Here is a 70108-nt window from a genome sequence, read left to right as displayed (position 1 = left end):
CTTCCTTCCTTCCTTCCTTCCTTCCTTCCTTCCTTCCTTCCTTCCTTCCTTCCTTCCTTCCTTCCTTCTCCCCTCCCTCCCATCCTTCCTACTTCCTTTTTTCCCCTTTTTTTCTTCCTTTCCAAATTCTTTCCTTCCCTCCTTTTTCCCCTTTTTTCTTCCCTTTCTCCCTTCCTCCCTCTCTTCCTTCTTTCCTTTTTCCCTTTTTTCCACCTGGCAGTGATATGGATGAGTATCCCTCCCCAAAGTCCATATTATCTGGAATGAGGTAGATTTTTAAAGATTGTTGGAATCTTAAAATTCTCTAGGATGCCAACCTCTGTGCTATGAGTTCTGGGAGGTTACCAAGATGCACCTGAAACTGCTGTTGTGTCACTCATCCATCCCCTACACCAGGGGTCGGCAAGGTATGGCTCTTTCTGCAGGAGCCATAAAATCAAGTTCTTTTCAGGCGCTGTTACAGGAGCGCGCACTGTGAGCTCTGTACGGCTCTCACGAAATTACATTTTAAAAAATGTAGCATTTATGGCTCTCACAGCCAAAAAGGTTTCCAACCCCTGGCCTACATTCATCCTTTTTTTCCCCAACTTTTCTCACTCTCCTGCCTCTCTCAGACCTTCCAGGGAAAAGCATAGGGCTTTGCCTAAGCAAAAGCAACAGCATGCCTCACGTATTAAAGAAGTGACTGACCCCTGTGGAGTCACTCCCCTGTGGTTTTCTCAGCTAGCTTTGATGTATTTGGCAGTTTTGAGGTTTGGGAAGCAGTCCACCTTATGAGTGTGAATCACAGAGTGGTAGAGCTAGATGGAAACTTACAGAGCTTCTAGTCAAAACCTTTATCTTACAGATTTAAAAAATATTAATAATAAGGAAAGCCTCAGAGATCAGATAACTTGGCCAAACTTGCCCTTAAAGCTCCTTGGTGGCAGAGCTTGGACCAAAACTCAGGGCTCTGGATGTTAGTTCATTAACTGCTAGATGCAAGATAGTCTGTGAGTTCTGGAAGCATCTGCTGAGAGCTCTGCACTATATCACATCATCTCATAGGCTTCCACCTATTTCATTCACCATTCCTAGAATTCTTGCTATTATCTGGAACTTCTTTATATAGATAATTTTTTTAAACTCTTATCTTCTGTCTTAGAATCAATACTGTGTATTGGTTCCAAGGTAGAAGAGGGTTAAGGGCTGGGCAATGGGGGCTAAGTGACTTGCCCAGGGTCACACAGGTAGGAAATATCTGGATCCAGATTTGAATCCAGAACCACCTGTCTGTAGCCCTGGCTCTCAATCTACCAAGCCACCCCACTGCCCCTAAAACACCTTTTCTAGAGTTTGTAGTAGTTTTATCTTCCATTCTCATGAGAGCAAAGTAGTCCTAACATACTAGTTCCCATTTCTTTCTAGCCATATGAAGCTTCCCTACTCTGTTTAAATTTGATTTAATACCTTTCAGATTGTGACAGACTTTTAATTTTACAGTTTCTCAAAAATTACTTTTTTTTGAGGAGGCAAATAAGAAGTCATAGAGGAAAATGATGTTTTAAAACTTCGTTTACACTGATTTGGGCTTTTTTCCTCCTTAAGGCCTCTGTTTCCCTCACGCTAGTTATAGAGTGTGTCCCAAAAGTCTTAGTGGAGTTTTAAGCTATTTAAGTTTTAATATCTTAAAACTGGAGTAGGAGTTTGGGTTACCTTTTATTACACTAAAGCTAAAGAGGCTGAATGTCCCTGTGGATTCTTCCATTCAAGACTTTTTTGGGAAGAACCAATCTGATCTTCTCTACCCTAAAAATCAAGTTCGTGCAGGAAATACTGCCCTATGCATTGAGCCTAATATATAAAACTCAGCTATTTGGGGGAGCAAGCTAGGTGGCACAGTGGCCTGGGGTCAGGAAGTGTCATCTTCCTGAGTTTAAATCTGTCCTCAGACACTTACTGGATGTATGACCCTGGGCAAGTCACTTAACCTTGTTTGCCTCAATTTCCTCATCTGTAAAATGAACTAGAGAAGGAAATAGCAAAACAGCTTTAGCATCTTTGCCAAGAAAACTCTAAATGGGGTCACAAAGAGTCAGATCGACTGAAAAATAATAATTTTCTGACGATAAAACAGTCCTGTTTCTCCCTGATGTTTCAGGTGGCCATCTGCTATGTGAGCTCCAGACCACACTCCATCAACGTCAACTGTGAAGGGGTATTTTTCAGCGGACTCCTTTTGTACCTCTGTGACTCTTTCGTAGGTGCTGACCTTCTTAAGAAATTTAAGTTCCTCAAAGGTAGGTCTCTGTGTGGACTTTGTGGTGGTGTCCTCCCCTCCCCTCGTCCCCGGCTTGCCCATCCCCTAACCAAGACCAGGGCTGTCCCGGGGATTCTCCCAAGTGTCCAAGGCCACTCCGACTCAGCCTGGGAAGATGCTGGCCCACGTACTAAGGACGTAGACGAGAGCCCCAGAGCCCTTCCAGGGTTCAAGCCGTGGGGCCAGATGGAGGCACAGGGAACGACAGACAGGCCCGATCAGCATAGGGTGACCCACTAGCCCTGCCCCCATGGACCCTTGAAAGATCACAAACCATCAGAGAGGTGCTACAAGTCTGGACCAGGGGGAATGTCCCCATTTTCAAAAAAGGGGAAGGGAATGGAATCTGCAAACAGTAGGCCAGTGAGCTTGACTTGAATAAATTCTAGTTATTCGTAGAGGGATGGTTGGTGAATAGGGAGACATGGAAAGCTAAGGGGACTTAGTGGATTGAAAGCCAGGCCCGGAGTTGGGAATGCCTGGGTTCAAATTTGGCCCAAGACCCTTCCTAGCTGTGTGCCTGGGCAAGTCACTTAACCCCAGCTGCCCAGTCCTGACCATTCTTCTAGCTTAGAACAGACACACCGGTATCAGTTCTAAGACAGGAGGTAAGGTTTGTCGGTTTTGTTTTTTAAAAGAAAAAGAAATTACCTCCAAAAAAAAAGAAAAAAGAAAAAAGAAAAAGCCCTATTGACAGCCCCAAATTCTCCTATCTGCTAAGTTAAACTAAAAGAATTGAGACTACTTCAGGGTCAGGCAGAACACTCATAAGTCTCTATCCTGTTATTGTAATACAGTGATACATCTCAGTGCCAGGCACTCATTCAATAAATATTTGTTCACTGCTCATAGAGAGCTGGGTCCTGAGTCAGGAAGACCCGAGATCAAATCTGGCCTCAGACGCTTAGTAGCTGTGCGACTCTGGGCGATTTAATTTAATACCGTTTGCCTCAGTTTCCTCATCTGTCAAATGAACTGGAGAAGGAAATGGCAAACCCTAGAGCTCTGCCCCTCTCCCACCACATGCTCAGTATATCCCACCCCCGCCCCTTACCCCACCCAGGGGAGGAAGGGCACCCCCTGGGCTGCTGGGCGGGGTTGGGGGTGGGAGGTGGAGTGAGGAATGTCCTCAGTAGAGTGTAGAGAGGGGGAAGGAAGTAGCCTGAGTGCTCCTCCCCGTACTGCTCTGAACCACCCATCTTCCCCCCCCCATGCGCTCCCATTGGCTGCTGGGCAGAGGGGCGGGGCATATGAAAGAGTCATCAGGTGGGGTAGAGAGGGGGAAGTAGCCTGAGTGCTTCTCCCCCTACTGCTCTGAACCACCCATCTTCCCCCTCCCCCCGTGCGCTCCCATTGGCTGCTGGACAGAGGGGCGGGGCATATGAGTCATCAGGTGGGGTAGAGAGGGGGAAGGAAGTAGCCTGAGTGCTTCTCCCCCTACTGCTCTGAACCACCCATCTTCCCCCCTCCCCCCCCGCCCCCCGTGCACTCCCATTGGCTGCTCGGCAGAGGGGCAGGGCATATGAAAAAAGTCTTCAGGTGAAGTAGAGATGGGGATGGGGGCCGCTGTGTGCCCAGAAAGAGCGCTCTGTGGGCCCTCTTTGGCACCTGCGCCATAGGCTCATCATCACTGCTCTAGATTATCTTTGCCAAGAAAATCCCAAATGGAGTCACCAGTCAGACACAAGGGAAACAGCTCAACATCAGCCCATTAGCTGTTGTATGCTGCCCCGAGATACTTTTTGGTCCTGCCCTGGCTTCATTATCCTGTAGGATAGGATCCCAAAATAGCTTCAAGGGAGCAGGAAACAAAAATGTAAATGTGCACTGTAGGATCGCATCAAATGTTAATAATTTCCATCAGGGCACACATGTTGGCTAAGCAGCCTAAATAATTTTGTCAGTGCAGAAGAATATAGATAGCCTAGAGCATGTGGAGACCATTCCCTTCCTTCTTAGAATCAGTGCTGTGTATTGGTTCATGGCAGAAGAGCAGTGAGGGCTAGGCCATGGGGGTTAAGTGACTTGCCCAGGGTCACACAGCTAGGCAGTGTCTGAGGCCACATTTGAACCTAAGACCTCAGTCTCCCTCTCCAGAGCCACCTAGCTCCCCCCACCCAAAGGCATTGTAAAAAGGGGAAAAGGGGTTTGGGTTGGACTGGATATTAATATTTAAAGGTGTGGTCACCAAGGAATTGGATTACCCAGTTCCAAAATAAAAGACCCAAGTCAGGAAGACTTTTTATGGTGGTTTATTTACAAATAGGAATAGGGAAGGTAGGGAAAGAGAGAGAGAGACAGAGACAGAGACAGAGACAGAGAGAATAAGTAACTCTGGCCTGGTTCGAAGGCCCAAACGAGGAAAGGCTTCAGAGGCCCCAGCATAGGGGGCACAGAGGTTAATTAAACAAGGCTTCTAGCCACAAGGCCTCCTCTAAGATGAGAGGCTTCTTTTGAGGCTGGGGCCTCCAGAAACACCAAGGAAAAGGAAAGGGAGTCAGCCTAACTTACCCACGTGACAATTCAAAAGGAAGCCGACTGAGGTCTCACCGGAGCGGAGCTCCTTCAGGGCCAGGTTCAAAAAGCAAAATCCCCCTCACAGGAAGTTACCATTTAAAAGATAGTTCATTTCGTCACTTCCTGCATCCACTCCAGTTCTATGTGGACAAATGACAGTCTCAACCTGACTGCCCAGGGGGAAGTCACTTGTTTTTGATTTGTCCCTTACTAGCACATGTGGGTCATAGACCTCCCCCTTCCCCACTTAATTCTAAGTTGGGTGGGTGACATATTCCTGGTAGCTAAAGTCTAAAGAATGAATGAGGGTGAGCTAATTCCGTTTACACAGCACGTAATTTTATTGAGGGTAGGAAGCGTGCTGGTTTACGTATCTCAGATCTAACGAGAAGTTTTTGCCTCTCCTCGAAGGTGCTACTCTATGTGTCATCTGCCAAGACCGAAGTTCCTTAAGGCAAACGATTGTCCGCCTAGAACTAGAAGACGAATGGCAGTTCCGCCTTAGGGACGAGTTCCAAACAGCCAACAGCAGTGAAGACAAACCTCTCTACTTTCTCACTGGCCGCCATGTCTGAGCAGAAGAGACCAAATTAAGGTGGTGGAGGAGGGAGAGGGAATGAGATGATCGAGTGGGATTTTTTTTCTTCTTCTTTTAAGTACAATCATTCTGGAGCAAAGTGCAACTGTTGTGACACTAAGGATGCCCTCCAAAGGCCCCCAGACAGACCCAAATCCCCCGAGGGCACTGATGCCACTTCAGCTCTACTATGAGGACCTGGGATTTTAGGGTGACACCACCCTAGATGGTTATGCAAACTTCTTAGAAAATGGCCTGCCAGCTGTGACTGAAGAGAGGACACACTCTGGAGAATGACGAGCTTGTAGCTCTCAACGTCTTATTTTGTTTTGTTTTCGTTTGATTTGGGGGCAGGGGTGTTGTGGGGTTTTTTGTCTGTTTTGTTTTGGGGTGTTTTTTTTTTAATTATCTGTGTTAGGAGAAAAAAAAAACTGATTTTCGGCATCAGCTAGCCTGAATGTGTTACATGAGACTCACACCAGGGGTGTGCCACAGTGAAGATTAACGTCCGAGGCCCAAATCCTCCAGTTTTTCTTCAAAACTGTACTTTGGTACAGTATTACTCAGGGGTTTGAAATGACAGAATGTAGAAGATACTTGTATTTAAAAAAAAAAAAAGTAGCATTTGTTCTTTCTCTGTGCAGTGTTAGTAAGATTTGTAATTTTATATGTATTGAAACTTTTGGCAAAATTTCCACAGGAGTTAAAAGTTTACTACTTAAACCTGAACAAACAAGGCAGTAAATGCAGAGCAGGCACGTGTGTGCAGCATCTCCGAGTCTTGTTCCTTTGCTTGCCCCGTTAGCGTTAAACTTTCAGAATCCTTTGCACGTTGCGTTAACATGAGTCTCTACTAAGCTGTTTGGCTTCTTGCCAGCGATACTACTTCCTGTGCAAAGAGGAACCTGATAATCACTCGGGTCATTTAAAGATTTCTGCTTCCCTGTCTGTCCTCTTCCTCCTCCTCCCCCCTTGTCCTGTATGGTTTGAGTTTCTGTATAGTTGGGCACCAGCGAAACCCGTTTTACTTGACTTTGATTTCTTATGAAATGTCATGTTTTAGTTTTGTACATAGCGGAGCCAGTGCAATTTTTTCTTGTCATATTCTCATACAGAGCAAGACTTCTTTCAAGACAGGTTTGATTGAATGTAAAAATCCGCTTTACGCTAAGTGGTCACTACTCCTCCACCGCACCCCCAACTACCAATACCGAGGCATAACTGCTTCAGAGGGAGGGTGGTTTCAGACAGGACAGAGGGCAGCAGAATTGGCCAGGTGTGCTGCTGCTCCTTTTCTTTAGCCTGTAGAAAGCCCCACTCCCAATAGGTCTCTTCTTGAGGTGGGAAAGATCCATTTTGTTCAGTTAGTAGTGGGATATGTTTGTGTCTACGTAAAGATTTCTACAAGTCTCTCCTCATTCCTGAGAGTCATCCGGTTATCCGTTCCTGAGTTCTAGAATGAACAAAGGCTCGGGAGTCAGTTGGTGACTAGATCGTTAACCCAAGGTGCTGTGGAAAATAATTCTCATTTTACAGAATCCCTTTGGATCGAATCTCTCTGAAAAAGCAGTTGCTCCTCTCTCTGCCCCACACCTGTTTCCATGCAGTTTTGCAAAATGGTAAAAGCGAAAGTGGCGCTCCCTTCCCTTGAAGGCATCCCAGTTTATTATCCCGTGATAAGTGGAAAATGGCTATCTATCACCCCTTAAGCAAACCCTGATCCCTGACCTGAAACTACCCAGAAGGGCCTGCTACAACTGCATTTACGTAGAACAAATAGTGTTAATCAAGCAGCTTTATTATTATCTTGGTGAGAAAGAGATGTTTACAGCTAGTCACAAAACAAAATGTATTCGGCAGAAGTGGGAGGAAAATGGTTTGCAGATCTTTGGTTTTAATAGAGCTAACTTCAAGGCTGCAAATGTAGCACATTTCAAATGAACAATTCTTTTTAAACATTTGTTTTGAATTGTCCTTCAAAGAGGACCTGCCTTATATATATGCTTTAAAGATACACCTTAATTTGTGCGTGGTAGAATTTTGGATATAAAGGTACGTTCTGAAGAGTTGAAGTTTAGATATGAATGTATTTCACAAGTTCCAGTTTTGCTGGCAGGGCTTGATGCTGACCAAATCAATTTAAACTGTTTGTTGTGCAATACTGCGTTTCGATTGTTAACCTTATTTTTACTTTAGGGTAAAGTAAGAAACCATGAGAAACAATCTTACCTGGGGAAGGACCTTTTCTAATTTCTTCTGGCTCCACAACCCGAGGACATTTTCCGGAGTTATTACTATACTTGCAGGAGTCCTTCATGTTAGTACTAGGGACGACTGCAATATAATCCTTGGTAGCGGTGCCGGAATAAAACCAAAAATCAAACCACCCCAGTGGAGAATGCCATGAGAAACCCATTTTGGCCTGCCTCCCCTTTCCAAAAACGTTTTTGTGAAGCTTCTGATCTTTTCAGAAAATATTAAATGCCCTATCGTCATTAGAACTGCTTAGAGTGTTAGATCCTAATACATAAGGAGAAAAGTGCACAAACACAGGACACCACGATCTTATTAGCTCTGGTTTGGGTTGTTTGTTGTTTAGCGGTAAGCCTTGCCACCACTGAGAACATTGATGTGGTATGAATGTATTAATAAATAGGCCAGCAAATAATACTTTACCTGTAGACATGTTAAATCTAGGCATGTTTGACAGTTCACAGGTTAATACTGAATGTAAACTAAAAAAAATCAGAATGAGAATCATTGTGTTCAATTTTTTTCTGTAATTTCTGTAATTGCTTTCTGATTTTGTTTTTTTGGAAAGGGGGGCACCTGTGTTACTTTATTACTGTAAAATTTTCTTAACCAAAACTTGGTGAATTTCACTAGTCAGTCTACCTCACATTTTATTGTTTATGATTTTAAATTGTCTTAAGTTGTGTCTACAGTATGTTTATGATGTACTTTCATTTAATTTGGTGAATGTATTAAATTTCCCTTTAATGAGATTTTGCATTTTCTTTAAATTCTAAGGCCACCAGAGTTAGTTAATCCGGAAAAAAATTTTTTTTTTCTTTTTTTATTTCTACCCCTCCCCCCCAACCAAATACACTAAGGGGAAGTCAGGGAATTCAGTTCTTATGCTCAATTTGTAGAACAAAAGGGTTTCTTTAGGGTTGATATTGTAAGGATTAAAATTTAGGTATTTATAGATATATATTAAAAATATGTGGCCGCCAGGAATCAACAATTTAGGTTGATTCCGTAATTAAATCAGACCCAAGTCAGCATTGGGTTGAAGAGTTTATTTACAATCGGTAGGTAAAAGTAGGAATAAAGAGAAAAGTAGAGGCTAGTCCAGGCCAAAGGCCTGGACTCAGAGAGAAGGTTAAGGGGGCTAAATAAATGAAGCTGTAAGCCACAAGACCCAACAGCCAGATAGGCAGAGTTTAGAATTGGCCCAGCAAGGCCAAGGAAGTCAGCCTAACTTACCCACGTGACTCTGGCTCAACGTAATGAAGAACTGAAATCTTGTCCACTCTGAGAAGTGGGGATTCTAGTTGAGTAGCCCACTAGTTCTCTGCAAAGCCTCATCATTTATCCATGTCCATTTGCATGTTTGAGTAACTACATATATGGCATTAGCAAATCCAGAATTTATAGATGATATTGGACAAATTCCAAGTCCACCTTTTGTAATAAGGAAAATGAGCATCTTTCATTCTGCTGGGGAGGCTGAATATGAGGCTAATTCAAACACTGGTTTGACGCAATGGAAATAGATTTCTGTCCCTTTCCAAGGTGAAGGCACACATCTTTCAACTCTGACAAAAAATAAATCTTTCAGGATGTTTCTGCTAAGAAGTAATTTCACCTGGGGTAAGACAATGACTGGTAGCTTATGATTTTGTTTTTTTTTTTTTCTGAGTCTTAGCCATTTGTCATTTCTGGCCATGGCCTTTGTCTGACTGGAATTAGCCACCCCACAGGAGCTATAGATCTGCCCGGATCTTGTCTTTGGTGGACCTTTTGGTCCTTCCTCACCCACATAAAGACAGACAAGAGACTACCCCTTACACTATAAGCATCTGCCCTCTTACTCACCAGAGGTATGGTTTGGAGAAATTTCTGAGACAGGGGGCAGCAGCTAGGTGACTTGGGAGAGAGACAGGCCTAGAGCTCAAAATCTGGCCTCAGCCACCTCTTAGCTGGGTGACTCTGGGCAAGTTACTTAAACCTTTACCACTCTTTTGCCTTGGAACCTATAATTAGTAGCAATTTTAAGACAGAAGGTAGAGTTTTTGGGGTTTTTTTTTAAGGCAATTGAGATACATTTTAGGTGGAGGGACAATTGAGCAAGGGAAAGGCATCAAGAAAAAAAGCTTAGCATGGTGATGGGAGATGGGTGAGTGGATTCCAGGTTGGTCCATGTTTGAAGGGGAGAAAAAGCAAGCTGGCAGGGCCACCAAGTAAGTATAAAGATGTGAGCTATGGGTTACTTCATATTGCAGGCCCTGAACTTTAACAAAATGGTGAAAAAGACTTTTGAGTCCCCAAATGTTCATGGAGCTAAACTCAATCCACTCAATTCAAAACAAGTAAAACATATACACATCATGCTGACACCGGTATCATTTAGAAAAAAAACTATCAAGTTATTTATTCTTTTATTCTACATTATATACAGATCAAGAAAGGCCACAGCAGTTTTTCAACATATAAACCCTTTAAAAGTGGAGGGCATTATACAAGACAAGTATAAAAGTGAAGTCCAGTAATAAAGGCATATATCCAGTGCAGTGTTTCTGAGGGAAAATAAAGCAGATAGCAAGGGCATTCTTATTAAGCTTCGACCTCATTGGTAAGTCATAAAAATCCTTTTTGGGAATTTGGAAAACTCTACATAAATTGGGCTATTGTCTTCTTGAAGGATACATAGTTGGGCATTTCCATGACAACTGGGAGCAAGATGTGCAGTTGTGTGTGCTCCTATAGTTTATTCCCACCATGAAATTCTAAGAAACTTTCCTATGGGAAAGGTCCATCCCTCTTTGGACTACCCTCATACTTCATTCTTGCCTATCAAGAAAACAGTGGTAGTAGAGGGGGGGGGGAAACCCTAGCATCTCACATCATTCCTATTTCCTCAATGCATGTGCAAATGAGGCCAAGTTGTAATTGCATACAAACATCAGGGAGTTTTTCACTTGGCCACCATTTTCTAAAAAACATAGTGTTGTCCCTCCTTTAATAATATCCCCAGAAGCACTAAAGTTCCATTAAAATACAATCTTTAGACTCTTCTGCTTAAAAAGCAAAATTAGTTTCAGCAGTTCAGTATAAAAAAAGATACAGTACCAAGCAGCACTGATATATTACCGTATTAGGAACTTCAACATATACTCATCACTGAGACCATAGTCCTTGCATTAGTTTACAGTCCACTATGAACAATTATCTGCTGCATGTAAACATGACTAAATAACTCTAGATAAAATACAATCATAAACTTCTGTAAAAGATAACAAAATATTTTCTTTTAAAAAAAACAAAAAAATTAAGCTATTACTGCATTGTTTCCAATTTTATTAAAATGGAACAACCTTTTTGGTTGTTGCCAGTCCTGAGTTCACTGTAAGAAAAATGGCCCTAGTTCCTGGTTAAAGTCAGCAACCAATCCATGATATCCAGCAGATGTAGTCAGAACAACATAGGCAAGATTCCATTAAGAATTATTATTTTGTCCATTAATAAAATTATATACCAGAAACTGGCCAGTGCCACAGTACTGGGTTGCAAAGAGTTTCCCATCAGGCGTAGGATCTGAAAAAGCAATTTCTTCTTTGCTCAAATATGAGCCATATATAAAGTTGCTCCTAGTTGAACAAAAGAAAAAGAAAGGTATTAGTAAACACGGGATGGCAGAAAAAGGAAAAGTTCTGTTACAAATCTAAACTCATCATAAAATCGCAGCAACAAATCAAGTGGGAGACTCCCAGGGTAACAGAACACAATTCCAAAGTAACTGCTCTCAATGCTTGTCACACTTACTTTCCAATTAGCAACAATTTCCCATTGTGTGCCCAATCCCATATAATGTTAAATGAGCGTGGGTAAATGGAGCCACTAGCCGATAAACAGAAACGAGAGGAATGAGAAATTGGCTGAGAAAAGTGACCATGAGAAGAGGGAAAAGGGAAAGAAGCTTGTGAGCACAGAATAGTTTTGAGCTCTCCTGGCTACACCTGTGTACTATCCAATTTTAATAATATGCAGCATCTTCATTACTACCAGGCCTGAATTCAGTAGTATGAAGGGCAGGGTTACTTAACTCCCTCAGACCTGACATTGTGCCATGCAAATCCCTAGTTACGGGATAGTAAAGAACTAGAAGGGACCTGGGTCTTGATGAACTAGAACGAATATTAATAGGACAAATGGTACCAGACATCATGAACATCTGGGATGGCATAAATGAAATCCATACTAATTCTTGAGAAAGAGTAATGGAATGAGAGGAACTAGGTTCAAATCTCTTACAAATTCTCTCTCCAGGGTAATTACTTTGGACAAGTCACTTTCCCTCCCTAGGCCTATTGTCTCATCTGTAAAATGAGGTAGTTAGGCCAAGCTTTCAGGTCTCTTCCAACTCTAATTTAAGTCTATGATCATTTTAGTTAACAATTTCATTATGAGTTCTCTCTCCTCTATCACTGCCGCTCTCAGAAAGAGATTTTAATGGATAAAGCTCCAAAGTATGGAGAGGAAAGCGTAGCCAAAATAAATCACAAAAAGAGCTGATCTGTATAACTTAAGAGCAAATCTGCATTCATTGGTTGGATTTAAGTACATGCGAATGGACAGTAAGGCACAGGAAAAAGAATTGGTAACCAAGGGATCAGGCTTCTACTAGATGATATAAACAGTTTCATGTTTCCAATATGAACACTAAAAGGAACATCATTGAGCTTCCCACACACACACACATACTTCAGTAGTACTAGTTTAATGTCTATATAATCTAGATAAGTTTTAAAATGTTACCATATTACAGGTGTTGTAAGAACCCAATTACTAATTTTGGAACATAAATTGCTATATTGTAAATGGCATGTGTCAGAGCAATGATGTACTAGAACTTTCCCACAATAATATCATCTAGCATTTATATCATACTTTAAAGTTTGCAAAGTACTTTACAAACATTACTGATGGTGCTATTATTACTCCCGTGCAAAGTACTATTATTATCCCTGCTTTACATACTCTTTATCCACTACTGCTATTTAGCTACCTGGGATTATAAGTATAACTGATAAAACTAGCTTATACAACTTTTTATTCAAGTCTAGATGTTCCTATTACTTTCTAAGCTGACCAAAGTTTAGATTACATTAGCTTAGCTTGCTTCCCTTGATTCCAAAGACTAACAAATATGACCTCTTGAATAACTTTCAAATGCTGTTTTGTTTTTGTATAATCTGAAGATGAACTACTCTGAAAGGTTTAGTATTTCAAAATATTAAAATTAAGAGGCAAATTTACCAAAACAAGGTAAACAGTTTTTGGAATGAGAGAACTGGGGGTTTATGATTATACCATTTTAAGTTCACAAGATATTTTGTAGAATTTCTGAAAATACTTTTAAAAAATCTTTGTAAACAAGAATAGCTTTTAAATGAGACTACTAGATCATTCAATATTTTGAGGAGAGCCTGGTAGGAATAGTCTAAAGCTGGCCTCATTCTGGACAACCAATATGTTACAATTGTCTCAGTGCTGAAACCTTTTCAAAAAATACTTTTTTTTGGTTTGGGTGGTCGGAGTTGCTTCACTTTGCAAGACAGAACTGTACCCTAACTTTGAAACAAAGCAAAGAAAGTCAGTTATTCTTAGAAGGTAAGTCAGAAATTTCCTGAGAGAAAAGTCTTGAGTTTCTGAACATGTGAATGGGCACTTCCTTTTAGACTCTACTTAAGAGGAATGCTGTTTGGGTTCTTGTACTTTGTGTTTGTGTCCTCAATGCTTTGATTCATAGCAACTACTTTCATGTTATGAAACAGATTTGCATTAAAAAGAAACAATAGATAAAAAGAAATAAACCAGAAAGAATATTCTTCAGATTCATAGTTCAAAATCATTTACCTTAAACATTCAATCATTCGAGAAGCTATTTTTCTTCGTCGCATCATGCTGAATACCCAAATACGACTAATTCCACAGACAGCAGGTTCAGGAGATGTTGAGCAGCACCAGGCTTTTTGCCGTTCAAATATGACTTTATCATTTTCTGAATTAACATCTGGGACTTTATCTTCTATTACTCGATAGCCCTAAAATTAAATGTAAAACATTACAACAAAGTGTTTTAGTTGATCTTGCCAAATTCCACTAAGTAATCTTCAGTTTTCTGGCATACTTGGAGCCAGTGGATACAAGCAGTGCAAATAATTACTATACTATCTTCCCTGTTCCAGAGCTCAACAGAACATTGCCCATCCAATTTTCCAAAACTACAGAATTGATTAATTTAGAATAATGGTAAGTTCCTAAGAATCTAGAAGTTGTTCCTTTAGAAAAAAAATCCTCCTTCACAATCTTGTGAAATCGTGCCAGTCCAGTTCAGGACGTGAAAACTGTAATGATGAAATGAGACAGAGTTCATAAAAAAAGTAATTGAAGTCAAGCATAGAAGAATTTGTTTTTCTCATTAAACTTTTTCAAAGTATTATGTAAACACACACACACACATACCATTTCATATTACTGAAGTGCTGAAAGGAAGAAAAAATAAGGACTGATCAATGAAATTAACAAAATAGCTTTTTTTAATTAACTTTTTTTTAAAAGTTTCCAACATTTTCCAAAAAATATTGAATCTTGAATTCTCTCCTTCCACATTGAGATGGTAATAAATTTCATATAGATTTTACATGTGCAATCATGTAAAACATTTTCCCATATTAATCCTTTTGTGAAAGAAAAACAAAAAAACTTTAAAGAAAGTGAAAAATGTTTGCTTTGACCTGGATTCAGACTCTTATCAGTTCTTTCTCTAGAAGCAAATAGCATTTTTTAAATCATGGGTCCTTACGATTGTTTTGGACCATTGTATTATTAATAACAGCTAAGTTATTCACAGTTGTTCACTGTACAGTATTCCTGTCACTGTGTAGAATGTTCTTCTAGTTATGCTTACTTTACTCTGCTTCAGTGCTTAAGTCTTTTAGGGTTTTTCTGAGCTCCTCCTGCTCATCATTTCTTAAAGCAAAATGGTATTCTATTACAATTATATTTAGAATATTTTTCCACGGTTATGATTCATGATTTTTCCCATCCCTATTCCCTCCCTCCTCCCGGAGCTGACAAACTATTCCACTGGGTTATACGTGTATCATACAATTATATATTAATGACTTAATTCAGCCATTCTTTAATTGCTTGCCAATTCTTTGCCCCCTAAAAAGACCTGCTTTAAATGTTTTTATATATATAGGTCTTTCCTCTTGTTTCTTATCTCTTTGAGATAAAAACCTAGTAATGGTATTGCTGGGTCAAAGGATATATACTGTTTTATAACCCTTTAGGCACAAGTCCAAATTGTTGTCCAGAGTGACAATCAGTTCACAATTCTCCCAACAGTTCATTAGTGTCTCAATTTTCCCAAATCCCCAAGTCATTTTCCTTTTCTCTCATAACTGCCAATTTGATAGGTGTAGAGTGGTACCTCAGAGTTATTTTAATTTATATTTCTCTAATTAACAGTGATTTAGAGCATTTTTGCATGACTATAAAGTTTTAATTACTTTGAGAACTGCCTGTTCATATCCGTTGACCATTTATCAACTGGGAAATTATTTGTATTCTTACAAATATATACACACACATATACTCAACTCATTTCTCTTCGTAGATGAGAAATGAGGCCTTTATAAGAGATTTATAAAAAATTTTCGTGCCATTTTGATTACTGTGTATTACTCTCTATTCCTATTTTCTCCTGTTGGGTTTCTGACCACTGTCTCCCCCAATTTGCCCTCTTTTCTATCACCCCCACCCTCCTATTTTCCTGTAGAGTAATGTAGCTTTCTATACCCAACTGACTGTATATGTTCTGTTTTCATTGAGTGAATTCCAATGAGAGTAAGGTTCACATGCTCTAATCCCCAACTCTTCCATTTCCCCTCTTACTGTAAAAGCTCTATTGTGTAAAATTTACTTTCATTCCATTTTTTCCTTTTCCCTCCTCCCAATTCATCTCTTTCTCATGCCTTAATTTAATTTAATTTTATATCATCCCATCATATTCAACAGCCTATCCCTCTGTCTATAAATACTCTTTCTAACTGATAATAACAACAAAGCTCTTTGGAATTACAAAAATAGTCTCCTTGAATGTCTTAATTTCTCTTTCCTGTTTACCTCTATAATAATGAAAGTAAAATTATTAAATGTAATAGTAATAAAAATATTGTGGTCACCATTATAAAATTAACTCTCAAGCCAAGAGTCTGTTAGTAACTCTTAACAATGTAATTTTAATTAAAATGGAGATATAGGGGAAAATGGAAATGTAGGAAGGGGACAGAAAATAATGCCCATCTAACAAATACCCTTAGCTAAATCAGGAAGTTGAAATCTGAATCCCCCAAACTACCTAAGCCCTCAAAAAATCCTCAAGCGCATAGCAGGCACCAGAACTCCTGCTCAAGACCGTCTTCCCACCCCTCACACACTTTTTACTCCTGTCCCTCTCTGTCACATAAAGTACACCCGTAAAATGGGATGCGGGGTAGGACAAACTTAGGGAGTGGTTTTCTATCTACACACCTCTTCATACTTCTCTTGTAGCTTATATTTGAGTCAGATTTTCTAATCAACTCTGGTCCTTTCATAAGTTAAGTTTAAAATTCTTTTATTTCACTGAATATCAATTCCCCCCCTGCAGGATTATGTTTGGTTTTATCATATTCCAGGCCCACCAACCCATTAAAGAAGGTGCGGCTAAAACTTGTGTTATCCTGACTGTGGCTCCACAATATCTGAATTGTTTCTTTTGGCTGCTTACAGTATTTTCTCTTTGACCTGGGAGTTTTGGAGTTTGGCTATATTATTCCTGGGAGTTATCCTTTGGAGATCTCTTTCAGGAAGTGATTGATGGATTCTTCCAATTTTTATTTTGCTCTCTGGTTCTAATATCAGGGCAGTTTTTCTTGATAATTTCTTGAAAGATGATATATAAAATCTCTATTTTGGATTATGGCTTTCATGTAGTCCAATAATTCTTAAATTATCTCTCCTGGATTTATTTTCTAGGTTAGTTTTTCCCCATGAGGCATTTCACATTTTCTTATATTTTTTCATTCTTTTGATTTTGATTGTTTTCTTGTTCATGGAGTCATTAGCTTCCATTTGTCCAATTCTAATTATTAAAGTATGATTTTCTTGAGTGAATTTTTCTACCTCCTTTTCCATTTGTCCAATTCTACTTTGTAAAGAGTTCTTTTCCTCTGTGAATTTTTATTCTTCCTTTTCCAAAGGGCTGATTTTTCCTTTTAAGAAGTTTTTCTGTTCAGTGCATGTTTGTATGTTTTTTTTTCCAATTGGAATTTTGTCTCTCTTTTATCAATTGACCTATTGTGGTTTTTAAGATACCAATTTCTTCAATATTTCTTTGTGCCTCCTTTACCACGCTGTTGACTTTTTTTTCCTTGTTATCACTCTCATTTCTTTTCTTCTACCTCTCTTATTTGAGTTTTAAAATCTTTTTTTTTTTAACTCCTCTATTAATTCTTTTTGGGCTTGAGAACAATTCATATTTTTCTGTGGAGGCTTTGGATACAGCAGTTTGGGCTTTGTTGTCATCTTCTTCTGAGTTTGTGTTTTGGTCTTCCCTATTACCAAAATAACTTACTATATTGAGTTTCTCTTTCTGGTGTCTGTTCATTCTCCTACCTTTTCCTTTTAATTAAAAAAATTGCTAAGTTGGGCTCTGTAAATGGTGAAGGAAGAACTGTTCAAAGCTTCAGGTACTTTTATGCAGCTGCCGCCAGAGAGCTGGCTCTGGGGAATCTAACTGCTTTTGGTTCTTCCAAGGTGGTATGATATAAGGAGAGGTATGTTTAATAGACTCCCAGTTTGTGCACTTGTCTTTTGAGTAACCCCAAGCACTATTTTCCTCTCTTGGAATAGCCATGTGGCTGCAAGTGCTGATGTCTACTAGCATTCTTCCTCACCCTGAGATCCTGTCCCCAGACTTGTGACTTAGTTGTACATATAGGCAAAAGTCTTGTACCCAGAGCCAGCAAAGAGACCCCTGTAATCTCTTTCACAACAGCTGTCCAACTCCACCACCACCCCAAAATCATCTGTGGCTAAGGGCTCTGGACACCTTTGCTGCTGATTCAGCTGTGTCCGAGGCCTGTTACCATGGTGGGGTCTGCTTTGGTGTGCTGCTTGGCACTCCTCTTCCACCCAGGTGGAATAGATCTTTTCTGCTGACCTTCTAAGTTATTTTGGGCTAAAAAATTATTTCGTCCCTTCTTTTATAGGTTATGTTGCTCCAAAATTTGTTTGGAGGCATTACATCATGGGTTTTTTTTGTTTTTTTGTTTTTTTACTTTTTTTTTTTTTAAACCCTTGTACTTCGGTGTGTTGTCTCATAGGTAGAAGATTGGTAAGGGTGGGCAATGGGGGTCAAGTGACTTGCCCAGGGTCACACAACTGGGAAGTGGCTGAGGCCGGGTTTGAACCTAGGACCTCCTGTCTCTAGGCCTGACTCTCACTCCACTGAGCTATTCAGCTGCCCCCTACATCATGGTTTTTTAAAAGCAAAAGAATAGAGATAAGGTAGGTCTGTGTATTTATCTTCTCATCACCTTGGCTCTACCCCATCACTACTTTTCAAAAAGAAGCAATCCTCAGAATATTTACACAATTCATGATGTTATAACTCTCTGCCCTAAGACTATAGTAGGACCTCATTTTACATGACCAATATATTCCAAGACTCTTTAAAAGTTGAAAATCACACATAATAGTAAACTCACTATTTAATAAGTATTCCTTACATGAACATACTTAATCATTTACAACTTTAATTAGGATTATCACAGGGACAAGTATCATTTCTTTTATACATCATTACTCTTAATATCTAAAGAGCCTTAATGAAACAAAGTGAAACATTGCTCTGACACGGATATGACTTGTTACAAGCAAAAACTCTGGACAAAGACAGATGTGGGAACTAATATTTGGCAAAAAAAAATGTAATGACTCACACTAACACAACTTAGTGTGAGAATAAGAAGCAAAGTGCTGCAAGACTTTACACCACTTAGGGAACTGGTAGAGATTTAGAGCATAATTTCAAATGTTTATTTTGTTCTCTTTACAAAGAATTCTCACGGTGGTGGAGGGGAGGTTTGGGGGGGAAGGGGATTATATGTGAAGTCAAAGCAAGGCTGTAGTCCTGGTTTTGCCATTTGAGAGCTAGATCACTTTGGAAAATCATTTACCTCAAGTCTCACCTATAAAATCTATATAATGTGTATATACCTAGTTATCTTACATATTATCTCTCCCACTGGAATAAAATCCCCTTAAGGACAAGAGCTGTTTTCAACTTTATTTGCATTCACAGTGACTGGAACAGAGTAAGGGATTAATCAATACCTTGTTGACTTGATTATTACTTCAATTACTTATCTCACACTATTGTTATGAGAATAAGATAATTTAACCACAAATTACTATACATTAATGTGAGCTACTTATTTTAGGTCAGCAAATTGATAGCTAGAAAAATGTCTAATTGGTTTGAACACTCAAAATGTATTAAATAATATTTTATATTCAAAGCATAGCAGAGAGAAAACTAGCCTGGAAACCAAGAAGTGAGTTCAAATCTTATGTCACATAACGACTGTGTGACTTTCTGGTGCCTTAGGCAATTCTCTAAGGCTTATAATGCAAGGTAGCTTGCTGCAATACAGGGGGAAGAGTGATGGATAGTACTAGGCCAGCCCAAGGGGTCCTTGGGCAGATGTAGAAGTTGGTATGTGTAACTGGGTCTTGCACCTAAGCTGAATGAGAGGCAAATGAAACTCTCTTTAAGTTCAGGATTCTTTGCCTCTGCCTCTGGGAGTTGGAAACAATTCTATTGGACAGTTGATGTAGTCTCCAGGAAGGAGGGAGGCACTTCCTGAAGCTAACTGTTTTATAAAGTTTACCAACTAGAGCTAATAGTCTGATCTGACTGCTGGTGTTACTTGGCCTTTATAATGTTAAGCTTGAAGTTATATGGGTTTATTGTTAACTAAATTGGATCAGGTAAAAGGGAGTTGTAAGATCTTGAATAAATAATTTCACTAAACTACTTTAGGAAATACAGAAAGGTCTTCTTAGGTGCAGCAGTATAAGAATGCCTTGAGGGCCATCTCAACTCTGATACTCTAGGTTGCAGGCCCAGGGCTGTCAAGCCCTGAGTCAGATGGTGATGTCTTGATTGTAGAATTTGTCTCTTGTTTATAAGAGTTGTTGGGTATGCCAGTGAGCTGTTGAATTTGGCTAGCAATGGTAGTTGCTCCTACCTATCTAAAGAATCTACCCAAAATCACCCTTGACCACCCAGGGGCCCACTTTTCCACCCTTTCCTCTCCAACCCTGGAGTTCAGAGCCAGAAGTGAAGTCAAGGGTCTGGGGACCCCCTTTTATACCCTCACTTCAACTGTCACCCTGGCACCCAGCCTGGGTCCTCTGCTAGGTTCTGTGTTCTATATAGGCAATTGCCAGCTTGCAACCCATGAAAACATGGTTGCAGGATTTTTTCCATAACAGGCTTTAAATTGCAGAGAAGGTATACTCAGAGGCTCCCAATACCAATGGAACCACAAGTCCAGTCCCTGTTCCTACTCCTATCCCTATCTTTAGGTTTAAGACCCTAAGCAAAATCCTACTACATCCTAGGTTTGCAAAGAAAAAAAAATAAAACATTGACTGCCTTCAAGAAGCTTACATACTACTGGGAGCACATCCCTAGATAGTCAAACACAAGGCAATCTGAGGAGTGAGTGTGCCTGGGGAAGATCAGGTAGGGCTTCACAAATGAGGTAGCACCTGAGGTGAGAATAGTGATAAATAGTTGAATGCTTAAAGGATGCTTTTTGACTTAAGATAAACATTCTATTAAAGATTTAATAAAGTTAATAGTTTAAACAAGTTTATTATTTAGTATCTAGAAAATCTTATAACTTTAAACTAAAGTACAAAATATTCTAACATTTTCATAAATCAAAAAAGATAATATTGTTTTCTCATATTGTAGTATCTTACCAAATATTTTCACCATTAAAAAAGCAATGACATATTGTGTAGGATATAACTGTTCTGGGAGTTAGGCAGCACAGTGGATCACACCAGGCCTCGAGTCAGGAGGACTTGGGTTCAAATGTGACCTCAAACACTTTCTAGCTTTGTAACCCTGCGCAAGTTACTTAATTCAGATTGTCTAGCTCTTGCCATAAAATTGATACTAAAAAAGAAGGAAAGGGTTAAAAAAAAAGGCAATAACTATTCAACCAAAATGTCTAAATAAACACTTTCTTGAAATATGGCAGATTAATCTAAACTACACTGTTTAAAACAATCTGTAAATCAGTTCATTACACTCTAAATTATACATGATCAGTTTTTAGCAAATTACTCACCCACTGGATATGTTCTGCAATTAAGCAGCCAACAACTTTTTTGTCATTAGAAATAAAGAGGAGAGTCTTAATTCTAGAAGAGCACATGAGTGGAGCTTGCTGGAACCCCAAGTCATTGTCTACCATCTCTCTAATTTCTTCAACCTGCCAAATAAAGAGAAAGAAATAGTTAAAAATATAAAAATCTCTTTTTTTATTTAAAAAATATATAAAAAGTCAAGTCAGAATGTGAAGAGTACTGGGTTTGGAGTTAAATGATCTGGGTTCAAATCTTGGCTCTACTTCTTGCCACTCTGTGACTTCAGTAAATCTCTTCCTTTTTTCCTAAATCCTTACCTTCTTTCTTAGAATAGATAACAATTATCATTTCCATGGCTGAGCCATCTAGCTGTCCCCATTGGTAAATCTCTTAAAGAAGCAGAATTAACCTTTGCTATATTCCTGCACCCTAAGGACCATGAGATTTTTTCCATCTTCTTAGTCCCATAGGTGTTATCTCTCCCATTAGAATGTGAGTTTCTTGAGAGCAGGGATTATATTTTCTATTTGTTTCCTCAGTATGTAGCATAGTTCATTGCACATATTAAGTGCTTAATAAGTGCTTTAGTCATTCAGCCAGTCAAAACACAACTTCTCTGAGGCTCAGTTTTCTCATTTATAAAATTAGATCAGAGGTATCGAACTCAAGACCTTTCCAGTAGGACCATAACCAGATTTAAAAAGTAACCAGGAAATATTTAACAAAATAAATAAAAACACAGTAGAGCAGAGATAATATTAATTTGTGATTTTCTAAGTCAATATGCACCTGCAGGAATTGGTTCTATTTGAGTCTAATATCAATGAATTAGATGACCTCTAAGATTCCTTCCAACTCTTTATAAACTTAGAAGATATCACATGTGTACAAAGAAATACTATATTGAATTCAGTAAGTTATGTAAAATTGGGATGACTGATTTCATTGGTATTGGGAAGTCCCTCTACCATTGTACCTAAGCAGATAAGTGCCATGGTGCATAAAGAAATGGAGTTACCAAGACCCGAGTTCAAATCCACCCTCAGACAGGTACCAGCTATGTGACCTTGAGCAAGTCACTTAATCTTTGTAACGGTACCAACAGGGTTGCTTTGAAGATCAAATGAGATATCTGTAAAGCACTTAACATAGTGCATGGCACAAAAGAGATGTTGTAGAAATGCTCTCATTATTATTAGCCAGCAACTTCTCTGCAACTTTTGGCCTTAGAATTGGAGTTCTTAACCTTTTCATGTCAAAGATAATTTTGGCAGTCTGATGAAATCTATAGACACGTTCTCAGAATAATATTCTAAAATGAACAAAATACAAAGGATTAAGAAGAAAACACTATATTTAAATAATTGTCAAAATATTTTAAAAGCAAGTTCAAAAACCTCTTGCCAAGGAGAAAGTAAAAACATGAATCATGTAACCATAGAAAATTTTTCTAAAAAATAAAATCCTAAAAAAAGCCTCTTGCCATAAGAGCTTCCTAGAGCACTGAACATTTAAATGGCATTATATCAAAGGTGGGACTGAACCCAGCTCTTCCTGGCTTGAAGACCAACTTTCTATCTTTTCTACCCACTGCCTATTGAATACAACACGTCAACTTCTAAAACTACTAGATGTAAAAATTTGGTCTGCTCTAGAAAATAATCTGCTAATTATGTTCTTAAGGAGAAGAAAATGGCAATGGAAGCACTCTACATCACCCAGAAGAAATTACAAATTTACTCAAGTGCAGGCCATCCATTGTAGATAAAGGAACGCTCAGTGTGCCAATCTAAGTCTTCTAAGATAGGCAGTTTGAAAAGAATGTTGGGGGTGGGGGCAGGAAAAGTCTGATTTTGAATACATCAAACATTTACTTTTTCTCAAAAGAACTTCAAACTACAAAGACAACTATATGAAACTATATGAAAGATTAGTCAAATCACTAATGATAAGAAAAATGCAAACTGACTAAGTGACAAACTGAATATGACAAAAAACAGGAAAATCACCAATACATAGGAGGAGCTATAGGAAGGGAGGCACCACAGGCACTGAGAAAAACATTTCATTAGGGTATGCACTTCACACCTCAGATGTGTTTGTTTGTTCTTACCCTTTCCTACCCTGCTCCCTAGTTATGAAAATGTGGCAATTAGAAAGAGGAAGCCTGATATAATGAAAAGTGTATTGGGTCTGGTGTCAAGATAAGCCAAGTTCACAGAAGAACACTGTACACAGTGAGAACAATAATTCTTGATGAATAACTGTAAATGACCTAGCTATTCTCAGCAAAGTGACAATCCAAGACAATTTCAGAAACTCATGATGAAAAATGCCATTTGCCCTCAAGACTCCAAACTGGGAACGGATCCCCCAAACTCCCACTTTGGCCTACAAAGAGACTCTACCTTGAACCAATTCAATATATTTATTACTAAGATATCAAGAGACTTATGGGGAAGGGAAAGAGTACCTGTAGAGAGAGCTAATCATCTGGCTCCCCACTGGGATGGACCTTGGGGACATTAGATCATAGTGGGTAGGGAAGGAGAACCTATGGGTTGATGCCAAATACCTTGCTCCCCCCCTATAGGGAAGGACCTTGTGGGTGTTAGACATTCAGGGATTCCTAAATCATCTTTCCAGTAATTTCCCCAGCCTCCCTGTTCAAACCAAATAAACTTTCAGCAGTCAGATCATTGGAGTTGAAGACAAGTTTCATCTTAAGGGCAAAGAGGGGGAAAGGGTCAATGAGTAGCTTCACAACTAGAACTAGTGACTTAGCCAGACCCACTGTGGTGCAAGCAACCTGACAGGGGGAGGCTTGTGATTGCTGGGATCCCATGCCACACTGACTGGGGCCCCCACTTACCTAACCCCTTAGGACTGTGTTCCCTCTGTCCCTGGAAGCTGGCTCTTGCCTCCAAACTACCACCGTTTTTTGGAGAAACCCCTTTGATTGCCACAGTAGTAGGGGGCCATTGAGAGGGAAGCTGAGAGACATTTATTCACTGGCCCATCTCTCTGTGTCATCTCTCCTCTCTCCTAAATACCACCTTTATTATTATAAAGAGTAAATCCTTTGGCATAGTAAGCCAAAAATCTCATATTAATAACAAAGTTAACAAACTTCCCAATTTTCTTATACTTACTTCCTTTCCACATATTCTACAATATAGCCCAAAATGCCCTACTTCCATCTCCCACCACTCCACCTATTCACAGGCTTTTGCCATGCTGAAGACACTCGTCCCTCTTCACCTTTTCCTGGCCCCCTTCATGATTTAGGCTTAAATCCCATCTTCTTCAGGAGGATTTTCCTGGTCCCACAGTTACTAGTGCCTTTCCTCTAAGATTAGCTTCTATCTATTCTATATGTGCAATTATTTACATGTGGTTTCCCGCTTTAGAATATGAGCTCCTTCAGGGAAGGAAAGTGGTTCTGCCTTTCTTTGTATCCTCAGGTCATAGTAAGCACTTTATAAATGCTTACTGACTATAGCTAATCCTTTTATCTGAATCTGTGAGATGTGACAGTAGAGTTATGATGTTCATGAAGCTGCAGAAAGATATGTAACCAGAAATAAGAAAGTAGTCAACATTCTCACTATTATTTGATATAGTTCTGAAAATGCTAGCAATAGACATAAGACAAGAAAAAGAAATTAAACGAAGACAGGCAAAGAGGAAATAAAACAGTGAGATAATTAACTTCAGCAAAGTTGCAGACTAAAAATGAATTATATTTGAGTATAATAAAAAAAATTCAATAAGGAATATTAATGGAAATCCTATTCTATATATAAAAGGCATAAAGTATCTTGGGATCAATCTATCAAAGCACACACAAAAAAAATCTGTTCATATTCAATTACAACGTGTTTCTTTCTGAAATAAAGAACAAACAGCTGGAAGAATATTCAATATATTCAATGCTCAAGGAAAGTGATAAATGTTGGAGGGTATGTGGAAAAATTGAGATACTAATACACTACTGGTAGAGTTGTGAATTGGTTCAACCTTTCTGGAGGGCAATTTGGAACTACGCACAAAGGGCTTTAAAAAACTGCCTGCCCTTTGATCCAGCCATACCACTGCTAGGTTTGTACCTCGAAAGAGATAATAAGGGAAAATATTGGTACAAAAAATATTTATAGTTGCTCTTTCTGTAGTGGCAAAAAAATTGAAAAATGAGAGGGTGTCCATCAATTGGGGAATGGCTGAACAAATTGTGGTATCTGATGGTCATGGAATATTATTGTTCTGAAAGGAATGATGAACTGGAGGAATTCCATGTGAACTAGAAAGACCTCCAGGAACTGATAAAGAGCGAAAGGAGCAGAACCAGGAGAACATTGTACACAGAGACTGATACACCGTGGCACAATCAAATGTAAAAGACTTTTCTACTAGCAGCAATGCAATAACCCAGGACAATCCAGAGGAACTTAAAGAAAGAACACTATTCACATCCAGAGAAAGAACTGTGGGAACAAAACATATGATCGATCACATAGTTCAATAGATTAGGGTTTTAATGTTAAAAGATCACTCTAATGCAAATATGATCAACATGGAAATAGGTTTTGAACAATGACACACGTATAACCCAGTGGAACTGCTTGTCAATTCTGGGAGGTGGGAGGGAAAAGGGATGGGAAAAATAACGAATCATGTAACCATGGAAAAATATTCTAAATAAATAAGAACCAAATAATATATATATATTCAATGCTCATGTCTGAGCAATACCAATATAATAAAAATAACAATACTATCAAAGGTAATTTACACTATTTTAATGCTATACCAAATTAAATTATCAAAAGGATGCTTTATGGAACTTGATAAAAATTCTTTTGAAAAGCAAAATTGGAGAATATCAAGTGAAATGATGATCAAGGGGAAAGAAATAACATTTCTAAATCTCAAACTATCTTATAAAACACAGTTAACAAAACCATCTTTGTTTTGGTTAAAAAATACGGGCAAATCAGTAAAACAGAATAAAAATGGGAGAACCAGAGAACAATGGAACTCAATGACCCAGGGTTTAGAAACCTAGAAAACAAACTACTTAGGAAAGAATTCCCTGTTTGATTAAAAAAAACTACTAAGAAAACTGAAAAGCAGTATGGCAGAAATTAGGCTCAGATTAATACCATACTACAGATTCCTTTAATATGTTCTAAATGGAGGTATGAATTTAATGTTAAAGATAATACTATTAATGCACCTAAGAAAAAAAGGGAAATGGTCAAATGAAAAAAGATGTCTCTGATTAGGGTTTGGAATTCAAAATATATAAAACAATTAACAGATACATATAAAAGACCAATAGTCATTTCCTAGTAGAAAAAAAATTCAAAGGTTATGAACAAATTGTTCTCAAAAGAAGCAATGCAAAGTACTCACAACTACATGAAAGAATGCTCTCACCAGTAATTAAGGAAATGCAAATCAAAAACAATGTTCACACTCTACAAGTTGGGGGAAAATGACCCCAAAAATGGCAATAATCAATGTTGGAGGAGCTATGCAAAAATAAGTTTTCACTGATACATTGTTGAGGGAGCTGTGAAATGGTACAACCATTTTGGGAAATAATTGGTAATTATATAAATAACTATAATGTCCATACCCTTTGAACCAGAGATTTCATTACTGAGCTTATTCACCAAGGAGGCCTTTGATAAGAAAGTCTGCACATATACCAAAATATTTATAGCAGCACTTTTTTTCTTTTTTCATTTTTTCCCTTCTTAAAAATTTGTTTATTTAATTAATTTAGAATATTTTCCCATAGTTACATGATTTGTATTCTTTCCCTCTCTCCAACCCACCTCCCATAGCCAACAAGCAATTTAACTGAGTTTTACATGTATCATTCAAGATTTATTTCCATATTATTAATATTTGCATTAGAGTGATCATTTAGAGTCCACATCCCCAATCATATCCCCATCAAACCATGTGATCAAGGAAATGTTTTTCTTTTGTGTTTCTACTCCCATAGTTCTTTCTCTGAATGTGGGTAGTGTTCTTTCTCATAAGTCCCTCAGAATTGTCCTACAGCAGCACTTTTTGCAAATGGAAACAAAGTGGATGTCCACTGATTAGAAAATAGCTTTAAAAAAATGCAAAGGAATATTACTGTGCTGTAAGAAATGATGAATGTGTTGAATACAGAAAATCATGAAAAGTTCTATGTGAACTGATACACAGTGAAGTAAGGAAAACCAAGAAAACAATATACACAATGATAACAATATACCTGGAAGTGTCACACACACAGACACACACAGAGCATTACAAAACTATAAATAATAAATGTGGCTCAAAAGAAATATGAGTGAATGCTCCTGACCCACCCCTTCACAGAAGAAAGGGGGTCCACAGGTAGTTCATACTGCAAGAGTTTTTGGACCTTTTCAAAGTATTAATTGATTGTGCTGATTTTTCTGCCTCTTTTGGTTTTTTTTTGTCTTTAATGACAAATATCACATTATATGGGAAGGCCCTCTAGAAGGGGAAGGGTAGAGACAGTAGGGCAAATACTATGATGATACAAAAACAAAGGACATCAATAAAAACTTCTTTTTAAAAAAAGTAGCCAACAGTGTCAAAAGATGAACAAGTCAAGGATAATAAGGTTTGAAAAAAAAATAGTCAATAGATTTGGCAACCAGAAGATACATTGGTAAAATCTGAGAGAACATTTTCAGTAGAATGTTAAGGGACAGAAGTCAAATTGAAGTGATAAGAGAAGAGAGAAAAAGCATTACTCAACATGAGTAGAAGAATCTGTAGCACTCAAGAAAGGAGATGACTGCTAGAACAAGGTCCTAGAAAAGACAGGAAGGAATGGGATCAAACGTGCAGATTAAGGTGATTGGCTTTGGAAAGGATACCAAGGATCCTTCTTGTCATCTATGACCAAAAAAGAAGAGAATATATATAATGATTTTGAGACATTCTGAAGACTAGAGGGAGGAACTGAGGAAGCTCAGGTCAGATAGTTTTTTATCTTCTGCATGAGAGAGTGGGGTGAGCATGTAGGTAGGACTCTAGAAGAAGAGTTGCTAGAGGAAATGAAATAAAAATTGATTGGGACAAAGTAACTTGAACATCAACAACTGGAAAACATAGTCAGTGATCCCATTTAAAGAGAGAGAGGCAGGAAGAGAGAACAGAGATAGAATTCACAAATCTCTTGCCTTTAATACATCATTTAGCTGCTTGAAAGACTGGACACCAAGAAGAAAAAAAGTAATATGTATACACGGCCAGTTATTATTATAAAACAACAAAGATGATATACTGTCTATTCAACATTAAATTATAATGGAAATTTACCTTTTTAAGTGCGTACTTTGGGTCTTCAGGAAGAACCATTATTATCTTTCCATCAGGGTATTCGGCTAAAATTCTTTCCTTTTTCCACCCCTAAATAAAATGGATATATTTATATAATTTATTCCACATAACCATTTAAAAGGAAAAAAGCAGCATCAATTTATCTGCAAATTTTCATCAATATAAATTATCTTATACCTTAATTAACATTTGGCTGTAAGGGCATGGCATAATTAGTCAGCCCATTTAAACACACATAGTTAGGCAGAATGCAAATTCAAGTTAAACCCTACTTATACAAACATACCCTCCCACTTCCAGACATAGCTAAAGTATCAATTTATCACATCCCACTTCAAAATAATTCTGAAAGGTCTTAATTCACATAGTGTGAAGCCCCTTAAGAGTACCCCCATGTAAGTTATCCTTCCCCAGATTCTTGTGAAAAGAACTTAATTCTTAAATTTATTTTGAACATGGTTACCTCCACAAACACACACTCATGGTTTTATGTCTGGCATGCGAAAGACCTCCAGGAGGTTTTAAATGAACTGATTTGCATGCAGTAGCCCAGTATGTAAGGTATAGTTTTTATTCTTATTGATCACAACTATCGAGTCACAAGAAGGAGACTATAAAAAATATAACTACCTTCTAAGAATCTAATGGGGAAGAAGGCTACGTTGTGTGGTTCTGAAGTTAAACATACTCAAAAAAAGAGAGGTAATTAATTCTTCTTCAGATCCACACTCGTGGTGATTAATGAGCAGAACCTGCATGAAAAAAAAACAAACAAAAAGCCACTTAAATCTAGTAAGATGGGACTGAACCAGAGGTTAAAACTAGGAGTTTTGAAGTCGAAATACAGAAGGAATGAGCTGAATGGATTGTTCCATTTGTCTTACCCAAGCAAAAAGGTGTTTGCAGAAGCAATATTAGTACTTCCTATTAGAATAAACCATCATCTTCTTTCTGAAATCTGTGCTTTCTAAAAATATTAAAGCTGAATGAAACCAAGATAAAGGCAAATGGATTTTTTACTTTAATTTCATTACTCTGACAAAGCTTAGTTTTGTTACTTAAATTGGGATGCTATTTTTGTTGCATTGGTTAGAAAGATTTTGTTAACAAGACTAGATGCTACGGCCATTTGATCATTCTTGAAATTTCCAGGTAAACCCTAAGATTTCTTTGATAACTCTAATAGCATCTATCAGGGCTATATAGTAAGATCCTGTAAATTTACCTGGCATATTGTCCTCACATTTTAATCAAGAGGAAAAAAAGCAGAAACAGTTTTAGAAGATTTTTTTCAAGAAGAAACTAAGTCTAGATGAAAAGCAACACCACCATTATATTTCTATAAATATAGTTATAGAAATCTGAATACAAATAACATAGGACCAGAGGCATATAGACATCACTCTTAAAAACACAGAATTTTCATAGTTTGATAAGTTTTATAAGTGAAATTTGAAAAGCTCATTTCCAAAAAATAAGAGCTAAATACTTTTCACTTGATTAAACTATAAATTCTTTACTAAAGAACAAATAGTTTTTAAAACTTTTTAAAACAACAAACTTTTTAACATTTTTGAGATTTTCTTAAAATAATTTCATAGTTTAAAGGAAGACCAAGATTACTGTAATGAAGAAAAGAATCTGATTTGGAGTGGAACTAAGATATCATTTAGTCCAAGATACTTCTTTTATAATGTATACAGAAAGTTGGGTCAAATTCCTTCAGAATGAATTTGAAGGGGCTATCCAAATTAATTGTCTTATTAGAATTTTATACAGATTTAATGAAATAGAAATTTTATCACATTGAGATGATTTATACTTATTTATATTTTAAGGATAATTTCCCCTTTCCAGCTATCTGGCAAAAGGCTTTCACAACTAAAAGAGAAGCAACAGAAAACAATAAAGCCAAACTACTACCTATATATCCAATGTTTGTATTAGAGTTAAAAAAATACTGTTATCCATATTGTTATGTTCATACTAGAAAAACAGATTATAAAATATATCAAAATAAGAGGTCAGAAATAAAAGGAGAACAGATTAAACTAATCTCCAGGGCTATGAAACTAACTACCTCTGTGCACTAAGCTCAGCTTCTATTTGCTTTCTTTTCAATTGACAAGTCATACATAAATTCATCTACCTGGGCATTGAAGATTGAAAGCTATTACTGGTCTTAAAGTAGAACCATGAGTTAAAGTTGGCTGTCCAAGATTATTTGGAGACAGTAAAGGATGTGAAGGAAGGATAGTTTTGAAGGACACTAGAATGGATGGACACATACATACATACATACACAAAAACACACATGAGTGCATGCTTTTACAAGGATATTTACAAGGACCAGAACAGTTTTAACACCTAATGTGACACCAATTTATTTAGGAATTTTAAAATCACATCTCTGCCAAGGGATAAGAATGGGGAATGATATCAAGAGTATTTTAAAATAGAGAGTCACGTCAAATAGCTTGAATTTGAACAACATACATGAAGACAACAATATAAAAACAACTTTGAAAGATTCTGGGATTCTATAATCAATGCAATAATAAGCTACAAGTTCAGAGGACTGAAGAGGAAACACGCTACAGACTTTCTCACCAGAGAGGTGATATACTAAAAATGTAGAATGAGACATATTTTTGGACATGGCCAATGTGGAAATTTGTTTTGACTGATTTAAATGCTTTTTTATATGAGCTTTCTTTTGTTTTTTTATTGTTCGACGAGGAAGATTCTGTGGCAAGGAGATAAAAAATGCTTATAAAAATTAATTATAAAATAAAATCAATGTCTCTAATAGTACATTGTGGGTCAAAACTAATTTTTATATTCACACGGTTTAGAATAATGGTATTATCATCTCTTTACAATATTTAGGGCTTCTGCTGTCAGAGGCTTTAAGCATTAAGACATCTTAAATTTTGTCATGCCTTATTTGCCAAATATACTATGTTTACAGTTTAAAACTTTGTAAATCCTTAACACTTTGGGTGTCTTTTCCCACTACTCTGCCACAATCAATGCAAAAGCATTGCAATGCATATAGGGGCCACAGAGAACTGATGGAAACATTTAATTTTTTGTTTCAGGGCACTGAACTCTCGGAAGAAATATTATCAATATTATAAAAAAGTCAAGCAATCAGAAAAGAAGGTGGGCCAGACACATAGAAAGAAAAAAGGAGAACTAATGGACAAGCCTTCATTTTTCCTTTGAGAGTCACATAAAGTCAGGAAAGTTAGCCAAAAGCTTCCATATACCACAGAAAACAAAGGAATTAAAATCTGAGGACCTGGGTTTGAATCTCAGCTCTGCAAATTTCTACCTCTGACCATTTGGGCAACTAAACTCATTCAATCTCTCAGGACCTCAATTAACTCATTAAATTGAACTAAATAAATAGCCTCTGAAATTTTCCAGCTTTAGATCTATCAATTTCAATCAATAAACACTTATTAACTGCTTACTATGTGCCATGCTTGGCAGTACAAAGATAAAGAATGAAACAATCCATTGTTTCAAAGAACTCACAGAATACAGATCCCTATGGAGCATTTACAGGATATGAATAAGCATTTCATAGGAAGTTAAGGCATGGATGAACTGGAAATTATAGGTGGAAAAAAAATAAAAATCCATCCTACTATATCTGTTTTGAAATAAGACCTAATATATATAAAAGAATTACACTAAAACTACTTATTAAAATGCCAATTGCAACATATTTAAACTCAAGAGATTGAGAGATTGAGTATGTTTGGGTTAAACTAACTTTAAAAAATGTTAATATCTAAATATCTCAAGTAATTAAAAAAATGTTAAACCCTTACCTTGATGCTTAGAATTGATACTAAGTATCAAAGTAAAGGCTAAGGGTTAAGTGACTTGCTCAGGGTCACATAGCTAGGAAGTGTCTGAGGTCAAATTTGGACCCACACCTCTCCTAAACCCAGGTTTGGTGCTCTATCCACTGTGCTACCTAGCTGCCCCCCTAAGCAATTATTTTTTTAAAGGCCTATATTAGACACTTCTGTGAGGCAAATGTCTTAGAAATTAGCCCATATGTAATTCATCATCGTAACTTTTACTTTACATTTCAGCACTACAGTTTGTGACACCAATCAAACCAGACTAATTTTAAATTACCCAAAAGATTAAGTAATATTCCACTTAAAATATGAAACTACTACTATTAAAAGACTGATGGATACTCTCTAGCAAACACACTAGAAATGTCTGAAGGTGACCCAAAGAAACCAAAAGGCAAAATGTTTTGCTTATGCTTTTTTGAGTACAAACATACTATAAAGAACATAAGGAAAAAAAACTCAAGTTCCTATCAATTTTGCAGAAATTTTCAAAGAAGGGGTCCAAAAGATGGAAGAAAATGTCCAGAAAGGAAAAATTCCAAGTTTGATCAAATGGCAAAGGCTTATAAATTGCAGTATGACAGGTAGATGAAGGATAGAACACATACTTGTCACGTCCAGCCTCCCCACCCCCAAGTCTGGCATCTTCCTATTCTTTTCAAAATTTTGCCAAGATAAAATCTACAAACCCTGCCACATCCATTAGAGTTGTAGGGGGAAAACAACCTTGATGAGATGTGGAATAATCTGAGTGATAATGAAAAGCAGTCATACAAAAATAAGGCAGCAAAACCAAAAGATATGAAAATAATGTTGCTGATTATAAGCCCAGAAGAAAAGTTTGAAAGGGAACAGCAAAAGCTTCTTGGAAAAAAAAAGGTGGTGGAAGGTGGGGAAAGGAGGAAGATGATGAATTAAAAATATATAATAATTTTCTTAAATATCATAGAGTGGGAGGAAACACTAAGTGAAGCACCTTTTTTGTAGCACTTAATTTTTAAAACTGGAAATAGGTGTCCTAGCTATTTTGCCTGGTTTATGTAATGTGGATATAGGTGTTAGGAATACTTTGAAACTATATCAAACATTTTAAAAATGAAAAGAAAATTTAGGGTTTTCTTCTCTGTGTTTTTGCTGTTGCTATACCAAGACATTTTTTTAAATTACAGGCTTTTGTGTGTGATATTTATGTTCACTGGCTAGAAATCCCAGGCTGTATACTCACATTATCTCTGTATATCTGGAGGGGAGGTGGATTGTACCTATCTCCACATAATTATATAAACATACCCACATGTAATAATACACACACACACACGTGTAGGGGTGTTTATATATATGCTCAAATTCAATATCACAGGGAAAATTAATTTGTATCTTTCATAAAGTGCCATGACCCAAAGCATGCACTGTTAAGAGTAGGTCTATACAATAATTGTCCATCTTGCTTAAAATTGTCAATCTATATATAATGAAATAGTAATTTGCTGCCATTCTTAGATGTGGCAAGGGGGCAGGTTTTCAGCAAGCATTAAAAATGGTTTTTTGGTTGTGGTTGTTAAATGCTATCATTTTAAAATGGAAACATTCAAAAAAACTAAAGGGACAGTGTAGCAATGGAAATTAAAACATTCTGTACCAAATATTTGGAACATTTTGTTGAGTTTTTTTATGTTTTGAATGCTAAAATGTCTTCTATAAGCAGTATTAATATTAATAATTAAGCAGTATTAATATTTTTTAAAAAGACTGATGAAATAAAATAGATCATGGCATCTAATTGAGATTTTGGTAATGGCCTAAAAAGATTTTAAAGATTTTGCTCATGCTTTACATGTGCTTAAACATTATCCTTCAGTTTTTACATTGCTATGATACTTATCCATAGAGGCATTCAGAAAAAAAAAAAAGAGCATTCTGGGTCTTCATTCCATGAGATATGTTAATTTGTACATATAAGTTTTTCTTCTAAGATTACCAAAGAAGATTACATGGTCAAAACTGGTATGAATCTCAGACAACATCTAGCCCAACCTTAATGGAAAGTAATGTTCAAAATAGCTAATTGTCTTCTAGCTAATACACTAGTTAAAACTAGGTTTTTTAATTACAGAACTGAATCATAGTTCTTTTTCTTCTTTTGCTGAGGAAACTTTGAGAAAATCTATCTTATGCTTTGGAAAATAAAAATTCTGACTTCTTGCTCTTTAAAAAGAAAAAAAAGGGGGGCAAGCTGGGTACCTCAGTGGATTGGGAGCCAGGCCTGGAGATGGGAGGTCCTAGGTTCAAATCCGGCCTCAGATACTTCCCAGCTATGTGACTTTGGGCAAGTCACTTGACCCTCATTGCCTACCCTTACCACTCTTCTGCCTTGGAGTCAATTATTGACTCCAAGATGGAAGGTAAGGGTTTAAAAAAAAAAAGTTCTTTTCACTGACAAAATAAATCATTTAAGAATATTAATGATAATCTGTCGCAAACATCTCATTTTGCAAATAAGGAAACTATATTTTAAGTAACTCTAATTCTCTCAACATTAAAGATTAGGTAAACACTGCTAGAGAAAATACCTCTCAATGGCACTGATCTTTTGTGTCTCTGATCAATGTATTGCATTATGTGGCTATGTTGAAGTAGAAACAGCAGAGGAAGAGAAATGGAGTTGGTATAGAAATCCCCTCCTCACTCGCTGTTGAAGCCACCAATACTATGAGACTAAATGGGGCTTCCCTTGGGGAAAAGGGTACCCGGGGGAAGGTGTGCCGCCCCTCAAAGGTTAGAGGGAAGGCTTCTACACAAGCTGGGGTAAGTGGTGACCCAGTTCATTGCTGCTCTGAACCAGGGCTCACACAAGCCTCCCCCCCCAATCCATCTTCTGCACCACAGGGGGTCAGGCTTAAAGATGGATCCCTGCCTGACAAAGCTGCAGCACTCCTTCCCTTATCTGTAGCTCAAATAACCAGGAACGCTATCTGACTTTAAAGTATTTAATGAAATAATCAAGATAATGGATGACAGTGAAGGAATAGGTGGTGGTCAGTGGGTGCAGGTTGCCCTAAAGCTTAACTTCTTCAGGTCCATCACCTTGGGGAGACCGAATTGGTCTCAACCCAAAGCTTCTCCCGCCCTTCCCACTAAATCCATGCCTAATATCCTCAGTTCTGTTTATAATCAACTAGGGTCTCTCTGTAAGGCAAGGTTCAAGGAAAGATGGAGTGTCAGGGATCTGCTCCCAAAAGGAGTCCAGAATTCCCCCAAACTGGTTGGCACGGTATTGGACAATGTAGATATCTCAGATGGCAGAGAACAAGGTATCAGATCTTCTGTATCAAATCAGGAAACTCTCAAGGATAGCCTTCAGGTTGGTTGCTCAGAGCTTGTTTCTCCTTCCTCCCTCACTGAGCTCCTATCCCTGAAGACCCCGTTCTTAGGAAATTCTTCCCAGAAGTTCCTCTGCTCTTTCAACTGCCGTTTGGTCTTCTGCTCCTCTTTCAACATTCTATGTCCCCTCCAAGAATCTTCCCTTTGCTTCCATCATTACAGTATGTATTAAGACTCCAAAAGACCAATAACTGAAATCTACATAAAATAACCTTTTCTCCAGAGGTCCAAAAATATAAGTTGCCAATAAATAGTCTACTCTGATTCAGTTATCTAGCTCTTTAAGCTGACAAATATGAAAACTCTTGAATGTTTGGTCAGGCCCAGGCCTAAGAGGAGGCAAAACTGACATAGGGACCAGAATTTTTTATTACCAACAGGCATTTTTCTGGAGACAAAGTTCATAAAAACCTATAGCTAGAAGTACTCTTGATTACATTAAATGCTGGTAAAGAATTATTGATTTAGTGTGTCTTGAATTTATAATCAGATTTTTGAAAAAATGAGTAACTGATCTTTTTAAATGAAGAAAAATTAGTTTCAGTTTTAGATAAAGAAATAACATGATATATCCAAAACTAGATCCAAAAAAGTTGAGGCATCTAAGTAATCCTGACAGTAAAAAAGCCCCTGATCTTTACCCTCTTACTATCCATAGAGATAATAGTGATTCATGTAGAGTATGTACCTAAAGCTTCCCCCAATCCAAAATGAGCAAAAAGGGAAACTATAATGTATTTATTTGTTAAAAACAAAAACAAGCTGAATTAGATGAAAAGGGGAGAAAAAATCTATGAGATTATTTATTTTTACATTTATATTCTTAACTATTTATGGAGAATCACATTTAAGTTCTATAGGAGAATTTTTTTTCCCCTGGGGTTCTAATTCTTCCCTGTGCCATATTTTAGAGATGCCATAATTAACTGACCCTCTAAAATCTGTTTACTATACAACTTTTCTAAAAGTAGATAACTACAAGTGAGATGTGGAAAAAGTATTAAACAAATATTTTGAATGGAATTTTTTAGATAGTCTTGAATAATTTGGAAAAGACTTTAAGCATATTTCAATAAAAATATTTCTAAAGAAAAGGACCATTAAAAAAATTCAGTAAGAAGTTACGGTCTACTCAGTACCCAGGATGTACATAACCAGATAACATTTATACAGTCATTTAACATTTGTGAAGTTTTTATTTGATCCTCACAAGAACCCTAGGAGAATAGATGCTATTATCTCCATTTTCTTTTCTCATTTTTCAGTTGTCTACCTCAAGTCCAACTCTTCATGACCCCTTTGGGTCAAGATACTAGAGTGGTTTGCCCTCTCCTTCTCCAGCTCATTTTATAAATGAGAAAAGTGAAGCAAACAAGGTTAAGGGATTTGATCAGGATCACACAGCAAGTGTCTCAGACCAGATTCAAACTCATGAAGATGAGACTTCTAGATGTCTGCACTCTATCCATTGTACCACCTCGCTCCCATTTTACAGATAAGGAAAAAGACTGGGAGAGCCTGATGGAGGATTACAACTCAGGTCTTCCTGACTCTAAGTCCAGCACTCTACACCAGTGGTTCCCAAAATTTTTTGGCCTACAGTCCCCTTTCCAGAAAAAAATATTACTTAGCCCCCTGGAAATTATTTTTTTTTTATTTTAATAGCAATTAATAGGAAAGATAAACGCACCTGTGGCCATCACTGCTCCCCTGGATCGCTATAGCACCCACCAGGGGGCGGTAGCACCCACTTTGGGAATCACTGCTCTACACAGTAAAACCACCTAGCTGTAACAAGAATTCAATCCAAGTTTTTTGAATTGAAAGGCCCAGTGCTTAATACAATGCCTGGCACATAGCAGGCACTTAAAAATGTTTACTGGGTAAATATTAAAAAGTACAGCTATCATGCAAAAATTATATATATATATATATATTTGTATATATATATATATGTATATATACATACATACACCTATATATATGATTAAAGGATCCCACTAAGGGTCTTTGGAAAATGACTTAAGAATCAATAATGACATAAAGGAGAATCCTACTTAAAATGTTTTGTTTTTTTCCATCCTTCACTCATACACATCTTGAAATCACTACATTCTAATTAAAAGAAAACCAAAATTGTTAACTCTCCCCCTTCCCTAAATCACAGCATTTTTTTTTGAGGGAAAATAGAGCAGCATAGATTAGGTTCTGAGAATCAGGCCATCATTCAGCTACCAGTCTGCTCTAAGAGCAGATAGAGATAATGGCAGATGATGTTTGGTAAGCTGCTCTGAATCTTATAAAAATAAAAAGTATTCAAATAAACTTGGTTTTTACTAAAAGCAGCTCCAACTTGTCATTTATAAAGATATTTATTTACCAGCTAGGACTATAACTTAAGAAAGTACAAAACAAATAAAATTCTTTCCTAGAACAGTGACTCATAAGAATTTGATATGTCAGATCAAACCAATGATCCATCAGACTCATGTTCTTACTAAAACATCTATGGGAAAGAATAAGAGATTTATCCAACCATATTGAGAGGTTAAGAACTATAATGATAAAAAGAACTCACATTTCCATAGCACTTTAGAGTTCACTGAGTGCTTAGCTTAAGATTCTATCATGGGGCAGCTAAGTAGCACACATATAGAGCACCCAGTCAGGAGGACTTGGTTGGTTCAAACCTGTCTTCAAACACTAGCTGAGTGATCCTGACAAGTTGATTAACTTCCGTTGCCTAGCTCTTGATGATCTATCTTAGAATTGAGACTCAGACAGAAAGTAGAGGTTTAAAAAAATTCTTTCCTGGCTCTATGATCTACACATAATTACCATTTGTACACTTTTAGTACTTTAGAGGAATACAGTGTCCACATTAAAGCAATGGGCTGACTAATAAAAAACCACAATTCAGCAGGATAAATGTAAAATCTTATACTTTGCATTCCAAAAAATACAACTTCATAAGTTTAAGATGGGGTCCCAGAGCAGTTTGAAAGATAAAAAACCTTTGGGTTTTAGTTGAAAAAAAGCCCAATACTGAGATAGTCATCTAATACAGTAGCCCAAAAAGATTATGCATCTTAGGTTGCTTTAAGAAAAGTATAATTTCAAAGAATAAGGAGGCATTAGTCCCTCTTACCTAGTCAGTCCACATTTGTAGTACTGTATTCCATTTAGGATACCAGAGCTTAAGATGAATATTCATAAGTTAATCAACTGATCAATAAGAGTTATATTAAGCACCTACTACATGCCAAAAACACTGCACTAGGTGCTGAAGATACAAGTACAAAGAATGAAAAAATCCTAACTCACAAAGAAATTACATTCTAATGAGGAAGATAAATATACATAAATATGTAAACATAAATACAAAGTTAATACAAGCATATTCAAAGCAGTTAAATACAAGGAAGTTTGGGAGAAAAGGGACTAAGAGTTGGGAGGATCAGAAAAGGCTTTATGCATACGAAAGAGAAACACTTGAAAAGTAAAGAAGCAAGAACCTGGAGGACAACCAGTACAAATCTACAGAGAAGAGTAAGAGTGTCCAAAGAGAAGGTCAACTGAAAGCACAAAGTACATAAAGGAGAATAATATCCAATTAGACTGGAAAGCTTGAATTTTATCTTAGAAGCAACTGAAAGTGACTGGCACTCACATGGTCAGATCTGTGCTTAAAGAAAATTATGTGTGCAAAATGGACTGGTCTAGAAAGAAATTTGAGGCAGGCAGACCAAATAAGAGGCAGAAATAATATAGGGAAGAGATGATGAGGTTCTGCATGAGCGAAGATAAGGAGTTAAACTCAAGAGATGTCATGAAGATGGAAATGGCAAAATTTAGCAACTGATTAGATACGGAGGGCTAAGAGAGGGAGGAATAGTGGATAATGCTAAGATTATGAACCTGAAACACTAGAAGGTTGGTGGTGCCTTCAAGTAAAGGAATGTTTGGAAGAGTATGAGATTTAGAAGGAAAAATAATGCATTCAGTTTCAGATAAGACAATTTGGGGACATCCACTTTGAAATGTCAAAAAAAAGCAAAGGAGACTGAGGAGTGATCAGACAACTAGTTGAACCAAGATAGACTAGTGTAACAAAAACCTAGAAAGAAAAAACTAACCAGGAGAAGAGCATGGTCAAATAAAGCATGTATTAGGACTGAGAAGAAAACATCAGATTTGGCAATCGAGATCATTGGTAACTGAAAAGAGCACGTTGTTTCAATTGAGTGATGAAGTTAGAAGCTAAATTTTAAAGGGTTGAAGACAGAAAGGTGTGGATCTAGAAGCAATAAGTAGAGCCAACTTTTTAAAGTAATCTGTGAAAGGGATGGAATAAAATTGATGGTAAAACTAGTGAAAGTATTTTAAGGATGGAGGTTTAGAGGTATAGGAAATAAGGAAAGAACCAAATGATAGAAGGTGAAAATTCAAGCAGATGAGTAAGGATGTAATCTGCTAGGAAAGAGAAAGGCCAAAACAAAGCAGCCGAGATGGTGAAAAAGATCTTGATTGGTTTAAGGAAATAGAAAGGACTTGATGAAAGAACTAGAATTAATCTGGAAAAGATTGGCAGGGAGAGGTTGGAGGTCTTAAATTTCTTGAAAACACAGGCTTTATCTTTCATCTCTTTGCATCCTCCACAGTACCTCGCACAACAACTTGCACACAAGCACACAATTACTTTTAGATTTTTTAAAGGAGAAAACAAAATTAAACCAGAGGCTTCACAATGAATCAAAAGGTTATTCTGATGAATCACTTGAAAAACTAAAGGTGATGCAGGACACGTAGTGGGAGTTTGAACTTACAGCTGAAATTGAGGATAAGGCAAATATTTAATTTGGTTATGTGGTACAAAGCCCAAGTCCATCCCCAAGATACTCTGAGCAAATTTTCCTACAGGAAATATTTCCATATACTAAAGAAGCTCTTAAGTCTGTGCCAAAAAGTTAAGTCTCTCCTTAATGAGGGAGAAGCTACCGCTCAAAGGGTCTCCCAACAGTTTGGTCCAAATGTATCTCACCAAACGGTATCCAAAATCAGGAATGGGGGATAAAGAATAAGAAGAATAACGAGAAGGCAGAAATAGAATGATTTCCAAATAACCTTTTCAGCTCTAAAATTGTATGATCTCTGGGGTTGTTTTCACAGAAAGATATAAGAAAGGAAGAGACCAGAATATTCATTTCAGCAAACCAAAAAATCATCAAAAAATAAGAATTTTTACAGGTTTTTTAATGTGCAATTCATTTAAATGTTACTGATCTTATTGGGGGAGGGGAGCCCCTGTTTAAAGAGTACTGATCCAGTTTCTAGAGGAAATCTTTTCTATTTCAACAGTCTTTGATTTCACCAATGAACACAGCCATCTTCACACTTTAGTGAACAGTTTTAAATGTTGCTGTCACAAAAAAAAGAATTCGACATCTTGTGTCCTAACCTCTGCTGATTCAAGTCATTCTGAATTGATGTGCCTAGTTCTCAGACCATAAACACAATCTGTTGACAGGGACAAATCTGTCATTCATCTTGATTACTATGAACAATTCACATTTATATAGGAAATTTTACACCTCGCAAAAGACTTAGAAAGAGATTCACTATGCTAACATAACCTTCAAAAACTGAGAGCCACCTACATATAGATCTGTAACACTATGAAATACAAGTTTAGGGGGAGAAATTCTTATCTTAAGAATATTGAATTTCATTCCCATTTGAAGATGTGTTTTATTACAGCAAAACTTTCATTAATAGCATTCAATCATTACTCTGGAGGACTGACGAGGAAACCCGCTTCCTGCATCTCAATGGACAATAGGTACAAAAAGAGATCTAGAACAGCAAGAGAGCCCAATACGTTAATATGTTTGGGTTATTTTACTTGTTAAATATGGAAGTATTCTACGGGGTAAAACTGGAAAGGACTCACCAGAAAGCGACAATTATGTAAAAACAAAAACATCAATAATTTTTTTAAATACTGCTCACTAAACTGAAAAAAAAACTTAACCTTTCTGATTTTATTTTTGCATTGGAATATTCTTTAGTAAGACAAAAATGCTGAATGATATGAAAAGGATATTACTTTTTAACACAAGTAATAAAGGCAGAACAACAAACTCCTTTTTAGTATACTCCACACTTGAAGAAGCACACACAAAAAAGCAACACAGAAGATAGAAATAAAATCATCAGTACCAAAGGCCAGATTTTTCCAACTTCATTTCTATTCTTATAACCAAGAAATCAAAGCTGTGTACTCCTCTTAGTACTTTATGAGCTTCAATATTTTCACATTTTTCCTAAAAACTAAAAAATTTCATTTTTATTAATTTTTATTTTTCAGACTCCATATATATATATGAAATGGACATACTTGTAACACAAAAAGGCAAATAAGAATTTGGACCTCTATGCAAAGGAAGACCATCTGCTAAACTCAATTCCTTCTCTCAAAGTTAAAAACAAAACAAAACTGAAAATTATATTAAAAAAAAACCTTAGCTCTGTCCCATCAATCAAAAAAAGAAAAAATATCATGCTTGAGTTCTTTTTTGGAGTCTCACCCTCTAAAAAATTTTTTTAACTTAGATCAATCTCATTCCTTTTTACATGAGACAATCAACTTGGTTATTGACAAATTATAGGAAATATGAAATAGTTATTTCTAATTCCAATTCTTGATCTGCTCAACAAAATGTGTTAAAATAAATCTTCAAATCTGTTCTTAGAAACATACTCTTAGTTTTTATCTCAATGAAAACTTAACACTAATTGCATTAGCACTTTCATTTTATCAATAGCCATTTAAACCAATTACATCCAAATTTTAAACTATTTCTAAAAGTAAAAGTGAGTGGAATATTTTCACTGAAAGGTAAAATTCAGTATATTGCATATATATGTACATATATTAACATACATTTGGTATATGTATTATATATATTTTGCTTTCTTAGCTGGTTACAAAAAAGATTCTAGAAATGTGAAGTTCCATGCTAAAATACCATTTTGCTGAAGAATCTTTACATAAGCAAGTCAGGAAAAGGCAAATTTCAAAAAATAAATCTGTATCTTTGAACAGATTTTCTGTATATATGGGTCTTAAATTTTGCTGAGCATATTTGAAGAGAAAAAAGTTAGAATCCAAGACAGTCTTAAGTAACTTTAGTATCTTAAATAAATGTGAAAATTTTATTTGAGAGAGAAAACTGGTGACTGAAGTAATGACTACAAGTCTTAAACTTAAGATAAAATGGATCTAACTTGGGCCAGAATAAGAATATCTGAATAATTTCCTAGTGTTCTGAATACCTGTATGATGGAATGGTAATCTCAGTTCAGATATCCTGGAGGTCTTATCTGTGTGAGTGTACAGTACTGAAGGTAACATGTATGTAAATATGGATTCCAGTTTGTATTTCAGATTATGTGGGAATAGCTTTTGGATAATATCGCTATTTTCACAAGATATCTAAAATAGTTCAAAATTGCTGAAAATTTTACTATATCAAACTCAAATGTTACCCAATATACCTAACATGCATAAAAATGAAGAAAAAAACATAGTTTCCTTATTCTTATACAACTAAACAATAAGAACTTAATTGGCAAGGCTAGAGAAATATAAATAATAAAATTTTTCTACATAGTAGTCTCTTATAAAAGCCAAGAAGAAATAAAAATTTGAAAGTCATCTAGATGTCATTTTTCAGAATACTATCATAAAAATCACATGATACAAAGTTGTTCCAAGCCATTAGACAATTAAGTGGGGTTGACATTTTTCTAAGGGCAAAATGAAAAGAAAAACTGCCCAAATGGAACAACATAACTTCTTCACAGAAGCTCAGAACAAAGGCAATGAAATGCACATTTAAAACAAAAACTCCACCAACACTAACTGACCAACATAAGTAGTTAATTTTTTAAAGCCAGCTTATTACAGAAATGTTTTAATTTATAACACTAGAAACTTGAAAATATGTAAAATATTATTTTAAAACCCATTCAAGAATTTATTTTTTTGAGAAGCTATGTCACTAAAAATCTGCCCATTTTGCCCATAAAGTCACATGAAAGTCTCTTACCACATATTTTACAGCACTTATAAACTGGTTGTGGAATAGCAAATGTTGCGTCTCGTCTTCTGGATTTGAAGCTGTGTAAAGCATTCCACAAATATTACATGAAACTGCTCCAAATCTTTTTTGTCCTGCATCCTAAGAAAAACACAATATATTACTCAAACATTTCTGAGAAAATGAATGTAATTCATAAATGTGAATACAAAATATGTGTAAGATGAAATGTGAAAAGAAAAATCTATACTGCCAAACTTAACTCTAAAATTAAAGCACAATTGAAAACTATTAAATAAACTAGCAGTTGGCAATTTAATATTTGGGTGGAATTTGTACAAAAGGAAAAGAAAACCAGTTTCATTTTTTTATTTTTAAGAAAACCAGTTTTTAAAACAATCTCTCATTATCCAGAGTCCTATAACAGTTTTATACCTAAAAATATCTGGGTTTCATTATTAAGTTTTGTAATATTTCAGGTCCAAACACTATGTAATGGTAAGAATGAAGGTTTCCTGAATGAATAGTTTTATGCATTATCTATGATGTAAAAAAATACAAATTAAAATAACTTTACTACCACATTACAGATTCTACATTCAAAATGTCTGAAACATACTCCTTTTTAAAAGAATCTGTACAAAAAGTAAAATGACAAATACTGGAAAGGATGTTAGAAAAGCAGAAACACTAAAGCCCTGTTGGTAGAATTGTGAACTACTCCAATCATTCTGGAAGACAACCAGGAACTATGCTCACAGGGCTATAAAACTGTAGATATCCTTTTGACCCAGAGCAAAGTTATTATTAGGTCTGTATCCCAAAGAGACAGATGTATATGTGCAAAATAATTATAGCAGCTTTTTTTTGTGGTGGCAAAGAACCAGAAATTGAGAGAATTCCATCAATTGGGGAATGACATATTACATGTATATGAATATGATGTAATTCTACTGTGCTATATGAAAAGGATGATTTCAGAAAAATCCAGGAAGACTCATATGAAGTGAGTAGAATCAGGGGATCACTGTACATCACAATGGCAATATTATAATGATGATCAACTGTGAAAGACTTGACTACCATGATGAATACAATGATCCAAGGCAATTCCAAAGGTACATTATGAAAATCTGATGATCTCTAAATGAAAACTGAAGTCTAATTTTTTTTTACTTTTTCTTGAGGTTTTTTCCTTTTTTGCAATATGACTAATATGAATACATATTTTACATTATTTCGCATGTATAATTTACATCATATTGGTTGCTTCCTGAGGGGAAGAGAAGAGCAGGAGAAAAAGAATGCAGAACTCAAAAAAAAAATTTAAATGCTAAAAATAATAAATTTTTTTGTAAATTGTAATGAAAAAAGAAAAAAAGAAATAAAAGTAAACTACATATTCAATTTTCCATGGAAATTGTTCTATTCTGATATGACCATAAAAACTCAAGGGGGAAAAGTTTTCCCATTAAAAATATAAATCAATTAATCAGTGAGAATTAATTCTTTGTATTTGTATTCCTTGGGCCTAGAATAATGCAACAAGTACATATTTGTTGACTGACTGAAAAAATCCCTAGTCACAAGGAAGCTAAGGAGAAGATAGCAAGTATAGTATATATAAAAATTCATACAGCATAAGAGAAAATGAACAAATAAAAATATATACAAAGTAAATACAAGTTAATCTGAGAGAGAGGACAACAGCTGCTGGAGAGATCATAAAAGGCTTCATTCATGCTGATGATAATGACTAACTTTCATCTTAAAGGAAAAGTGGAACGCTGAGATGGGGGTAAAGAAGGGGTGCATTCTAGGCATGGGAGATGAGAAATGAGATGGGAAAAGAAGTGCTCTGTGTAAGGAAGAGGGAAAGCCAGTTTTGGTTGGACCCAATAAAGGCTGTAAAGGTAGACTGTAGAGGACTTCAAAAGCTAAACAAAGGACTTTCTATTTTGCCTAAGAGGCAATAGTGAGCACTAGAGTTGGATGAGATTTGATATGGTGAAATTACAAATCTTACACAATGGAAAGATGTGAGGCTTTTGGTAAGAATGGGGAGGTTTGGAAGAGGAAAGAGATTAGAGGGGAAGATGAGTTCAGTAGGCATACCAAGTTTAATATATTTGCAAAACTAGATTTACTATGTACCAGGCACTGTGCTAAGTTCTGGAAATACAAATATAAATAAAGTTTATGACCTCAAAGGCTTAAGTTCTACCTGGGGAATAAAATACATAGAGAAAGCTGGAAGGGAGTAGGGTCAGGGAGAAAATAGGTACAGCTTGGTATACAGCACAATGCAGAAATAGCTGGGAAACTGGGAAATGGTCTGGAGACCTAGTTCTGGGCAAGATAAGGTTAAAGCTTGCCTATTGTTTTAATTTTTAACCAATGAAAAGATGGGTCAGAAAAACCTATACATACTCAAGTTGTTCACATGGTCTATTCTGAAATTACATTTACATATAAAAATAATTACATACTACACTTTTCACAGCCCTCTTTTATCCCAGCAGGCAAATTTCAATGATTGAATCAAGCTGATAAAAAAAAAAAAACTAAAAACTAAATAACCACTTGTTGGAAGGGCTGTGAGAAAACAAACACTTTAATGCATAGTTGATGGAACTATAATTGGTCCAGCTATTCAGGAAAGCAATTTGGAACAATGCCTCAAAATTTACTTAACTATGTATAACTCTGGACCAAGCAATTCAATTACTAGGTGTATACCACAAAGAGATCAAATAAAGAAAAAGAAAAAATAAATATAAAAAGTATTTATAGCAGTGCTTTTGGTGGTAGCAAAGAATTAGACACTAAAGGTGTACCTATCAACTGGGAAAAGGCTGAACAAATTCTATGTATAAAATAGAATATTATTGTGTTGTAAGAAATGATGAAAAGGGACAGGAAGCAACTAGCTGGTTCAGTGATTGTGAGTCAGGTCTAGAGACAAGAGGTCTGGGGTCCAAATGTGGCCTCAGACACTTCCTAGTTGTGTGATCCTAGGCAAGTCACTTAATCCACATTGCTTAGCCCTTACCACTCTTCTGTCTTGGAACCAACAAACAATATTGAAAAAAAAAAACAACTTTAAAAGACTTAAGAATTTAGATCAATTCAATGACTAATCACATTTCCAAAAAGACTAATGATGAAAAATGCAACCCACTTCCTGAAAGGTGAGACACAAGGTGCATGGCTGAGGCATGCATTTTTTAGACATGACTACTACATGAATTGATTTAGTTTGATTATGCATATTTATTAGAGATTTTGTTTTTCTTCTTTTTCAGGGAGGGGGAATAAGAGGAAGTAAGTCAGAGAGAAAATAGATTTGTTATTTGAAAAACTGGGAATGTTTTAAAAGATTCAATGAAATAAGCTTTTATTTTTAAAAATCAACATAACTGAAAATATATTTATTGTTATGAGGTTAACTGGGAATGTACAGAGGTGTATCTGGAAATACATAAGATAGAAAAAAAGAGCCAACAAAATTTTAAAATAACTTACTATGATCAACTGCTTATCACCATCCTTCTCTGTTTCTTTTAGTTTCAAATCTTTTGAAATCTTTATTTCCAAAGGGGAACTGTACTTTGTTGATGACAAGTTTGGCAAACTCACCCTTCAAATTAAAAAATTAATTACACATAATTCACACATTTTTGAAGCAATATAGCATTTACTATAGTGTTCATTAGTAAATAATGAATTCTAAAATTTTTTTTCTAGATCTGAAAATGAGTATTTAGATTGACTACTATAAATTTTTTCATCTGAATTCATAACTTTACACTTATTTACTCGTTCAAATATGTGAATTAGTTTTTCAAAGTACACATACATTTTCATATGGTCATGCTTCAAAAATAAATCTGCTATAAAATTGAAAAACACATACTATAAAAACTTCAACACATTTTACCTTTTGAGAATCTTTTTAATGAAAATTTTCTTTTGGCTTTTACTAATCTGATCAAATACAATAACAAAAACAATTTTTATCATGTTTTTTCTCTTAATGAACCTATGACTTAAATGATACAGGAAACTTATTAAGAAACCAAAGCAGATCAATAAGTGTTCTGAAACTTAGTTGTAAGAGTTTACTTTGAAACACTGCAAAATTAAGTGACTTGCTCAAGGTCATACAATCTCTGTGAGGGGACTTTAATGCAAGTATTCTTAGTTCTAAAGTCAGTAATCTATTTATTTTACAACAGTTTCTCATCTTTTAGCTTTAACTTCCCTTTATTGAACTTGATTTTTCATTTACCTAAACATTCAATTTGCTACAAGTATTTTCCTTTCAAACACTATTATAATTTTTTTTCTGCAGGAGTTTCCGCTTATCTTGGGAAAATGAAACAAAATAAGACTTGCTGAATAAACCAAATGGTAGTCTGAATTCTAGCACAGGCAGAATGGTGCCAACTAGAAAACAGGTTTGGATCAGTTTCTCCCCAGAGGATTAACAAAATACAGGTTCACAGAAGGAGAGTTGTTCAATTTTTCCTTTTATTTGATTCTCTAATACTTTCTTTGATGGACAAAAATGATTTATCAAATCAAAAACCAATCAAGAGAGGCAGCATAGCACACTGCATGAAGAGTTTGTTCTAGTCAGGAAGAACTGGTTCAAGACCCACCTTTAACTAATTCAGGTTAATCCTGATTTAATTTGTCAGTGCTCCAGTAAGACTGAAAGATGGAAGGCAGCTACAGATCTCCTTTGGGGAAGGGAAATCACTTACTAGGAGTTCCCTATATAGGTAAAATAAAAAACCTAGTTGTGTATAGGACTACTCTACTATTCCAAAGCTTTAATATGTCACAAATACATTAATAATTCATCTTTTCATTTATGTGAAGGTTAATACCATACCTGTTATCACTGGTCTTAGATATTTGGTTATTAAAAGTGTTTATCAGCTGCTTAGGAGTTATATCTGTAATTTAATAATAAAAAAAAATACATTCTTAGCCAAATAACTGGTCAAACTTTACTGCAAAAAGTCGAAAATACTATATATATGATAAATTTACTACAATTAAATTTAATAAATTCATTTAATAAAAACCATTAGATTCTTTTCCTCTCTACTTTTAAAGAATAGCCAATAAAATTATACTTGTTTATATACTGTGAATTTTAAGAATAAAGGCACAAAGGGTAAGAAATCCAGAATTTTATACAGGAATAAAATTTTTATTAGTGAGTTATTTATTCAATGGGCTTAACACACACTTTAAAAAATGACAAATGTTGGAAGGACAATGAGAAATATGCATGTTGATGTAACTGTAACTTAATCCAATGATTCTAGAAAGCAATTTAGAATTCTGTCACAAAAGTTGTTTAACTGAGAATGCATATTCTTTGATCTATTAATATCTACTAATCTATATCCCCAAAGAAAAGGGAAATGATTATGTATGTACAAAAAAAAAAAAAAACAGTCAAACGAACTTACAGCTGTACTTTTTGTTGTGGTAAAAAACTAGACACTAAATGTGTACTCATTACCTAGGGAATCACTGAACAAATTATGGCATGGGAATATAATGGAATACTATTGTGCTAGGACAGTTGCAGAAAACCTGGGAAAACTTTTATGAAATGATGCATAAGTGATGAGAAAAATGAGTAGAACCAGAACAACAATATAATATCATTATTGTAAAAATGAACTACTCTGAAAGATAAGAACTTTGGTCAATACAATGATCAACCATGATTCCAGAAGACTGATAATCAATGTTGCCAACTCAGGACAGAGTTGTAAGGAACACATTTTTGGATGTGACCAAGCTGGGAATTTGTTTTACTTAACTATACCTTTGATACAAGGGATTTTGTGCTTCTTTTCCATCTCTATCTTGTGAGAAGAGGGAGATAGGACAAAGAAAATAAATGCTTGAAAATTGAAAAAAATTTTGACTAAAAAATAGCAAATGGCAATGAGAGTGAGACAGAGGAGAAACAAGGATAATGAATCATTAAAAACACCAAAAATTAAACAAAAATGCTATGTAATACAAGTCCATTTTCCTATAACCTTGACAAATCCAAGTGGCTTAATTTTAAAGTATTACCTGGAGATTTACCTTCTCCTGTATCATTTTTGGCTTGATTAAGAAGAGGTGGCACTACTGCAGCATTTTTCATTGGAGTATTTTCTGGGCTAGATTCCAAATATAAGCTGAAATTCTGAACACACACAATTCAAAATTTTAATACATTCTGAACCAAACCATTTCTCTCTTGTATTAATTTCTGTCCCCTAACCCAAAGCAATAGATGCTAAAACTTACTAGAAGAGAGTGCATAAAGAGAAATTACATTATTTTATATTCACAGAAAACTTTACTTATTAAGGGGCTCCCTCAAAAATACATGGTTCATAAGTTATCCTTACCTTGATAAACAGAAAGTTTAGACAACTGACTCATTAAAAAATTATCAGCCCAAGGCACCTAGGTGATTCAGTGGATTGAGAGCCCGGCTTCTCAATCCTGGGTTCAACAATGATACATGTAAAAACCCAGTGGAATTGTTCATCGGCTCCAGGAGGGAGGATGAGACGGATAGAACATGAATCATGTAACCATAGAAAAATATTCTAAACTAATTTTTTAAAGAAAACTAAGAAAAAAAGGAGGTCCTGGGTTCAAATCTGACCTCAAATAATTCGCTTCACCCTACTCTTCTACCTTGGAACCAATATGTAGTATTGGCAGAAGATAAGGGTTTAAAAGCCTTAGAATCAATACTATGTATTGGTTCCAAGGCAGAAGAGTGGTAAGGGATAGGCAAAGGGGGCTAAGTGACTTGCCCAGAGTCACACAGCTAAGAAGTGTCTGAGGCCAGATTTGAACTTAGGACCTCCTAGCTCTAGGCCCAGCTCTCAATCCACTGAACTACCCAGTTGCCCCTGAAAGATAAAGGTTTTTTTCAAAAATTATTAACCCTACAAAAATTCAGCACAGTCTATAAAATTTACGTTAACTCTGGTTAATGTTACTTTTTCCTCACTATCACTTCCTCCTTCAAGAATTATTGGCCTATGGCACATGAGACAAAAGATAGCATTTGAAATAACTAAATAGTTCAAAGTAGGTTGAATTAGATTGAATGAGCTAATCTTAAAGAGTAAGGACTGATTTAACCTGCCCTTGTTATTCTTAAGAAAGAAGTTTGTCTCCAATACCTTTTACCTTTCCCTTCTTCTTAATGCCAGCACACCATTATTCCTACACTCTCTCTCTACCTATGTCAACCTTGCTCCAATACGGCTGAAGCACTACTATGGAGTCAAATGATTTGGATTAAAATATCAGTTCTGACACTTAGCTATGTGACACTAGAACTGACAATACTCTTGAGACCCATTTCTTTTTCTGAAAAATGGAGAGCAATATTTATATCGATTAACTCAAGAACTGAGAATAAGAAGGTATGTTTATGTTAACTACAAAATTCACTATGAATGTGAATTGACATAATTTACTGCTTTATTGGGTGGTGTGGTTCATACAGTTATCTGGAAAGATCAGAGTAAGACTATTAAACTGCAATCCAGTATAGCAGCTTTTGGAATATAATCATCAATGAGTAACACTCCCAAGAGACCATCATCTGCCTATTTCCAGCTAGCACACATCTTTTAAAGATCGCACTTCTATTAAATTTCCTTATTCATTATAGATACAGACAATAAGAGTACATATTATGTTCTTTTTTATCCCTCTGTGAGGTTATCCCAGGGCACACTAATTTCTACTTCAGGATTCTAGCAATAAAACTCAAGTTCTGAATTATAAATCCAGGTGAAGGTAAACAAGATTTAAAATAACACCAACTGAAAATCAGTTGCAGAAATTTTACAAACAAGGAACAAAAAAAAAAAGCTAGAATTTCCATGGAAATTTTAAAACTGTAAAGGAAGTGTCTTACATTTCCTTCCACTGGTTTTATGTTTATCTTCGTAAGCTAATAAAGACTTTTACTGGTCTATATCTTAATTTGCAGCTAGTTTATACCTCTCTGATGCATACAACCTAACCTTAACTAACTTTTTTAAACTAAAGCATTTTAGCTACAGAAAATCATAAGTTATTTGGGCCAAATTACTTTTTACACAGCACCCATGTCCCTTTGATATTACCCACAATTAAACTGATTACCTCATCAAGTGTTGGTTCAAGAGAATGTTTCATCTGATTATCCATTGATGGTTTGGGAGGATGTTTTATTTGATTATCCAGCTGACCATTTTCAGCAGCCCTCTCTGCAGTTCTGTTCTTTTCAGTTGTTTCAGCATTACTTTTGACTTCTTGAAAATAAATCTCTTTTTGTTTTTCCTGCTGGCATGCTAAATCTTTGTCATCACATGGTTTCAGCATTACCAATTGGCTTTGACTTTTTAGATGATGTATTTCTGAAGCTTCCAGATGATTTGAGGCTTGTGGAAGTTTAGGGTTAATTTTTAATGGGTCCAATTTAGAAGCAACTGGAGAAGCTAAACTATTCTGATGTAAATGGTTGGCTTTTCCTAGTTTAATTTTGGTCCATTTGGATTTCTTACTAGCTAATCTGTTTAAACCATTTAATACACATTTTACAGGATTGGCTTTTCTACTGGGGAAGAAACGTTTGCATTGAGTATTTTCATTTGGTTCCTTCAGAGTAATAACCTGTGTTTCAACTTCAGTTGGTTCCAACTTTGTCAGTTTCTCATCCTCTTTTCCACTTTCAGTACATGAAGATTCTCTCTTCACCTCAACTGTATCTGACTCAATTTCACCTGCAATTTCTTCACATAGCTCAAGAATGCTAACACGTTTGGTCTTTACAACTTCCTCTGGATGTTTATCCGTGTTTCCTTCGAGTTCTGTTGGTTGTGAATTTTTTGATTTTGTTCTGCTTTTCATTTTTGGATGAACTAATTCCTTCTTATTCATTTCCTCATTCCTTTTTGAACTCGGAGAAGTGACCATTTTTGCTTTTTTGACTTGAGAAGAGATGACAGGCACTAGTTTTGTTTCTTCTTTTTTAATTTCATGTTGATTACATTTTGCAGATCTTTGTTTGTTTTGAGGACCACAGGTACCATCTAATTTGTGATTTACCCTGCATTTCTTTCCTTTTGGTGAATTTGACACTTCACTCACTATACTTTCATTATCTTTAGAGTCAGGGTTTGTGAGCTTTCGTTTCACATTTTTCTGTACAATTTTAATTTGACTAGACTTAGTTTTAACTTTGCTACAGGACTCTGCTATATTAGTTGATATACTTGGCTTTACTTCTAGAACTTGACTTTTAATTTCTCTGTTACGTAAGGACTTTGTAGAAACATCTGCCAACTGTTGTAGTCTTTGTGATCTCCGATTAAGCTGTTCATTCAACTGAGTTCCACATTTTGATTTAGGAGTTTCTTGCACTGATTTTTTCTGAGGTTTCCTATTCTGTCTTAGTTCTTGTGAATGTTTCTTTACAATTACCTGGGTTTTGTGAATGCAATTAGATTTTTTCTCATTAAAGACAGTCTTTGATGACCTTGTGGCCATGTATGTTCCTAGTTCAGACTCATTTGTGTTACAGTCACTGGAAGATTTATTCAATGGTTTTTCTAATTCCTTGCTAGCTGATTTTGTTAGATTTCTCTGAGAATTTTTAGCTCCTTGTCCTTTTTGACTATTATTTTTCACTATTTTAGTTGATGTAGCAGAATTGTTTTCTTTTGATTTTCTTTTGATTTGAAATGTCGATTTCATTTCTGACTCAGAGCTCCTTCGCGTAATTTTAAATGTCCTTGTAGAATCTAATACTGAATGCCTAGTATTTTTGATGCTCTGGATTCCAGAACTATCCTTAAAATCTGTTTTCAACTGATTTTGACATTCATTTTCAAAATAAATTTTAGTTTCACTCAAGTTAGATTTCTCTGCCTTTCCTGGGGCATTACTAGAAACCGTATGATTGGACCCTGAAGGATTCTTATGTTTTATTTTGGAGGACTTAGGGGAGGTCTGAGAAGAATTTATCCTATTTGGAGACTTTAGTGCTGATTTTGTTAATGGTAAAGTTTTATGGGTGGTTCTATTTAATTCAAGTTCAGATTGTGACTTTTCAACTAATTTAGTTTGATATGAAGACCTAGCAAAATTATTGGTGGTTTTATTGGTCACTGACCTGTCGGTTTTGACAAAGGTTTTAGGAGATTTTTTCTTCTGTACTTTACAGTTATTTGACTTTGATTTATTTGATACATGTCGTGTTGCGATGTTTGTCTCTCTGTTTGCTGAGTTTGTCAGCCTGTTGTTATCTAGTTTCCTCCTTTTAGCAGAATGTTCTACTAATGTAGATTTCCTTTTCTGTGCTGCCATTTCTGCAAGTTAGAAAAAAAGTTTATAGTTCATTCTAACCAAGGCAATACATATAAATAGTCTCAGTTTTCCAAAATTTGAAACTTTTCATTTTAATTTATTCAATCTATACAGGGTTGGATAGTATATATGCTGATAACCCTAATATTTAAGTCAAAACTTTTATTATTTAAATACAATCTGGTTTAAGCTCAATTAAATCAAATGCATCTTACTTACAGTTTCTTCCCTAAAGGATGTAACTTCAGCCACCTTAACTTCTGAAAATGTAACAAAAGCATTCCTTATAAACTTGCTCTTGGCACATTACATTTTACCTAAAAGGAAGATGAAATATGAAATATTTAAAATTAATGAAAGAAGACAATAGCAATATTTTTTCTAGTATAGTGGATCTATAAATTACCACAAGGCTTCTAGACCCAAGTCTTAAAACTTTAGGGCAAATCCTCTATTTATCTGAACTTCAATTATCTAGAAAATAAAGCTACTGCCTTCATGAACCAACTAACACATAGCAAAAATTAAAGGTAATAAAATATCTGAAAAAGTGTACTCTGTAATCTACATCACAGTTTTAATAATAGTATTACCATGGCTTCCACTGTTATTGACTTCTACATAACTAACCAGTTAATATTGGATTTGTTATTCTCATTTAGAATAACTTTTGTAGCCTAGCAGAATGGAACTAGAGCTTGAAAATCAGAGGAAACTGGGTTCAATGATGAGCTCTATCACCTGTGTGATCTTGGACAAGTCACTTAACTCCATCTTTAAAATTATAAAGCTAGCTCTCTCCTGGTTTTCCTCCTGACTGACTGCTTCTTCTCAGTCCTCTTTGTTGGATAATTATCCAAGTCACATCTGTTAAATATAAGTGTACCACAGGATTCTATCCTGAGTCATCTTCTTTTCTTTCTCTATACTATTTCACTTGATCATCCCAATTGCTCCCAAGGATTCAATTAACAATTATAAACTAATGATTCTCAACTCTACTTATCCAATCAAAACCTCTCTACTTACCTCCAATTTCACATGTCCAACTACTTATTAGTTATCTCAAATTACATGTCCTGTAGACATCTTAAATTCAGGATGTCCAAAATGAATTCATTACCTTTTCCTTCAAACTCTTGCCCCTTCCAAACTTCCCTATGACTACCAAGGGAACCAACATCCCTCTCAGTCCCCAACATTAACAACTTAGATATTATCCTTGATTCATTTAAGTAGATATAGGATCTGCGGACATTAAGTAATTACATTAACATTTCCTGCTTTCCTCTCAAAAATATCAATCTGATGTATTATCAGCAAGGACAGAAGTAAAAAATGCCAAAATATTAGATGAACTTGGGAAGAGCTTCCATGATTTAACAGCTTAAGCTTAAAACAAATAAAGTTAAAGACAACAAATGTTGAAAATGTTTTTTAATGGATTTGAAAATTTGATTGAATTGATTAACTGAAAAATTGATTCAAGGTAAAAGAAATACAAGTTAATTTTTAGAACCCACCGAAGCAACTCATTACAAAAAAAATAGTAAGTGCTTTTAAATGTTTCTCAAGAGTTAAAAGTTCTTGGGAAATACTCATATTGATATTTGACACAAATTTTCATTTAACATATATAATTACACTAAAATTTTCAACATTTTTCTGAATCACAGCATTTCATCAATAGGAAAGACTGCAAAGATCATTTAGTACAATTCATATCTAACCAAGAATAGCCTAACCCAGTGATAGGCAAACTATGGCCTGAGGCCAGATGTGGCCCTGCGACATTATTCCTAATCTGACCAATACAATGAGTAGGATACCATACAATGAAACTTCAAAACAGACTGATAGATGAGCATTTCCTTTCCTTTGGCCCCCCTTTTTAAAAAGTTTGCCCATCACTGGACCAGTATCCATAATAAGTAGTCATCTAGTCTCTTCTTAAAAAGACATCCAGTGACAGAGATAATGAAAATTTTGTACCTATAAGTATACATTTAATATTTAAATTATTCAAGAGTAGAATTCCACTATTGTGCTAAAAGGAATAATGAACTGGAGGAATTCCATGTGAAGTGGAACGACCTCCAGGAACTGATGCAAAGAGAAAGGAGCAGAACCAGGAGAACCTTATACACAGAGACAGATACACTGTGGTAAAATTGAATATAATATAGACTTCTCTACTAGCAGCAATGCAATGACCCAGGACAATTCTGAGGGACTTATGAGAAAGAACCCTATCCACATCCAGAGAAAGAACTGTGGGAGCAGAAACACAGAAGAAAATCAACTGTTTGATCACTTGGCTCAATGTGGACATGATTGGGTATATAGACTCTAAGTGATCACCTTAATGCAAATATTAATAATATGGAAATAGGTCTTGATCAATGGCACGTGTAAAACACAGTGGGATTGCTCATTGGGTACAGGAGGGGGTGGGAGGAGAAGAGGGAAAGAACATAAATCATGTAACCATGGAAAACTATTCTCAATTAATTAATTTAAAATGTTTCAAAAAAAAGTAGAATTCCAAGTTATATGGTATCTTATAACTAATACTACTTTTTAGAAAATTAGATTTGGTAGTTCTAAATTATATATGTCAGCTATCTATAGAAGTGCTATTACAAATTTATTTGAGTGGCATTAATAGAACTATGTTAACAATTTATTCTACTGAAGGGATGAGTTGGTTAAGAAGTAGATTTTTCTTCTCCTTTGAAAATTTCAATAAAGTAATATAAATAATATATGGCATTGTTATGGTAGAAACACACTCAAGTTTGTAGCACGGTCTCACCCCCAAGAACAGGATAGACAAACCCCATTCAACCCAGAAGAAAATTTTATTTGGAGAAGTTTAAAGTAGTATAATAGCTTAATAGTTAGTGGAATAGCCTGGGGGGGGGGGGGGCTAATCAGACAGCCTTAGGGCTGATGGATTAGCCTGGAGGCTAGTAGAGTAGCCTCTATGGAGCTAATGGAATAGCAGCTCTCCAGGTGGGGAGTAGTAGCTCCATAGCCCAATGATGGAGTAGCCCTTGGAACTTCGTAGCAGCCCCAGGTATGGATCAGGGTTAGGATATTTATTGAGGGTGTTGGGAGCTTCCAGAGAAATCTTCACCTTTCCTAAAAACCCTGGGAAATGGGCATGGCCACATTTGGGTGAAGGTGTGGTTTGAGGTTTGACACATCCATCATAGTATACACAGGTTTGAGGGATTCTTCTGGAATGTCAGAGTCCTTAGTGCACAGGTCCCATTCTCTACTTTGTCATCATTTGTCTTTGAGGGAGAAGTCTTGCTGCCCTTCCAGAATGTAAACATGAGAAAGGGGAAGAGAGGAGGGCTACAGTATGTTTCTAACAGTTCAGAACTAAGGTAAATAAAGAACAATATGAATAATTTAAAAACAGATTAAGCACAAAATTGATGATTGAGAATAGTATATTACTGAACCAGGAATAATGATTAATGCTCACAATTTATGCTTGACTAGTATTGTAGTTTATGCTTAGTGTTAACTGATGATAAATGCAAGATTTCAGAGTATGAGGGTCTTGTTCCTATTATTGTCCATTGCCCATCTCCATCCACACCCTGAACCACCAAATAATTCATCTTGGAAAACACAATTATTAGCCACTTACCTTGCAAAAAGGCAGGAGAGATCACTTTTTAAAAACTGGATTGCCAGGTTTTTTTAGTAATTCTATTTTAAAAAGGGGGAAATACTTTGTTAATGTACATCAATGAACTCTGCAAAAGCCATAATAAAAAAAATTATACAATAATTGCCATTTATCTAATTAATTAAACCATCTTAAAAATTAAGAAAGCCTGAACTGCCCATTGGCTTGACATTGTCTCCTATAACTGTACTAAGAAAATATAAGCTTATTTCAATCAGATCCAATGTCCCATTTTTATACAACATTTCAGTTTTTACCCTGGAGGGTTACTAACTTAGCATAAGCTAAGTTTCAAGGGTAGAATAACTTTGGAAAATGCAAAAAAAGTTCATTTCAAATTTGCCTCAATAATTATATTACCACTAAAAATTTAATAGATGATTCTTAACTTGTACATTACTCTGTATTAAATATTTCTGGTTAAATTAACTCAATGTCTGGGAAATTAGAATACTTCTAGACTAGAACACAATTATTAGCCACTTACCTTGCAAAAAGGCAGGAGAGATCACTTTTTAAAAACTGGATTGCCAGGTTTTTTTAATTAAACCATCTTAAAAATTAAGAAAGCCTGAACTGCCAGGTTTTTTTATTCCCTAATTGTCCATTAAAATTGTTAGTTACATAAATTTCCCCCTGCGTTTTTTTATACTATTTCTCTAATCATTTAATATTTAATAGCATTCATTTCTTCTATACAGTATGTTACTACATTCAAAGAAGTCAAATTGTGTGGTGTTCAAATAACAAATCATCATATATCACCACAGACAGCTATCAAATACAATTGAGAGCCTCCAAAACTCTTCAACCATTCCCCCAATCAAAAAATTATAGAGAAAGTGAATATTACAGGAAAATCACAATACTACAGAGGCATTTTAAATGCGGAAAGAAAAAGTATTTCTCTTGTGTTAACAAACAGTTCAGGAAGTGGTGCTGAGCTATCCCATGTCTTTAACATTGTATACTTGTTCATTTTAGTTACTCTGTGGTCATTTCTTCTAAATACACTGCTAAAATCAATTATAAATTATAATTGTTATGGCAGTTATTTAAATGAGCTGAGCCCACCCACCTCTAAGGGAATAGTTTCCCAAAGATTTTAAAATTGTCTTGCTGCAGTGTTTCTGGTACTGCCCCAAATTCTTCAGTGGCAATGTTAGCATTTCTCAGAAACCAGATGCTTTTATGCTTCCTGTCCTTACCTCTCATCTTCTAAATGAGAAGTTCTCCCCAGAATGCCCCTCTTCTCTACAGAATGGCATTTACACTACTGCTATATACTACCCAGAATGCTCATATGACATAACTTCTTTCCTTTTTCCCCAATGAATTCTACCTGGTAAAGAACAGAAGATCCTACTTTTCTATTTCTTAGTCTCTAGCTTCCTTTAAAAATTATTAAATTGGGGGCTGTTCATCTAATTAGAGAACCTACAAATCCAATACTATTTATATATAACAACTGTTTAAATTAATTTCTCCCATGATCATCTGGTCATTTATGCAAACATCAAAGTTAACAGCAGCTGCATTGTAGGCTAGCCTCAAAACAGCATATGGTAATAAAAAAAGAGCTCTAGGTCTAAGCCTTAAACTGATTTGCCAGAACATAAAAGCAAAATAATGTAAATTATACCCAATGATTTTTTAAAATTAGGCTACAGTTTGACTGTACCAAAATCTAATTGATATAGCTCAATTTGGACTTATCCTGGAAAGAAAGTGACTAAATAGAAAGTTAATGAGAAATGCCATAATTAAATCCATTAGCTTATTAGATGTATAATGTTCTCTATTTTAACAATGCTGATTTGGTATTACTGTACAAGAACCAATATGCAGATTGTAAACCAAAAAATAGCCTAAAAATTACTCATAAAAATTTGCACATAATACTCACATCTGAAAGGAAGTTCCACAAGGAAAGCCCAGCAAAATATGAAGTATCTGGTTTAAAAAGCATAAAGAGTTAAAAACTATTCAGATCCAGTCTAAAATACACAAACTAAATTCTATTTTATAGTATCCGGTCAGCATGAATTTATTTCTTTGTGGCTTTTCACAGGCAAAAAAAAATATTTAAATTGCTAAAACAATTTATATTTTAAATTTTAGGAAACAGAACAATTTATATTTTAAATTTTGGGGCCTTAGAAACCCATGTTCAACATTATTATGTGGTTCTGAGTTAATAAAAGAAAATAGAAATTAAAAGTAATTGCTGGAGGCAGTTGGGTAGCTCAGTGGATTGAGAGTCAGGCCTAGAGACAAGAGAGTACTGGTTCAAATCTGGCCTCAGACACTTCCCAGCTGTGTGATCCTGGGCAAGTCACTTGACCCCCATTGCCCACCCTTACCAATCTTCCACCTAGGAGCCAATATACAGAAGTTAAGGGTTTTTAAAAAAATAAAAGTAATTGCTAACCAAAGTATATCAGCAAGGAAAAATTCCACCTCAACCAAAAACATCAAGAGAAGTATCAATCCCAGCCTGCAAAAGTCTAGATCTAGACCAAGAAACCTTAAATCCTACCCAATAACCACCCCAAAACTCCCAGGATACTTGGGTGGATTCCAAGCACAATCACAGCTTTTGGATCTAATTTATAACTCTGGGTAGGATGACAGAGAGAGAGTTGTCCAAACTCTTGAGGCAGGCCAAAAAATAATTTGATATCTCAGAAGACCTCTAAACTTGAAAAGTCATTTCAAATATTCTCTAAAATAGAACTTCAAAGACTCATTACAGTCAGATTCAATTGTTGTGTTAATGAATTGTTTTAAGAAAACAAATAGGCTATCAAATATTACTATTCAGTTTTTATGCAAAAAAAAGACTCCTAAAACCATGACAGTATTTACATAGAGTATCAGATTTAAATTAAGAATAACTTGGATAAGATATCTCATCGTAGAAGCATTTTCAAGCAATATCTTTTTTCATTAATCCTTCCTTCCTTCTTTCCTCTCTCCCTTCCCTCTAGATTTCTGATCCAAAATCTAATAGATATGATTCTGTTTTCCTAAGGGCAAAGGTTGTGGGAAGAGTGGAACTGACACCATCATCAATATCCTGTAGTAGTTATGAGGAGCCGACTGTAAGGGCAAATTCAAATTCTGGTTCAAGCCAGCAAACAGCAGATCTTGAGGTTCCATAACTGGATAGAGGCTAAAATCTTGTTTCAAGTCAGGTCCTTGAAATTCACATATGGGTTGAAAAGAAAATAGACTTCTTTTCTAAAAAGGTAAGAAAGTAAAAAGTACCTAAACTCAGAATCACAGACTGTAGGAGCCAGAAGTGACCTTAAAAGGCCAATTACTCCAATTCCTCAGAAAATCCAAGAATCCCCTTTTAAAATAACTTGTATTGGTGAAAAGAAGTATTCCATCACCTCCTCAAAGACCTGGGGAAGAGGGAGCCTACTCCGGAGAAAGTTCATTCTTTTTCTTCTCTTTTTAAGGCTAATTATAAAGAAGTAGTTTTTCATATTACTAAAGCTATCTCTAACATCCAACATTATCAGTGCCTGACCCATTGTAGGCACCTATCTAATAGATGCTTTTTGACTTGACTTCCATCCTTTTTTCCTACTTCTAGTCTCTGGGACCAAGCAAAACATGTAACAACATCCCTTATGTGATGTTACAAATACTGTATCTAAAGAGTATTGATTAATGTCTCCATGTCAACCGTAGGGGAGTCTCTAGTGATATGCCAAAGGACTCTGTCACCTTCTCTGACAGGTTCAATATTTTATCAGTGCTTGCATAAAGATACATAAGACATCCTGATCAAAACTGCAAAGACAAAGCTAGGAGGAGCAATTAGATATCTGTATGCTTTTGGCAGTAATACAGCTCAGCATGGCTCAACCATGTGATGTACCTAAGAGAACATTAAAACAATTTTAGCTACATTCGAATATTTTATGAAATCCTAACTGAATTTTTAATTGTTTGCATTAACAATAAGGGTTTTTTTTGTGGCAACAGAGGGGTTTACAATTAAAACTCAGGGGATGTGACTGCTAAATTTGTACATATTTTAGTATTTCAATACAAGCAAATCATTAAGTATATACCTTTTTCTTTTTCATATGAATAAAATGGGAAAACTAACTTCTACCACATGGAAACAATAAAATTTGCAAATTTTACCAAATGAAATATAAAACGCATCATTTAAAGAATCTGAGTTGAAAGAGACCTTGAGCAAGATGGAATTAAGTATGCTCTACACACAGACACACACACACACACACACACACATACATACCCCTTGAGTGAGATGGAATTAAGTGTGCTCTACATACATACATACATACACACACACCATACCACACACACTCCCTTCTTCCCTCCCTCATTCTCAAGGTAAAAAAACACCCAGTTAACACCCCCAATTGAGAAAAAGGATGTTGGAAGGCTGGCTAGTTTGTTACTGACTGGACAAGCTTTGGGAAAGAGACTGATAAAAAACAAAAAGGGCAATAAACAACTCAGTTGCTTCCCTTACTTCACTTGAACTGGGTTAGAAGCACATGTGTTTTAAATTGTAAGTCAAGGCTCAGTTGGGGGTGGGGGGGCCCTGAAGGGGAAGGGAGGAGGAGGTCTCGCATTAGGGACCTATATTTTGCCTGCTTGCTGCCTAAGTCAATAGGCACTTCTTGGCTAGAAACATCTGCCTTTTTTACTCCTACCTTCTGATTCGAGGTTTTGTTTATTTAAGTGAGTGGGGCACTTGTTCTCATTTTTATCTCACACAGTTTAAGTAGGACACTTGTAATTTTTTTATCCCACACAACCTCAAAGGTCATCTAGGACAACCCTTAAAGCATCTTCTCTGTACATTCCCAAAAGTAGTCATATAGTCTTTTCACTTCAAGATCTCCAGAAACAGAGTGTGTTACCTAAAACACGACATATGCTGTTTTTGGGGGGAAAGCTTTGTTTAATTGGGTAGTTTTTCCTTAAATTCTGGAAAATCTAAATCCTGTAACTTCTATGCATTAGTCTGACTTTTGTTCTCTGGGGTCAGAATGAAAATAATCTTCACTGAGGGTTACAAAGAAAAAACTACGGTCCAGAGGGTGGGACAATATACAAATAACTATGTATAAACACAAAATTAATCCAGGATAAATGCAAAGTAATCTCAAAGGGAAGGCAATGAGTGAAGGGAGAAACAAGAAAAGGACTCCTGTAGAAGGTGGAGCTAAGTCTTTGATGGAAGATAGGAAAGTTAGAAGTCAGAAAGAAGAGGCCAATGAAAGTCTCAACTCCCAGCATTTTTCTCTGGCTGTCCTCCCAGACCCGGAAAGTCCTTGCTCTGACTACTGATCTCCCAGACTTCCTTTAAGTCCAAACAAAAATCCTACCCTCTACAACAGGGGTCGGCAACCTTTTTGGCCGTGAGAGCCATAAACGCCACATTTTTTAAAATGTAATTTCATGAGAGCCTTCAGTGCTTACAGTGCGCGCTCCTGAAACAGCGCCTGAAAAAAAAATTGACTTTATGGCTCCTGCAGAAAGAGCCATATGTTGCTGACCCCTGCTCTACAAGAAGTGATACATAACCCCTCTTAATTCTAGTATGTTCTCTCTGTTAATTATTTCCTACTTATCCTGCATATGCTTTGCTTTGTATATACTTTTTGCATGCTGTCTTTCCCATTACATTAGATTGTAAACTCCTTGAGGGCAGGGCCTATCTTTTGTCTCTTCTTGTTACTTACTAAATGTTTATAGACTGGAGATTAAATACTTTAAATACCAAACACAGGGCTTTCTATTTTAATCTGGAGGTTACTAGGAGCCATTAAAGTTTACTGAATAGCCCCAGGGCAGTAACAGGGGGGGAGTTTGATATGGTCAGAACTGCACTTTAAATCACTTTGGCAGGATAGTTGAGAACAGACTGGAGGAAAAAGAGATATGAAACAGAGAACAATTAGAAAGCTAATAAATGAGATGATGAGGGTCTTTACAAGGATGTAGAAGACTTTGAATGGATAAAAGGAAAATAGAAGAGATGCGGAGAAGGCAGAAATAACAAGTTGTGACAACAGATGTGATATGTGAAATGAGAATTAAAAGTGGAGGATGACTGAGATTGTGTGGCTGAGTGACTGGGAGGATGCTGATATCCTAGACAAGAAAGTTGGAAAGATGGCATTTTAGGGGTAAAGATAATAAATTGTTTTAGCCATGTTGGGTTTGAAATTCCTCTACAATGTCAAATTTTGATGCCCAAAAGGCATATGAGATGGTAACTTAGAAATGAGATTATAAATATACACAGGAATCTTCTGCATGGAGAGCTACACCCAGTAATATCACCAATTAAGATAGTACAGAGTAGGAATTTTTAACTGTTTTTGTGCCATGAATCCCAATCAAGTCTCTTGAAATCTATGAACTCCTTTCACAGAGTAATACCTTAAAAGGTATAAAATACAAAGGAGTACAAAAAAAAAAAAACAACTAATCTTAAAGTTGTCAAAATAGTTTTTTTTTAAATAGTTTTCAAAAAACAAGTCCACAAACCTCAGGTTAAGAAGTTTTGGTATAAGCCCATGACAGTTTTTTGTACTTTTATTCAGTTTTTTGTACTTTTATTCAGTTTTCATGATTTTCGTCTAAGGAAAACTAATAAAAGTTTCTATGCTATCCTGGATCATGTGAATTACACTTAGATGTATTTCGGTTCTGCATCACAATGGCTTACCCCAAACACCTCCATCCCTCTGAGGCCCAAGTCCCCACTGCAGTTTCCATTTGTATTGTACTACTCTGACTACTAATTTGAATCAGATATGAAAGAGGTCCAGAATACAATATATTCTGATATTAAAAAAAAAAAAAAAGCAGCAGCAGCTTTGGTATAAAGGACAGCTAGGTAGCATGGTGATAGAGACTTCCAGCTCTGGAATCATAAGAACCTGGGTTCAAATATAGCCTCAGATATTTCCTAGCTGTGTGACCTGGGCAAACCACCTAACTCCAATTTTCTAGTCCTTAACAGTCTTAGAATTGATTCTTAGTAGGGCTAAGTGGAAAAAGAAGAAGCAATAGCAACAACTTTGGTATAGATGGAAAAGAGAATAGAGATTTGAGAGTATGACCTGGCTGAAGATACAGCAAAAGAGACTGAGAAGTGGTGAGATAAGCAGAAATAGAACCAGGAGAAAGCAACATCACACACACACAAAACTAAAAAAGGAGAACATCCATGAAGAAAGGGTTATCAATAGTGGCAAAGATTACAGAAAAAGCAAGAAGGAAGAGGACTGAGAAAAGTCCTTAGATTGTTAACTTAGGAAGACAGTAGTTTCAGTCAAAATAATGATGCCAGAAGCCAGATCTCTGCAGAGGGTTTAGAATCCAGTGAGACAATAAGCAGGAGGTACCTGGAGAGGGCAGCTTTCTCAAACAGCTTGGCCAAGAAAGGAAGGAGAAATAAAAGATGAGAGCTAAGAGAGGTTATTGAATAGAATCAGGGATTTTTAATGATAAAGAAAACATGGTCGAGTTTGTAGGAGTAAGAAAAAGAGATAGCATATAGGTAGAGAATGTAGATTTGAGAGAATAGTGGGATACTGGAAGCAATCTGCTGGGAAAGAGTAAGAGTACACACAAAGGGACTTGCCTTGGCAAGGAGAAAGTCCACCTTTTCATGCAAGACAGGTCTGAAGGAAGAGATAGTGAAGGAATATATCTCAGTGTTGTGAGAAAGGAAGGGGAAGAAGAGGAGAGCTCTTGACAAATGGACTTAACGTTTTGAAATAAGAACCTTGGCTAAAGTGGGTGCTATAAAAGGCTTGAGGAGAAATGAAAAGTTTTGGAATGACTGATCTGCTGAGGATATTGAATCATTTACAGAATATGAGAAGATTTACAAGGACAGCCCAGATGAAACTATATAAAATAAATCTGTATAGTTCTGTGATGTTCTCCAGTTGTCCAGGCAGCATCAAGAGTCAGAGAGAAAAAATAGTTTTAAGGTCGGCATTTAAAAAGGCATGACTGTAAAAAGAAAAATTGGACTTTTGCCCTTGATTTTTCTGTTGCCTTATACAAATACTGAGTTTGATAAAAGTAATACCCATGTCTCCCAAGTAGAAATCTGTCAAGCTTTTAAATGTCAGTTAATTAGAAAATGTTTAAGTTCTACAAACACAAGCAAAAAAGTTAGAAACCAATTAAGTATATATTTTAAACTGTTTCTTTGATTTGAATAATCAGGAACATTTTGTTTTTAGAATAGTGCTTTTTAAAGCAGTTTGTCAGTAATTTCTAGGCAAAATGTACCTAGCTTAAAATTGCTAATATTTGTCAATCTACAATACTGATGGAGTATGTGAAAGTTTACCACTTAAAACAGAAAAATGTTTGCATAAAGTTGAAAGGAAAAGTGACATGAGTTGAAGTACTACAAACTAAGTGGAAAGCTTTTTCACTGTGAAATACAGTATACTGCTTCTTTTCATCTATTTTTCAAGTACTAAAGTGTGAAATAGAGAAAACCTTGCTAATTTATTTGTACAAATACACTGATAATTTTTTTATATTTTTATAAACTACTTTTGCAAATATAAATTAGAAAATATTATCATTTGCTTCTTGGGGTCTATTACTCCACTTATACATCACTACGGATTTTATAGTTTATATAGGCACAGATTTTTAAGTTCTGAAGCCATCAGGAATTTAGTAATTTGGATGATTTGTATCATAAACCAAGAGTTAGAATGTTAAATTACATATAGGTGTAAAGCTCAAACATCTAATACAATGTAAGTTTAAAAAACAAAACAAAACTAAAATATTTCTAATTTAAATACACAAATGTAAAAAAAAATCAAGTGTGTTTGTTTAGATTTACTTGATAGATTTCTGTAAATTGTATTTTATATTGCAAAGTATATCATTGTATATTAAAACATGGAACTTCATAGGTTTTTGTTACTGTAAGTAGAATAAACATCTACAAAATGTTAAAAAATAAAAATAAAAAAATAAAAATAAAAGGCATAACTGACAAAACAAGGAGACAAGGAATTCAAGTATAGAAGACAGCATAGAATTAGAACTGATTGATCAAGCAGTTTAGTTAAAAAGAGAGGAGAGCATAGCCAATGCAGGGTAATAACCTGGCAACAACTGAAGGATGGACTATATACAAAAATATTTATACCACTTCTTTTAGTAGTAGGCAAAGAAACAACTCCAGGGTACCCATTAAGAGGGAAAAGGCTCTACAGATATGGTATATGAATGAATAATGGTGCTATAAGAAATTATGAAAAAGGGATAATCTGGGAAAACCTATATGAACTGTAACAATAACTCTAAAAAAAAAAAAAAATCAACCTTGAAAGACATAAGAACTCTGATTAACTTAATGAGGTCCAGTGATGAAACATACTATTTAACTCCTGAGAAAGATAATGGACTATTATTAAAAATTTTAAACAAGACATATTTTTTGATCATGGATAAAGAAGTAATTTGTTTTGTTCAATAATTCAAAATTTCTTATAGAATTTTGTTATTCTTTTTTCTCCCAATGAAAGAAAATAAGAAATTTTATTTTTGCTTGTTTTTTAAATTAAATTAAAATTTCTGAAAAGAGAACTGAGTAGTGAAAGAACTGGTGGTCACAATGAAGGCAAAGAATAAGTAAAGCATAATAAAATATGTAACTATAAGAGATTACTATCAGATAAAGGGAACACAGAGTGCATAAACACAGAAGTAGAAAATTTGTGGGTAATGACAAGATTAATGATATGACCATCTCTGTTGTATAGCTGATGTGGAGTGGAGGAGTAGGTCATGGTTATGTAACAGATTGAGAACTCTCTTCCACAAAAGAGCCTTTAGAATACTTGAGGATGTCTCAAATCCTCAGACCTTTTCTCTAAGACCAATAAAATTTCTTTGAAAATACTCCTTAACTGATATGAGTTCTAGAACTATCATACCACTGCTTCTAGATGCATTCCAATTTTACCCAAAAGAACTCTAAATCAGAATAGCATAGTGTGAACAGAAACATATAACATTCCAAATATAGTCTAATCCATACAGATGATCCAATTAATAGGATTATTCATTTCTCTTGTTCCAAAAAACTTTACATTGATAGTTTCAGTAGCCACACCCACCCATCATATGTGACACTCAGAATTGCTTACTGTCTCTCACACACATTTGCACTTGAATTCATGAGTAGTCTGTTTTGGCTTTTCACTGGGCAATTTTTTTCCAAGTGGAAACTTTGAAGGGAAAAATGACCACCCTTCTATCTTAGAAAATGTAAAAGGAATAAGAAAGTCAAAGTACAATTTTTTGTAGTACATATTTCAAAAGGTTCAGAAAAGGGATAAGTAGCACCTCATGACCTAAAATTCAGTAAGAGAAGTCAGCACAAAATGTTGGAAAGCACACACACACACACACACACAAATATCAGAGGAGACAAAGAGAATCAAGTCTATTGATCCCACCTCAAAGTAGCTTCACATTTCTCATTTGGCTACCAACACTAAGGTATGATGTCTTACATAAAACCTTTACTGATCACCCTAGATGTCAGTGCTCTCATTGTCTTGCAATTGCTCTGTATTACTTTGAAATTACATTTCTTCACTTAATAGGTACAAACTTGAAAAATAACACTGAATTGTTGGTTTTGTTGATGACTATTGTCTAAATTCAGGCTGTCTTGGTGCAGTTTTAAGCTAGTAAAGTTTTAAACTGCACTAAGACTTTTGGGACATCTTGTATACATTCATACATTGATGATGAATCTGTTCCATATCACCTCCTAATTAACACAGATTAGTTTGTTACGTAAAATACCAAATCAGCCCAAATTAATCTAAAGAGATTTCAAAAGCACTGGTGATTTGCAAATTAGCAGGGACTGCACCCCGTAAAGGTTAAATTTAGTGGTTGGACTTAAATGATATGAAATAACATGGTCACCGAAGTTATTATATCTCAAGTCAGAAGTTTATTTACCAAGTTAGAGGGGAAACAATAAAGTAGAGAAATGTGAGAAAGGTTAGAGAAAATACCTATACTAGTCTTCAGCCAGGAGGGCTGGTACTACAAGACCTCCTCCAAGAATGAAAGCTAGTCTCTTAGGAAACTAGGAAGGAGTCAGCCATTTTCACTCACCCAGTCACAATCCTCCAAGACTATCTTCAGAAGACACTCTCCATGAGACTTAATTTCAGGAGACTGCCCCAGCCCAAAGATGTCATAGCTTTTATGGTGGTTTCCTGTTCCTGCCCTTCTTCACAGGGGTCAATTACAGTTTCCAAATTGTCCAGCCCTGGCCAGGGGCAGTGTCTGTGGGATTGACTTCCCACCTCTAAAGGTGTTAACCCTCCTCCTAGTGTGTGTGAACTCCTTAAAAAATTCAGAAGTTTCTTGCAATTTGAGTTAGAAAAAAGGGTGGAGCTCTCCAAGTATCTTAATGGCTTCTCACCTAGCACTGAGTAGGGTGTGAATTCACTAAATAGTTTCTGAGCTGCTCCACCTAGTTCAAATTTGTGTTGATACAATCAAAAGGTAGACAAAGGAGAGTTAATCCTGTCCTCACAATCTATTGAGGTACTGAGTAGGGGTACTTAAGTTGTTGTTAATCAAAGTTTTAACTCCAACTAGGCAAAGAGAATAAAGTATTCCCTTTTCACAAATGTAAACTCAGAATAGACAAAGAGAACCAAGAATTTCCTTTCACAACCACCACCTTAATTCTGCCTCTAAAGAATTCTTGTCTTTTTTTTCAATCTCAATTCAGATTATATAGTATGAAATCTGAGTGCATCTTGATAAGATCTTGAGGGGAAGGTGCTGCCTTTAGTCAGACAAAGAGGGTACATTTGCTCATAAAAATTTTAAACAGTTATACCAAGACTCCACTTGAATGAATTGCTGAATGCATAATGAATTCACTGTTGTACGCAAATAAAGTAATTTAAAATTGGGAAATCATTTGGAAATTGAAACAGAGGAATGTTTTCTTTTTTCAGTTCCAACTAACAGGAAAGTTAAGACTGGTTAACTACCTTCATAAAAATATTTAAGTTTCTCACTCTGGCTCAAATAATGAAA

The 70108-nt window shown here is 35.8% G+C and overlaps 2 protein-coding genes across 2 annotated transcripts in view; one reads left to right on the top strand and one right to left on the bottom strand.

Annotated features, from left to right (window-relative positions):
• The window catches only part of GREB1L (GREB1 like retinoic acid receptor coactivator), a 339947-nt gene extending 333762 nt beyond the window's left edge, over positions 1 to 6185 (top strand). Inside the window, exons 31-33 of the mRNA XM_044683023.1 lie at positions 397 to 407; positions 2117 to 2279; positions 5228 to 6185. Of these exons, the coding sequence (XP_044538958.1) occupies positions 397 to 407; positions 2117 to 2279; positions 5228 to 5391 (338 nt within the window). The 3' untranslated portion in view covers positions 5392 to 6185. The remainder of the gene's footprint in view (positions 1 to 396; positions 408 to 2116; positions 2280 to 5227) is intronic.
• Positions 6186 to 10021: 3836 nt separating this feature from the next.
• Positions 10022 to 54570, bottom strand: ESCO1 (establishment of sister chromatid cohesion N-acetyltransferase 1). The gene is made up of 10 exons (XM_044666637.1): positions 54487 to 54570; positions 52063 to 54269; positions 49972 to 50086; positions 48761 to 48824; positions 47386 to 47500; positions 43870 to 44001; positions 28476 to 28565; positions 21101 to 21244; positions 13536 to 13723; positions 10022 to 11266 (listed from the first exon to the last, which is right to left on the bottom strand). The coding sequence occupies exons 2-10, from the start codon at positions 54265 to 54267 to the stop codon at positions 11116 to 11118; spliced, it is 3204 nt and encodes a 1067-aa protein (XP_044522572.1). The 5' UTR covers positions 54268 to 54269; positions 54487 to 54570; the 3' UTR covers positions 10022 to 11115.
• Between the last annotated feature and the right edge of the window lie 15538 nt (positions 54571 to 70108).

This window comes from Gracilinanus agilis, chromosome 1 (assembly GCF_016433145.1).
Source record: "Gracilinanus agilis isolate LMUSP501 chromosome 1, AgileGrace, whole genome shotgun sequence".
NCBI lineage: Eukaryota > Metazoa > Chordata > Mammalia > Didelphimorphia > Didelphidae > Gracilinanus > Gracilinanus agilis.
Note: the sequence above shows the minus strand (reverse complement) of the source record. Positions and strands in the feature narration are given on the sequence as shown.

Coding starts and splice junctions, on each gene's coding strand:
- ESCO1 (XM_044666637.1), bottom strand. CDS start 54,267: ATGGCAGCACAGAAAAGGAAATCTACATTAGTAGAACATTCTGCTAAA. Junction 28,566..43,869: donor TAAGTGCTGTAAAATATGTG/GTAAGAGACTTT, acceptor CATTTTATTTAG/GGGTGGAAAAAGGAAAGAAT. Junction 21,245..28,475: donor CAAAGTACGCACTTAAAAAG/GTAAATTTCCAT, acceptor TTTATTTGGCAG/GTTGAAGAAATTAGAGAGAT.